General features: G+C 39.0%; 1 protein-coding gene and 1 long non-coding RNA gene across 2 annotated transcripts; both read left to right on the top strand.

Moving 5' to 3' along the window:
• Window positions 1-30656: 30656 nt before the first annotated feature.
• On the top strand, window positions 30657-55238 carry LOC149449367 (uncharacterized). The gene is made up of 3 exons (XR_016315413.1): window positions 30657-30856; window positions 49938-49996; window positions 55166-55238. It is a non-coding gene; the product is annotated as an uncharacterized LOC149449367 (long non-coding RNA).
• A 185-nt stretch (window positions 55239-55423) lies between these two features.
• Window positions 55424-64703, top strand: KCNA10 (potassium voltage-gated channel subfamily A member 10). The gene is made up of 3 exons (XM_089693317.1): window positions 55424-55551; window positions 60004-60075; window positions 62979-64703. The coding sequence occupies exon 3, from the start codon at window positions 63045-63047 to the stop codon at window positions 64551-64553; it is 1509 nt and encodes a 502-aa protein (XP_089549443.1). The 5' UTR covers window positions 55424-55551; window positions 60004-60075; window positions 62979-63044; the 3' UTR covers window positions 64554-64703.
• Window positions 64704-72089: the final 7386 nt, after the last annotated feature.

Genomic DNA, 72089 nt, shown 5'->3' with positions numbered 1-72089 from the left:
TTAAGTCTCTATGGACGGTGACAAAGAAAAATTGTTTTGCTTAAAAAAGTCTTTTTTGGAAATATGCTAGCTACCTACCTGGGCATATGCCATCCTCAGCAAGGAACTCCTGTAGGGGTTCAAGTCTGGAAGAGCCAACAGCCTGTCTTATTGGTGAAGGGCCCCCAGGAGAACAGCCCAGGAATCCTTGTTCCTGGTGGAAATTCTGGATTGCCTAACACTTAGGTGAGAGGTCCCACATGTGAAGAAATAGTAAATTGTTGCACCACAAGACCCACAGTAATGAAGAAATGAGAAAAAGGAGAAATTGCACTGTTAGCCTACACGTAGGGTGAATCCACAGTACGGAGGTTGGTGGTATGGGTGAGCTGTCTTGTTTCACACCTTGCCCAAACTCAAAAAAGCCTATGAAAAAGGTACCAGGGGAATCTCATGGGGCCCCCTACTGACCCCGGGCCCTCGGGCAGTGCCCAAGTTTTCAAATTGTCAGTCCGCCCCTGTTCCACACAGTCCCATAGCTTGCTTCAGGCCTGTGAGAACCAAACTGGTATTCTACTAAGGACTGCTGTAATATGGTAGAGTTCTAGATGTGGTAACCCGGCCCCCCTCAGTCTTTCTTTTGAACAGGATGTCATGGCATAAGTGAACATGTTTCTGGGGCAAGAGGTAATGAAGCAGTGCCCTTCTGGCCAACTTAAAGAACAATTGTGGGGCCACAATTCGTATTGTTTGGAAAACATAAAAATAGCAGGCAAGATGTCCATTTTAAAAAACGACATCCTCCCGAACCTTGAATGTCATAGAGTTGGCCATTGACACAATTTACAGTGAGTAGCATCCAGTAGGGGCAGATAATTGAGTTCATATAGTTTATCTAATTGCACAGGGATTTGGACTCCTAAATATTTGAGTGCATTCTGGCCCCAATAGATATTGGGATTATTGTATCTACTTCTACTTACAGATTGTATTGCTTCTAATTTTCTATATATTACAATAAAAACTTAAACTATGAAGCAATCCAGACCATATTTTTGTTATTCCCATTCTATTTAAAAAGGGATTGTCAATTGTGGCTTATAAATTAATAAAATACTGTTCAGTTTAGAAAGAATAACACCATTGTAATTAAATTGAGATACCTTAATTGCTGTACCATTGAACTAAAAGCGTAATTCACCCTGGTGTTATTAGTTTAACTCCTTTAGATACAAAGCCAATAGCAAACTCCGCCCTGCAGTGAAATGTCATCTACCCACTTAAAATAATACATTTTGAATTCATTGCAGGGGGTTACTTGTGGGTTACTCCACAATGTAGCTTCTTTTATTTATTTATTTTTTTTCTTCAAATGGTTTGACATCTGCTTAATTACCTTAATTATATTTCTCCAGCACAAGGCTAAAAGGTTTTAACTTGGGTTAACTTACAAATGTATGGCTAGATTTACTATTTATCTAACAGGGTGTGAAATTCCAGCCAGTGACAGGCAATATCTAGTAGTCAGTAGGGCATCAAACAGCTCCCATGGAAACAGACTGTATTGTGTTTTAGGATCTTTTGAAGATGAGTCTGACTTCAGTGTGCAGTATGTAAGAGCTCAAATGGAATGTGTCATATTTAACACTCCTTTTGTGTGCATTCTGTGACAGCAATCAAGGGCATAATGCTCACTTATTTTACTTTTTGTTAAAAGGATAGTTAACATTTAATGTCAATACAATATGTAGACCTCAAATGGCTTTGGCAGGTGCTATGTTTCTCCTCACTTTGATAATTGTAAGTCAGACTGGTGAGACAATAAGCCTCTGGAACAAGGAGTCTGCCTAAACTCTAAAAGAATTATTATGCAACATTACCCATCCCAATGCTCACACCTGACTGATTACTAAATAGGGTTGCAACATGTTCAAGGTAAAATGATCCATCAATGGATGGATGATCTAAGGTTAGTCAAATATTTGTAAGCACATTGGAAAATATTTTTTTCTGACCTTGCACCTAGAGTGAACCCATTACATCATGTATACAGGCTAATTATCACTAGGGATGCTTGAAAGTACTTTACTTGCTGATGCAAATGCCCTGTGTATAGCCAACTACCATTTGTATGTGTAGGGGAAAAAAATCAGTGTGTCTCTGAAATCTATGCACATAATATTATATTTTATCAAATTATAAATGCTAAGTGCAGAAAATACCTGCTTAACTGTCAGAAATCCTATGTGCTTCTAATTTCCAGTAGTGATCTGACAAAACTGCCTCTGCTGCACTAAAATCCCAAACAGTGTTGTTAGCTCTGCTTTGTTGTCCATTACAGTGGTTACAGGATAAGTTCACCATTTGGACAAAAATAATAAACGCACATTTTTTGCAGGTAAAAATATGTCCATTTACTATTTGTGTCCAAAAGAGCCTATAAAGCATTGCACCAGTGATCAGTAGATCGCTGGTGCCATGCAGGTCTCCTGCAGACCTGTCAGAATATTTGCTTGCTGTACGGGATGTATGAGCAAGCAGATAATACTGACAGGAAGCTTCAATGAACTACCACGGTGCTCCACAGCATCATGGTAGCTCATTGAAAACTACAAGCCCACAGCCACTAAGGGTGTAGGGTTTTGTCGTCACTTATTTACAGAACACTGTGAATGAGTGACATGGCCGTGTGGCCCTGCACAGCCACACTGTTTTCAAATCTGATGTACAGTACGGGGAAACTTCTCTCCACAATATCTGTCAGGGGGGAGGCACGGCTGCAGCTATCGGAACATGTTACATGTTCCACCCTAAAACGGGTGGAGCATGTAGCATGTTCCGCAGGTGAACTTTAAAATGGTTGTAAACCTCAGACATGAAATATGTGAGAATGCATATCCCTCTATAGTGAGCACTCTTCTCCATTCAGAGCACTAAGTATAATTTCTTTCTTCTGCCCTGTTCCTTTGTTATCAGCATGAATCACTTCTGTCAGTTTTCCTGACACCAAGAGAAAAATGGTGACAGGAGAGAGACCTCCAGCAGATTGACACCCTAAGCTCTGTTCTTGTGAGCTTTGTTGAAAGGGTGTGTCTCTTCACTCCAATCAGCTCTCAGAGCTCTTCTCACTGAACTCTGCAGTGTGTGTTTTACGCTCTCCGCCCCCTTTTTTATGACCTCACAGGGAAGATTTATGAATTCAGCACTTTGATCTGATGTAGAGAAAAGGGGTCTCCAGATAGACCAGTACAACTTACTTAGAAGGATTTGTTTCATATCTGGTCATCACTTGAGTCCATTCACTTTACTGGGTATATGTAAGGGTTTACAATCATATTAAAGTAGGGAAGAAAACAATCACTTGTATGAAATTTAGACTAATATGATTAAGACAAAAAATGAAGAGAGGAATCATAATAAAGTATGAAAAAAATAGACACAAGTAAAATAGGATTATATGGTATGTAATAGTTTAAAGCAGGGGTCTCCAAACTTTCTAAACAAAGGGCCAGTTTACTGGCTTTCAGACTTTAGGAGAGCCAGACTGTGGCCATTGGGAGTAGAAATTGTCCTGCGTCATTGGGAGTAAACAATGCATCTTTGGAATTAGGGAAGGAATAGCTCTCTATTCATGGTGTATGTTGGAGAAATAGTGCCCCATCGTTGGTGTCAGTGGGAAAAATAGTGCCCCATCGTTGGCGTCAGTGGGAAGAATAGTGCCCCATGGTTTGTTCCAATGAGAGTAATAGTGACTGTTGATGTCAGTAGCAGGAATTATGCCCCCTTTTTGGTGTCGGGGGGGGGAATAGTGTCTTGTATCAGTGGGAGAAAAAGTGCCTCAACGGCCGGATCAGGGCAAGCAAAGGGATGCATCCGGCCCCTGGGCCGTAGTTTGGAGACAACTGGTTTAAAGTATACAGCAGACTACTTGTATACCTCCATAAGTTAAATAACATTTCATAAACAAAAATCAAGGCATGTAAAACCTATCTTTGAACAATCAGAAAAGCTCAATAGTTAATAGGCACACAATATTAAAGTGGTGCTAACCAATATTAAATGAGCTTGGGCTACTGGGTGAAATGCTTAGCATGGAGGCTACTGGGTAAAATGCTTAGCATGGAGGCTACTGGGTGAAATACTTAGCATGGATAGCTACACAAGACTTCTCTATCTGTTAACAAATATAGAAGTAATACACTAAGTAACCTTGGAATTTTAAAATCTCACATGGAGTCACTATTTACAACAGATCTTTTTTTAATTGTTTGGCTGGAAGTATACAAATGAGAACATACATTTATCACCATGGGTGTAAGTGCTGTTATTCTCCCTTAGGAACATTTCAATCATTTTGCAGTGTTGTTATAAAGCAAATGTCAGCACTACCACCACCCTTCACACATGATGATAGAAGTTTCCATTGCCAAAATGTAATTAGCAGACTTAATTGGAAAGACAGACTGCGCTACTTATGGTCTGAGTAATGTTACTTTCAAGTATATTTTACCTCTATGGGCAAAGTTAGATAGCTGCACATGAATCTGTCACTTTTTATTTCAATATGGACTTAATTTTGTTGATTTGCTAGATATGTTGCAACTGTTCACTTAACTTAATGAATAAGGTAAAATTTTATAAACTTTGAATATTCAATCATATGCAAGGGAAATTAAAATTAAAAAGAACTTTACTTGCAAATGATTGGTTGATTGAAATAAACATAATTTTACCTTATTCACTAAGCTAAGTGACCATTGGCTTAGAACATTACCTAATCTTTTAGTAGACAAAGACTAGAGATCATGACACCATCTGCCTGCCTCTGCACCTTTGTTACCTTAGCCAATGTATTTTTTTTTTTAAAAAAGCCTTCTCCTGAATGGCAGTGATTCTGTACTTGCTTGTTGTATGTAGCTAATGCTACTGCAGTCTGTTACAGCAGACCCAATGGTCAGACTATTCTAGGATAGAAATGATTTATTCAGCCCAGTTCAGCCCAAACAAACAATTGAAAGTCAATTGTAAATACCCAAACAATGTAGTCCCTTAATTTTATTACTGACATCACATCCCTATTTCATATTATTGATATACTACCAACAACACACCATGGGACTTTACCACCACAATACTGGACATTTTCACCCTCTTCCTGCCCAAGCCAATTTTCAGCTTTCAGCATTTTCACGTTTTGAATGACAAATACTTCATGCAGCACTGTACCCATATGACATTTTTAGCATTTTTTTCACAAAAATAGAGCTTTTGTTCTGTTAGTATGTAATCACCTTTGTTTTTTTTTATTTTTTGCTCAATAAATGAAAAAAGACTGAACATTGTTTAAAAAACTGCATTTTCTTAGTTTTTGTTAAACATTTTGCAAATAAGTAATTTTTCTTCATACATTTTGACCAACATTCATACTGCTACATTTCTTTGGTAATAATAAACAAAATCAATGGATATTATTTGGTCCGTGGGAAAGTTATAGAGTCTAAGTCACTGGTCACACCACCGGAATTTAAAATCACATGATTTGTGTGCAATTTCAGGTGCAATTCTGCAGACTTCATTGCTACTTGTGAAAATTTTCAACGATTTCTTACAATTTACAGTGCAATTTCCATTATATTTTATGTATGTGAAATCGCAACAAAACTGCAGAAAAAGTCATGCAATACTTTAGAAATCACGCTGCAGCAAATTGCAGATGTTAAGACGTTGACATTCATTAGATGCGATTTCGGGTGCAATGTAAATTCACAAATCGCACCTGAAATCACACTGGTATGACTGGGCATTAAAATCGATGGTGAGTATCACTCAAAATTGATCACACCTGATGTACTGACTGCCTATCTCATCTCTATCTCTCCTAAGGCCCTAACATGCTAGGACAGTACAAATACTCCCAAATGACCCCTTTTTGGAAAGTGGACAGTACAAGGTATTTAGTAAGAGGCATGCTGAGTTTTTTGAAGATGTGTTTTTTTCCCACAATTCTATTTAAAATGAAGAAACAATATAAAACATTTTTTCCACAAAATTGTAATTTTAACAACTTTTTTCTCACACTCGGCATAGGCATACTTGCAATTACAACCCAAAACACATTCTGTTAATTCTCCCAATTAAGGAGATACCACATGACTGACATTTGTTTCACAGCCTAGCCACAAAGAGGGGCCCAAAATCCAGCTCAGGGTTTTCAAGGAGAATAAATTATGCATTTAATTTCCTGACTACCTTTCACATTTTTTAAGGTCCCGGAGCTCCAGCACAATGAAAACACCCAGGAAATGACCACATTTTGGAAAGAAAACACCCCAATGTATTTACCATAAGATAAAATGAGTAATTTGAACATGTCATTTTTTTGCCACAAGTTCTTGGAAAATGTGGAAGGAAAATGAAAACTTATTTTTACACAAAGTTGTCAATCTATGCAATATTTCTAATGCATAGCATGAACATACTAAGAAATACACCCCCAAAATACATTTTGCTACTCCTCCTGAGTCTGGCAATACCATGTGAAATAGTTTCACAGCTTAGCCACATAGAGATGCCCAAAATCCAAGGACCACGTTTAGGCATTATAGGGGCATAAATTGCACATCCAATTTCCTGACTACCTATCACATTTTTGGAGACCCACTGGGGACACCGAAAGATGTTGACAGTCCACTAGGAACACCAGCAGATGTTGAAGGTTTAATAGGGACACTGACAGATATTGATGTTGCAATGGGACACTATTGCAGATGTTGATGTGACACTGATGAAATGTGACAGATGTTGATGGGACACTGTTACAGTGTGACAGATGTTTTGTGCAGTGGTACACTGTTATATATCTTGATGGGACACTGGTACACTCAGAGATGTTTTTGTGCACTGGTACACTGTGACAGATATTGAAGGTCCACTAGGGACACCGGCAAATGTTGACAATCCACTAGGGACACTGACAGATGTTGATATTGCAAAGGGACACTGACAGATGTTAAGGGTGCAATGGGGCAGTATTGCAGTTGTTGATGGGACATTAATACACTGTTACATATGTTGATGGGGCACTGCTACACTGTGACAGATGTTTTTGTGCAGTGGTACACTGACAGATGTTGATGGGACACTGATACAGATGTTAATGTGCACTTGGACAAAGGACAGATGGTGCTTTGTTTGGGATGGCTGCACTCTATGTGATCTGTGTGTAGCTGCCCAGTAGAATCATCAGCTACACACAGATTGCTCCAGCAATCCCCCTCTCCCCCTCCTCATTGAGCTCAGGAGGAGAGCTGAAACATGTGCCTCTGTTTACATTGTGTAATGACTGTGATTGGACACCACCATTACATGATTGGGAGAGCCAATAAGAGAGCCCATATCATGATCTGTGATGTGATGTATCTGAGTGACACAGCCATCATGGGATTGCGCCTCTGTGTGGCCTCAAGGCAGCGAGTGGGCACAGGTTCTGACAGGACGTACAGGTATATCCTTACAGAATGGCACTGGTCCCACCCGGTTGTTTATGTAAAGTGGCCAGGTGGAAAGTGGTTAAAGGTATCGCAAATAACATAAACACATATAAAATATTCTATCCTTAACCCCCCTGGCGGTATTCCCGAGTGTAGCTCAGGGTAAAGTTTCAGCACCACAAGCGGTAACCCCGAACTACACTCGGGCTTACCATGCGGCGCTGCTTCAGGATCCCTCGATCACTTACCTTGTCCTGCGCTCCCGCGATGTCCCTCCTGCAATGTCCCTGGCAATGTAATCCGGCGGATGCCGGCATCTGTCATCTGGTTTCTGTCTCCTGCGAGCGTCGGGACATACGGGGACGGAACTGGCGGGAAATTTGTAAATGATAAAAAGTGACATTCACTAAATAAACTAAAATCACATAGTAAAACATTACTGTATCAAACCATTTCACATACATTTTGTCCCTAGTGCTTTGTCCTGTGCTCTGCCTGCATTTTTACTGCAAACTGAGAAACGTCCATGGTGTCCAAAAAGTGTCCCTTTAGGTCAAAAGCGGTTTTAGACCAGCTAGAGAACAGCGATAGTAAATTAGAACCATTTGCAGAATTGAGTGATAATGATTTGTGGGGAAATTTGTCATCAGACACTGAAAACGATTTTGCGACTTTGCTCAGTGATGTGCGAACTTGGCGCTATATTTCAAATGTCAGTGTTTTTGGTTTGATATTATTGAAATAAATGTATTATTATTATATTATTATTTTTTATGATTATTTAATAAATTATAATTTATGATTTTGTGTTTCAAATTTTATCATACCCGGGATGTTTACTAGACTCTTGTTCGGACAGATTTCAGTGAGTTATTCCTAAAAATTACATGCCTACAATAAAAAAAATACATATTTCCATGCAAAAAAATGTACCGCTTTGAGCACAGAAATATGGACATAATCAGACCGCTAGGGAGGTTAATGATGTTACAAATAGATACTCTGCTAACCTTCTCCCTAGTGATCATAAACTTACGTCCATCCTCAGGGGTCTAAACAGAATGTGAAGAGATCAGTTTTATGTATACTGATACTACAAACTGCTCTCCAATTTATAGCAGCATCAGATGCACCCAGCTAAAGGAAATGTGACATTAGCTGGGGAATTTGATGCCAGGCTGATAGCATTTAGTGGCAAAAAAGATTAACATTTGAAAACGACTCTGAATTGAAGGTGAGTATTGCACTAAAGCAGTTTTCTTTAACACTCACTTGTATATCACTTTTTTCATAGAGTTTTGCTTTAATATATGACTATTTTTTTAACTGATCATTACCATAGCCTGCTTGATTTTTTTTTATAATAGGAAAATTTTATCCAATCCCAGGGCAGCAGAAAAAAGTGAGCCTCAATTGGCCCAAATATGGCAGCATCCCAACATATCTGTCTGTGAAAATACAGATGACAATAGTGTGCACATAACATGCCTAAATATGTCATAACATCACATCAAGAATGCTACATATTTCTACATGTGCCTGGAAATAATAGCATTACAGGTGAAACTCAAAACATTAGAATATCGTGCAAAAGTTCATTTATTTCAGTAATGCAACTTAAAAGGTGAAACTAATATATGAGATAGACTCATTACATGCAAAGCAAGATAGTTCAAGCCGTGATTTGTCATAATTGTGATGATTATGGCTTACAGCTCATGAAAACCCCAAATCCACAATCTCAGAAAATTAGAATATTGTGAAAAGGTGCAATATTCTAGGCTCAAAGTGTCCCACTCTAATCAGCTAATTAAGCCATAACACCTGCAAAGGGTTCCTGAGCCTTTATATGGTCTCTCAGTCTGGTTCAGTAGGAATCACAATCATGGGAAAGACTGCTGACCTGACAGTTGTGCAGAGGACCATCATTGACACCCTCTATAAGGAGGGAAAGCCTCAAAAAGGTAATTGCAAAATAAGTTGGATTTTCCCAAAGTGCTGTATCAAAACACATTAAAAGAATGTTATGTGGAAGGGAAAGGTGTGCAAGATGCTTGAAGTCCAGTGTGAAGTTTCCACAGTCTGTATAAATTTGGGGAGCCATGTCATCTGCTGGTGTTGGTCCACTGTGCTTCATTAAGTCCAGGGTCAACGCAGCCATCTACCAGGAGATATTTGAGCACTTCATGCTTCTTTCCATAGACGAGCTTTATGGGGATGCTGACTTCATTTTCCATCAGGAATTGACACCTGCCCACACTGCCAAAAGCACCAAAACCTGGTTCAATGACCGTGGGATTACTGTGCTTGATTGGCCAGCAAACTCGCCTGACCTGAACCCCGTAGAGAATCTATGAGGCATTGCCAAGAGAAAGATGAGAGACATGAGACCGAACAATGCAGAAGAGCTATTGAAGCATCCTGGTCTTCCATAACCTCTCAGCAGTGCCACAGGCTGATAGCTTCCATGCCACGCCGCATTGAGGCAGTAATTGCTGCAAAAGAGGCCCAAACCAAGTACTGAGTACATATGCATGCTTATACTTTTCAGAGGTCCGATATTATTCTATGTACAATCCTTGTTTTATTGATTGGATGTAATATTCTAATTTTCTGAGATTGTGGATTTGGGGTTTTCATGAGCTGTAAGCCATAATCATCACAATTATGACAAATCACGGCTTGAACTATCTTGCTTCGCATGTAATGAGTCTATCTCATATATTAGTTTCACCTTTTAAGTTGCATTACTGAAATAAATGAACTTTTGTATGATATTCTAATTTTTTGAGTTTCACGTGTATAAAAGGAAGACTTTCCATCCAAAATTAAATTGACCCTCACTTTCTTGCATACAATGTATAACTGAATTTTAATTAGAATGAGGTATTGGAAATATTCGATAAGTAAATGACAGCATTTTGTAATTTGCCTAGCTGCAACTCAACAATATCTGAACAAATTAAGTAATTCAGGATAGCAAATCTAACTCCATAAATTTGTAAAAATTGGATTTATTGAAAAGTGTTTTTTTTTACATTGATATTTAATGTAAAAGAATGCTATGATGAAATTCCCATATTTTCTGCACATTATTTAATATGTATAGTATACAGTTAAATTAAACAGTTAGAGAAAACATATACTGAAGCAAGAATTCTATATGCATTAGCAAAGCTGATTAAAATGCAAAAAGTGTGTTGTGTGCTAATCACTAGTCTCTAATGACTGAATAACATATTGCAGCAACTTGGCATTTTTTGTTTTGAGAATGGATCTAATTTCCCTTGATCTGTATGGAATTACCATTTTGCATTACTGTATTAAATTCCATTTTTGATTTTTTTTGTTGTTGTGACACAATTCTTGCATCCTTTCTGACAAGATTTCCATGTGTTTGTTACTCATCATTTATGTGAAAACTTTATTAAGCCTACTCCTTGGTAGGATTTTTTCTATTTTTTGTTACATACTTTTTTAAACATCATGTAGAAATAACTTGTCATTCTAGTGGCAAAGACATCTATAGGAAGTAAAGGATTAAATATAAAATGTGAAAATATAAAAATACTGCAAGCTCAGATGGATCTCAGTAAAAAGATGTAGCTGCCTTAGCAGCCTTAGTTAGTTTCCCTTTGGCCTAATTCTTGACTATGAAGTCTGAATACATTTTTATGTGATTCTTAACACATGTTACAGCATGTGGTCTGTCGATAGACATCAGTGCTTTGTTAAACACAGTGTGTGTTGTTAGGGTGAGTTTTCTGGTGTTACTTTTCACCTTGGACCTGTCCCAATTCCTTGAAAAGGTATCTTGTCACCTAAAGCTGATAGATCCAGGTGACATAAATCTGGTAAGCGTAGCTGAAATCAGCCATGTCTAGATTTATTGCTCTCTTTCAGTGTGATTGAAAATCATGTACCTTGCCGATCACATTTATCTCTGTGTTAGCAGGATACAAGACACCACAACAAGCAAGCGCTGATGCAAGGAGGATTTCATGATATACTAGAATTGCAGTGATAGTGCAGTTCTATTACTCAGGTGTAATACGAAAGTGCCAGTCTTATAACTAAACTACAATATGTAATAGATGTTGGGTGACTTTTAAAAAGTGGATGACAAAAAGTTAATATTTTCTATCCTACAGGGAATATATACTGTAGAAATGTTAATTCTGCTTAAAGTGGAACTTCACCCTAAAGGGGTAGTTCCACTTTATGCCCCCCCCCCTTCTGTTTCTGGCACTTTTTGGAGGGTGGGAGAGCGGGCGTCTGCTTTTGACAGGTACCTGCTCCCACTTCCAGTCTGATTTCAGCGCGATCCAGAAGAAGTTTTCCCCCTGCAAACTTCTGGGACAGGTCACAGGTCCCAGAAGCTTGTGGGACCATTCACTGCACGGAGTCATGGCCGGCTGCCCACAATAAACATGCTGGTGCTTGGACCCAAAGACCGACAAAGAAGTGGTGTGGGTGAGCACGGCGCTGGACCCATGGACAGGTGAGTGTCCCTTTATTAAAAGTCAGCAGCTGCGGTATTTGTTGCTGCTGACTTTAAATTTTCTAGAAAATGGATGAAGAACCAATTAAGCAGTATCCTGAAAGTTATACATTTTGTTTTGAATTCCACCTGATAAATAGCGGTGCACTTCCTAGTATGTGAGTGTGCCTAGGCACTCCTGTGCCTACAGCCTAAAAGCTGTATTATCTGTTGTGTGAGACAACTTTACTACCAAATAAATCGGCACTATAATGATACAACCAGGGGCGGACTGACCACTTGGAAACTCGGGCACTGCCCGAGGGCCCGGGGTCAGTAGGGGGCCCCATGAGATGCCCCTGGTACCTTTTTCATAGGCTTTTTTGAGTTGGGCAAGGACACAGGGGCCCCATGATCCCCTATTTCCCAGGGGCCCCATGAGTTGTCAGTCCGCCCCCTGGATACAACCAAATATGAATAACATACAAAATAATTTTATTTCTACAGAGAGAATATTAGATGATCGACCGATCTACAAATGTTATGACAGCACATGCTGGATTTGATTGATGCTTTTCAAACTCTTCCTCGGTCTACCTACATCCTATCTCCAGAAGATGTAAAAAAGTTATATTCCAATATGTTCAATGATGGCATTTGTTCATACCAGTATTCATCCATTTGTCACTTACGAATCTGTAAGGAAAATTCAAAATCATCTGCAGTTAATACTATGGAGGTCTGCTTGTAGAACCTAAAAAAAATTCAGTCTTCCTCTAACAAAATTGTAATTCTATTAAGCCAGGATTCTAATCCATCTGTGCCCCACTGGGGAGATCTCCCTTCACTTTCATCTTTGAAGACAGTAAGCAGTAAGTCTTTATCTTCTTCACTGTAATGGTTCATGAATTGACATGCTGTGTACTAGTTGTATTTTATCCATTTGAGTTTCAGAAGGTTCTATCCCCTTCATAACCAGATAGACATGGGCAGCTCCTTTCCGAATTGGAATCCAGACTAGTTTTCTGTTATTCAGAGATTTTGGATATATCCAAATTCCAAATTACATTAGTAACTAATTTAAATGAATCTGTAAGAACGAAACTAAATTCGGCCGAAATTCTAATTGATTTGAACCACATTCGAAAACAAATTCAAAAACAAATTTGAAGACCAATTCAAATTTGAAAAAAAGAATAGAATAAACTAGAACAGAAGTTAAAAAAATAGAAAAGAATAGAACATAATAGAAAATAAAAGTATAGAGGAAAAAAAGAACAGAATAGAAAATAAAAGAATAGAACTGAATACAGTAGAAAATAATAGAGTAAAACAGAACAAAATAGAATAAAAATTAAAAAATAGAAAGGAATAGAATCCATTGGAAAAGAATAGAAAAGATTAGAATAGATAATAAAAGAACAGAAAAGAATAGCATCAATTAAAATAGAATAGAAAAGATTAGAATAGAAAATCAAAGAATAGAATAGAAAAAATAGAGCAAAATAGAACAAAAAATAAATGAATGGTATAGAATCAATTGGAATAGCATAGAAAAAAAATTGAATAGAAAAGATTAGAACAGAGAATCAAAGAATAGAATAGTATAGAAAAACAATAGAATAGAATAAAATTGAAAGAATATAACTGCCTTCCGAAATTCGAATTTTGAATAGAATTAATCTGATTTCTGAACATTAAACATTAGAATAGAATATAAAATAAGAGAAAAGAATAGAATAGATTAGAAAAGACTAAAATACTTTAGAAAATATTGTGAGCTGCGCTATGGTGATGTGAGTAGTGATCAACAAAGACACTGTGAAACTTTTGCTGAAATATAAATTTCCAATATGGTCACTCAACTCTTCATATAGCCTATATACCACCAAAAACACATATGGATTGTGGATTATGGATTGTAACTTTAGAATTATTATTGAATCCGTCAGAATTATTTTCAAATCCGTTTGAAATTTCGAATTCAGACAAATTTGAATAAACTAAACAAATTCTGCAAAGGAAATTAAACAAATTTAACTAATCAAACAAAATGAAGTTAGTCAAATAACGAATCGAACCGAAAAAAAAAAACTTTTTTTTTTCATTTTGCACGTGTCTATAACCAGGACATTTTTTTTTGCTATTTGGCACCGCTCTACTTAAACCACTTGCCCTCCAGAGGATTTACCCCCCTTCCTGATCAGGTCATTTTTTGCGATATGGCTCTGCGTTACTTTAACTGACAACTGCATGGTCATGCTGACTATTTGCTATTAAACATGTCAAGTAAAAAAATTTAAAAAATCCAATTTTGTCATCAGTTTAGGCCAAAATGTATTCTGCTGCACGTCTTTTCTAAAAAAAAATCCCAATACGTGTAAATTAATTGGTTTACGTGAAAGTTATAGCGTTCACAAATGGCAGTATATATACTGGAATTTGTTTTCCTTTATACTAGTAATGGTGCAATCAACAACTTATAGCTGGACTGCGGTGGGCATTCTGAGGGGGAACTGACTAGCTATCAATCTCCTAGATTGTAAGCTCGAAAGAGCAGGACCCTTGAACCCCTCGTGTATCGCATTGTATTGTTATTGTACTGTCGCATGTTCTGTCCCCCTTTGTAATGTACAGTGCTGAGCGAACTGCTGGTGCTTTATAAATACTGTATTATAATAATAATAATAATAATAATAACAATAATAATGACATCCCCAGTGACACTAATACAGTGATCAGTGCTAATAAAAAGCACTGACACTGTACTAATGACACTGGGCAGGAAGGGGTTAAAATCTGGGGTGATCAAAGGGTTAACTGTGTGCTGCATGTGTTTTACTGTGTGTTTGTCTAAACAAATGGTTCTAGGTGGTATTTGATTACCACTGCTGTTTTTATTATTTATTATATAAATGGGAAAAGACCGAAAATTAAAAAACAACAATATTTTCTACTATTTGTTATAAAACATATCCAATAAAAAAAAAATCTATAACCCCATAAGTGTATATTAATTGGTTTGTGTGAAATTTATTGTGTCCACCAACTATGTATATTTGAAAATTGATCAATCCTGATGAACTAAAGACCTCAGTCTCATTTCGTATGGCCCTTAAAGTGCCAGGACAGTACAAATACCCAGTAGACAGTCTCAGGTATTTAGTAAGAAGCATGGCAAGTTTTTTGAAGTTATAGTTTTTTGGGAAAATGAAGAAATTAAATAATTGTTTTCACTTTTTTTACATACTGTCACTAATGCAGTACAGTGTTATCATATGACTGGTGTGGATGTGATCAGGGATCATTTTTTTTAACCTCTTCTTTTTTGTACTTTTTTTTTACATACTTTCATCAGGGTAGATCAGTGTCACCATGTCCTACACTGTGGGGACTGATCAGAGATCTTTTTGACACTTTAATTTTCTGATGATCACTGTTACAGCAATGTTTTGGGTATTGTGATTGGCCCAGGTATCATTTGATAGCTGTGGTACAATCACAGCATCCCTATAGGAATCACAGCAGTTATGAATGAAATTCATTCAAAACAGCTTTGTTGACATTGTGATAACATGTGATCCTATGGCCAATCACAGCAACTGGATGCTGGGAGCCACAGTTTGCTGTGCCCTGTAGTCACAGTGGTCACAGGGGTGGCATGTTGCATGCCCCAGGGGGCGCGCCAGTATGCATGTGCTAAGGGACATATAGGTACATCACTTAGCCTGCAGCTGACGCCCACTCGAAGTTTATTTACTGTGGGTGGTAGGTAACTGGTTATGTAATTAACCTAATGGCAAAATACTCAGCAGGGAATAACAGATTGCCAACTGGGACATCAGTAAGAAATGTATTTTTCTCCAGCTGGAGTGAATTGGACCTTGCCTTGTTGTTGTTGTTTTTTTTTGTGCCTTCCTTTAGATCAACTGTGAGTAACAGTGGGTATAGGATACTGCATATGAAGGTTTTCTTTTTTTCTTCTGTTTATTTTTTTCTGTTGTTTAAAGTGGATGGACTTGTGTCTGTTTTTCAACCTGGCAAACTGTAACTACTGTATGTAACCAGTTGCCTTTCTTTGTTGCTGTTATCTTTTTTTTTTCCCTTTATTATTTAGATATGTTTATCGTAATAGAATAACAGCAGGAGAGGCACTTGGTATGCGCAAAGAAAAATCTAAGGCAAGGTAACATACAACCACACAACGAAATTGTAGTGGATCCAGTTATATTATAATCAACAGGAAAGTAAATATAGATCAAATTCCTGATGTCCGCAATTAAAACAACATCAAGGGAAGAGTGGAATATTGTGAAAATGACCATCTGAATACAGTCAAAACATATTGAGAGACTAGATTATTGAAGAGGTTCAAAGATTCCTTAGCTACTTAGCAGGTAGGTGGAAACAAGAACAAGAACCAGGGGAAAGGGGCAAAAAGGAGAGAGAAAGAGAGAAGAGAGAAGGATGGGAGGGATTCATTGGGAATGGTATGTTGATGACCTTCGCTTACACAGGTGGTGATGACAATGGGCCATACTTTTAGGGGAGTAACAAAGACTCATCAAAGTTCGTAAGTAAGAAATGTGTTACCCAGGGCCACCACAATGTTTCACATTTCACCATTTTGTCTGATAGGGTGGCTTCAATTTTGATCATCTTTATTCTTTGATACTGTATGGAGTAAATAGCAAAGAATTAAGAGCTGTAATCCTTGGCCATGAGAGAGTTGCAACATTGTTTTTTATGATCACATCTCTGGACAGGTGCCAAGCAAAGTAGTATAACCTTGCTCCTACCTCACAACATAGCATCCCCCTGATTTTTTTTTTTCATTTCAACAAACACATATGTATTGATAGAGAATTCATATTTTACATAGTAAACATTTTATCAGAAATACCATGTTCCATTGACATTTAAAAGATGCAAAATTAAAAAAAAGACCTCCCAAAAGTCTTTGGGATATTGCAACAGCCGTTAAGAAATAAAAATGTATGTTGCAATTTTGCTTACTTTATATATTTGTATATATGTATTTCAGATGACCTGTTGCAAATAACCATCTGCAGAGTGAATTACTGTGTTTCTTAAACAAGGGTATACAATGTCAATAGAAGATAAAAATAGCAATGTGATCTCAGACTGCTAGTGACATAGTGGAAGCAGATGCAAAAGGATTAAAAGCACATATACATACCAGATATCATAAGATTGTCCAAATCCCCAATTACTGCAGCACTGGAATCCCAGAACATTCATTCCACATGCAGAAGGGTCAGTGAAGACTGCAAGAACTACATTCATTTACCAGTATAATATATATACATTTTTAAAGGGTAAAATATATTATATACCATCTACAGCATGTTTTTGAGTCTTCTTTTTCCCTTTGACTTTCTTCTTAGTCTCATTTACTTTAATCCACTTGCCCTCCAGGAGATTTACCCCCCTTCCTGACCAAGTCATTTTTTGCAATATGGCGCTGCGTTATTTTAATTGACAATTGTGCGGTCATGCAATGCTGCACCCAAATGAAGTGTATGTCCTTTTTTTCCCACAAATGGAGCTTTCTTTTGGTGGTATTTGATCACCTCTGCATTTTTTATTTTTTGTGCTATAAACAAAAAAAGACTGATCATTTTGAAAAAAACCCTATGTTTTTGATTTTTTGCTATTAAACATATCCAAAAAAAATAAAAAAATAAAATTTCTTCATACATTTAGGCCAAAATGTATTCTGCTACATGTCTTTGCTAAAATAAAATCCCAATAAGTGTATGTTATTTGGTTTAAATGAACATTATAATGTCTACAGATGGCTCTATATATACTGGATTTTTTTTTCTTTTATTCTAGTAATTGCATTCTGACACTGAGTGGGAATTGACTGTCACTGACCTCTCCAGTGACACTAATACAGTGCTCAGTGCTAATAAAAAGCACTGATACTGTGCTATTGACACTGGGCAGGAAGGGGTTCTCATCTCAGCTTCCCTTCTCTGTACTTTCTCCAGTTCCCCAATGTTGTTTTTGTGAATTGTGCCAAAATTGAACTGGTAAAATGATCTCTCTCTCTCTCTGGAGTCTATGCCTTTTTTAACCACTTGACAACCGGGCTATAGCCAAATGACAGCTACAGCGCGGTTGTCTAGTTCATATGACACAACTGATCACGTGATGTGGTAAAAGGCCAACCACAGCAGCCTTTTACCACATGATCAGCTGTGTCCAATGACACAGCAGATCACCGAGAAAATGTAGTTTCCGGTTGTCGGCTGCACTTTCCTCGCGCTGTCACAGCGTGAGGAAAGTACTGCCGATAACCGGCAATTGTCAGAGGACGTATCAGCACCGATCATCTGGACACTGATGTTCAGTGCCCAGCAGTGCCACCCAGCAGTGCCACCCACCTTTGCCCAGCAGTGCTACCCACAAGTGTCAAGCAGTGCCACCCGACTGTGCCCATCAGTGCCACCCGACTGTGCCCATCAGTGCCTAACAGTGTTACCCACCTGTGCTCAGCAGTGCCACCCACCAGTGCCCAGCAATGACATGCTGGCCTACATGCTCGGACCTGACCTTTTTACTAGTAATATATCTGAAGAATTTTTGACAGGACTAACCTGTGTACCACATGACCACTGTGGGAGCCAGAATTATTGTTGATTGGCAGGGGATCAAATACTTATTTTCCTAACTGAAGTGCACCTCAATTTATAACATTTGTATCATGCGTTTTTTCTGGATTTTTGGTTGATATTGTGTCTCTCTCATTTAAAATACACCTATGATAAAAATGATAGACCCTTCATTTATTTGTAAGTGGGAAAACTTACAAAATATGCAGGGAATCAAATAACTATGTTCCCCACTGTATACAGTGGACCATGGAGAACAAGCATAGCCACCCTTTAACAGTAAGTCAGATAACAGCAACTAAAAAAAGGAATTTGGAGATTTGGAGGAGGTTGAGAACAATAGGAGGTACTTTTTGAGCTATGAATACTTACTTGAATGGCGTTTTTCTTTTAACCAGAGTGTAGTCTCACTTTAACCTTGGACCTTTCTTTAAAGACAGAAACCAATAAAGCTTTTAATGTGCCACATCCCAATACATACAATAGAAAAAAGGAACCGCAAGAAGACCTGTGCAGTATGTTAGTGAACATTATGGGCACCACATGAGACCACATGTGTTAAAAAATATATATACTTTTTCTGTACAGACAATAAAATGGACACATCAAGGAAAAATGTCCTATTAAAATACATGGGGAAATCCCCTAAATATACAGCTTTCACAGGGTATACACATTACATGAATAAATAGTACGTTCACATCTTATCCAACTTCAGCGGTCAACGCGTTTCACCTATAGCTTCCTCAGGACCATATATTTGAAGAGGCAGAACACTAATAACATGAAATACTAAACAAGTTAATATACAATCTCAATAATAATAATGATGTTGACACAAAATCATTTTTTGAAAGTTTGAAAGAGTTGGAAAAGTTGCATGTCTTTCTTTGCATGTCTTCCTCTCATGTTTCCCCTCTCTTCAAGCAAATTTGTAAATTAGTGTACACTGCCTATGGCACCTGCACAGTGCAGCATACACCCCAGCTCTTTCTCTAGACCTGCTTTGCCTTCTAGTGCTCCACTTCCTAGCTTCCACTCTGCTGAAAATGGAACTGGGAGTCTGAGGGGACCTGCTGCATTTGACACTAATGTAAGGGAAGAGTGGGGAGGGACACGGTGCTGTTGGTGTGTGGCAGGGAGTTTGGGTATAGGGGGGAAATCAATTGAGGAGTTCAGGGTCCAGAACTGGACTGAAGGTTATTATCACTCCGATCTTCTCTGCATAAGTCTCCCTCATCAGTTTGTGTACACCGTACCCACCAACTTCCGTAATTACCTCACTGGAACCATCTAGAGTTATGCAGAATGGAACAATTTGTTTTGTTTTGCAGTTGTTCGTAAATTAATATTTTTTTCCGTCATATTAATTATGTTAGAATGATCCAATTTCAGAATTTGTTTTGTATATTCGTATTCATTTTGTATGCTTGTTATTTTCAAATCGATTCTAAATTATCCAGATTCAACTTTGAATGTGAAAATTTATTTGAATTCACAATGGAAACATACTGCAATAATTACAGTAAATACAGACCCTTTCACATCTGTCACATGTGCTTACTGTAAACTTGCTCTCATCTGTGAACAGCACAGGGTGCCAGTGGCAGACCTGCCAATTCTGGTGTTCAAGTGCAAATGGCAATCGAGCTCTATGGTGCCAGGTAGTGAGCACAGGGTCCACTAGAGGACGTTGGGCCCTCAGGCCACCCTCATGAAGTCTGTTTTTGATTGTTTGGTCAGAGACATTCACACCAGTGGCCTGCTGGAAGTCATTTTGTAGGGTTCTGGCAGTGCTCATCCTGTTCTTCCTTGCTCAAAGGAGCAGATACTGGTCCTGCTGATGGATTAAGGACCTTCTAGGGCCCTGTCCAGCTCTCCTAGAGTAACTGCCTGTCTCCTGGAATCTCCTCCATGCTCTTGAGACTGTGTTGGGAGACACAGCAAACCTTCTGGCAATAGCACCTATTGATGTTCCTGGAGGAGTTGGACTGCCTGTGCAACCTCTGTAGGGTCCACGTATCGCTACCAGTAGTCAAATGCAAAAGCAGTGAAAAACAGTCAGAAAAGATAAGTGGGAAAAAAGTCAGTCTCCACCTGTAAAACTATTCCTGTTTTGGGGGTCATCTCATTGTTGCCCATCTAGTGCACCTGTTGTTAATTTCATTAACACCAAAGCAGCTGAAACTGATTAACAACCCCCTCTGCTACTTAACTGACCAGATCAATATCCAAGGAGTTTAATTGACTATGCTATACTCTGATAGAAAAGTGTTAATTTTTTTGAGCAGTTTTTAAAGCAGCCTAAGTAGAAATCATCATCTTATTTCACTTTTTTTTACCTTACTGTATTTTTTGCAATATGTTTCCATTTTGAATTCAAATAATTCATTTTAAAATAAGAAAATATGTGAGCGCAGTGCCTAATAAATACACAAGAAGCAGCTAGCATAAAAAGGCAAACCTCAACACCTCATAAGAAATATATGTAAATGGTTATGCAGCGCTAAGCAATAATAAATAAAAATGCTCAAAGTGGGCAATAATGGTAGTGCGTGAATGGTGCAATGGTGATTACATCAAAGTAGTGACGTTTGAGTCCATTATAGACAAACCAACTGAAGTAATATTGACGGTGAGTTCAAACACTGAGTGGTAGAGTTCATTAAAAATAGTGCTCCTGTGCTCCGTGTCTCATGATGAGAAAATCCGGTACAATAATGTACTTACCAGAAGTACATATAATAAGGGCACCGTGACACGGTCCAGTACATCAAAGACCGCCGTGTGCACGCGGCCCTGGTTAGTCTTGACCAGGAAAAGGCCTTTGACCGTGTCTCCCATGGGTTTATGTGCAGAGCCCTGCGCAGGTTTGGTCTTGGGGAAATGTTCTGTTCGGTTGTGGATATGATGTATAACGGCATTTGTAGTTCCGTGCAGGTGAACGGCTGGAAGACTGACCCCTTCCCGGTCCTCTCCGGGGTCAGACAAGGCTGTCCTCTCTCACCTCTGCTTTTTGTTTGCTGTATAGAGCTCTTCGTCGAATGCATCAGACGGAATCCAGAGATCGGGGGAATCACCGCACCGGGACCAGACAGACGGGAAGTGAAGTGCTCGCTCTACATGGACGACGTGACGGTGTTCTGTGCCAACCAGCGCTCCATCGACCTGCTCGTCCAGACCTGCGAGGACTTCGGCCAAGCTTTGGGGGCAAAGGTCAACTGCGGGAAGTCGGAAGTCATGCTCTTCGGAAAGTGGTTCCTGCCTTCTTCTGCATCCATGCCCTTTGGCATCAAGACAGACTTCATGAAAATTTTGGGAGTTTGGTTTGGTGCCGAGGGCGCAGCCCTGAAGTCTTGGGAGGAGAGACTGGCCAAGATGCATCAAAAGTTTGGACTTTGGAGCCTCAGAGACCTCTCCATCGAAGGGAAGACACTGCTACTCCGCAGCGAGATCCTCCCTGTGTTGCAGTACCTCGCCCAGGCCTGGCCCCCACAGGTCAACACCTGTAAGGCCATCACCAGGGAGGTGTTTCACTTCATCTGGGGCTCCAAGATGGACAGAGTGAAGCGGGCAGTCATGTTCAAGGAACCCCTCAAGGGCGGTAAGGGCGTGCCCGACATCGCCACCGAGGTGAGGGTGTTCGTTGCTTGCAACTGCATCCGCAGAACTTTGCCCAGACGGATTATGGACTCTGGCGGGAACGCAATGTCTCGCTTCTTCCTGTTGCCTCTCTGGAGGTCCCTGGGGTGGGACACTTGGGATAGTTCCATCCCCTACAACTGGGACACTCCTTGGTACTACTTGGATACCTTCAAGTTCATCAGGGAGCAAGGGCTGCAGGGAGTCAAGCCTGACTTGTGGAAGCCAAAGACTATCTACAAGCTCATCCGAGCCAGCGACATTTTGGAGTCGGTTCCAGGCCTGCCTTCAGACACCTGCAAGGTGGTCTGGAGGAATGTTTCTTCCAACATTCTTACCAACAGGCACAAAGACCTGGCATGGATGGCAATCCAAGGGGGGTTGCCTCTCAGGACATTTATGCATGCCAGGAACCTGAGCAGATACAGACACTGCCCCTTCTGCATCATCCACGAGGAAACGTCTCACCACGTTTTCTGGGAGTGCTCATTTGCTCAGGCCCTGTTGGGGGCCCTGCAACCTGAACTCAAGGACTTTGTACCACAGACAGCCATCACTCACTTTGGGGTGTTGAATGGACTGTTCTGTGGAACCTTTTCTCTGGAGGACATTGACGGCGCCTGGCGGGTGCTGTGTTGTTTTAAGGATGCTTTATGGTGCGCCAGAAAGCGCCTCATCCACCAGCGGGAGAGGATGTCCATTGAGGACTGCCGCAGACTGATCCTCAGTCTGCTCAGAGACTATTCCTTGATGGACTTTAAGGAGGAAGATGACGTCTGAAGATCTCCCCCTTCCCCCTACTCCCCCTTGCGTGTCTTTGTCTTTTCAATAAAGCTTCGGGCCTGTGTTTCCCCCTTTCTTCCCTTCCCCCTCCACACACCCGATGCCTATTGTAAATTGCGATTTTCGGTTTTTCGTTTTTTCGCTTTTGTTTATTGCATGACTTAGTACTGTGTATCAGGATGCTATGGTTTTTTGGGGTAAGCGGCGTCATGCATGACGTGGCGGTCTGGGGATTCATCCTCTGCACATCACGTCAGGCATCATACCGCTGAGTGAATGTATTTATTTCTGAATGTATTTATTGTATGCTTGGAACTGTATTGCTATGTGGTGCGCTGCGTCGCAGTACAGGGTGAGATGTACCCCGATTACACGTATCATGTTGTTTTTGATGCTTCTGTAATAAAAGTATCTTTTCAATCAAAAAAGGGCATTATATGTATATGATATATGCGTTGTCATCCAGGTCTGGTCTATGGTTACTGGGTCATCAGGCTCACAATGGGGCTCTCAGAGATGAAGCGATTCACACTTAGGGATCCCCTTCCGCTCACTGAATCCTCACGGAAACTCAGCACACTGGTAACAGCTTCCCAAATGGCTCCACCTTATAGGCTCGAAATGACCAAGCCAGGGGGCAGAAATGGTAGTGTATGAAGTGAACTTAGCCTCATAGTGCCTTCTATTGGCATAGGCACTATGAGGCTAAGTTCACTTCATACAGTACAATTTCTGTACCACAGTACACGGAGCACAGGAGCACTATTTTTGATGAACTCTACCACACAGTGTTTGAACTCACCGTCAATATTACTTCAGTTGGTTTGTCTATAATGGACTCAAATGTCACTACTTTGACGTAATCGCCATTGCACCATTCACGCACTACCATTATTGCCCACTTTGAGCATTTTTATTTATTATTGCTTAGCACTGCATAACAATTTACATATAAATAATTTGTTTTAATATCATTTATTTTGGATTTGTTGAAATTTATTACTATTTGATTCAGAAATTCGGATACATCTGAATCATCGAATAACAATTTCTTTGTTTTGTACCGAAACTAATCACACATGTATACCTCCCCCCTCCCCCCCAATCATGGGGCCTGTATTTAAACAGAACTTTCTTCCCTTTCTTGTCCTGTGTGATAAGCCGCTGGCAGAGAAGATGGCGGCACAGTGGCAGAGCAGTGAATTACAGCTTGGATCCATCAATTCGGAGTCACAAACAAGCAGCTGAATACAGTATAGTTCTGCTTTAAAGTAGCTTTGTAAAAAGCCTCAGTGAAGCATTCTCAGAGAGCACACTTTAACCCATGAAAAAATGTACCTGCAGCATTTCCCTCAGAGCCATGTACCACAGCACACCACAATGCATGCTATGTATGTTATTGTGTGCCGTACTGCATTGGCGCTACTACACATGTGCATTGAGATGCCACTCTACATGAATAGTACACAATGCAACACTCATAGTACTAAACATTTCTATGTGTTGTGGTAATATGCATTAAAACTTGTTACCACAGCTGCTAAGGAAGCACTCAAATGATGACAGATTTTTGCTCTAGTATCGAATTAAAACCCAAAATATTATGCATTGTAGCAAAATTCTCCCTGCAAATGAAAATATCTTAAAATAATGTACTGAGAATTTTAGGAGCATTTAGAAGATTGTTTTAGGAGTACCCTAGGTCAAGGTGAACTAAGTTTTAATTTGTTGTTGAGGGGGGAGGATGGTGGTGTACATTGTGAGAACATAATTAGTTTCATGACCAGATGATTTCTTCGTTCACCTATAAATACTGTGTTTGCATATGCACATATCATTTCCTGTGGAGGATAGTTTTTTGTCCTAAGGTCACTTTTATAACTCTGTACCACCTATAATGCAGTTTCAATTTTAGACGTATGATTTTATTTAACTGGTTTCTATCTGCAATCTGTACATTGAAGTGGTATTAAACACAAAAACAAAAATATAATGTATTGCAGCCTACCAATCCTTAGATGTGGTGGCTACATTCATTTTCTTTTTTTAGGCTTTTTATTCCTTTATTTCATTTGGTGATCTAACCAGTAACACACCTGTCTTAAAACGGTTGTAAAGTCTCCTGAAAAAAAAAAGTGACCTCTGCAGGTTTAGGTGATAATGTACTAGTATGCACCACATACTAGCACATTATGACAGACTTACCTGAAAAACGGAGCCTTCCAGTGCAGGCTTCCATCTTCATCCAGTCTTCTTCACCTACTTGAATGGGATGGTCACAGGGATGCCATGAATGTGGTCTGAGCTGTGCATGCACGTACTCAGATCACATTACCAATGACAGGCAGGGGAAACATTTATAACAGAAGAGACCTTTAGACAGGAGCAGACTGACTAGTCAGGCACTCAGGCACTGCCCGTGGGCCAGGGCCGGATCTAGCCTGTCTGATTTGGGGGTGCAGTGAAAAACGTCAGGGGGGCAGAGGATGCGAGGTCAACAGGGCAGTGTGTAAGTGTCAGAATAACAGTGTACAGGTGATCAGCAGGGCAGAGGATAGGGTCAGCAGTTTGTAGGACAGTGTACACTGTGTTATCTAGGGGCTAGTACAGGGGCTAGCATTGATGAGTACAGGGGTAAACAGGACAGAGGACAGGGGTTAGCATGGTGGAAGACAGTAGTTAGCAGAGTTGAGGACAGGGTCACTGCTAGCAGGGCATTTAAAGTGGAGTTCCAGCTATTTTTGTGTTTATTAAAAGTCAGCAGCTAAAAAAACTGTAGCTGCAGACTTTTAATAAACACACACTTACCTGTCCCAGAGTCCAGCGATGTACTCACATGCACCATCCCTTCTCTCCTTCTCTCCGCCACAGCGCCGACATCTCAACTGTGAGCACCAGGCTGTGACAACTTGCGGCTTCATATCCTGGTGCCCACTGCGCGAGTCGCACTGCACCACCTGATTGGTCTGGCAGTCTTCTGGGACCTGTGAAAGTTCCCAGGAGATTGCGGAAGGAAAGAGGTGGCCAGACTTCCGGCTCACTTTGCAGCAGTGAACTGAGTCTGAAATGGGAGCCCGTAACTGTCAAAAAGCAGGTATCCGCTCCCCCCCAAAAGGTGCCAAATATGGCAGTGAGGGGGAGGAGGCAAATATGTGGAGCTTCCACTTTAGAGTGGAACTCCGCTTTAAGAGATCTCCTCCTCCCCACACAGCACATAGCTGAGATTCATATCCCTCCACACATTGTGTAGCTGGCTACTGCAGCTGCCAATCCAATCAGGGAATTTCACAGGTCAGAACTGCAACATAGCAGCCAGCTGCTATGTTGCAGATCATTGTGCACTGCAGATCGATGCTGTGTCTGTTAGGGAATCGGATCTCAGCCATGTTATGTTAGATATGTTGAGTGCCTTGTGTGCAGTGTGGACAGTGCCGGAACAAGGTCATATATCACTGAAGGTGACAAACTGCACTCCCACCTTCCACCCTCCCCCCAAACAAAACCCCGAAATAATTAACACACTCACGCCTTAACCAAACATTTCCTTTGCAAACCCAAGTTCTACCCAACCAAAAATGTAAAAATTCCCCATCCTCACGGTCCAAATCCTCCTCCCAGCACACATTTTTGTCCCCCAATCCCACCTTCCAGCTCAAATCCCCTCTAATTCCCCACAAATATTCCATGCCCCCAAAAAATCACACTATTTCTCCAAATTCCCCCCTTCTAGTAAATATTCTCTCCCAATCTCCCCTAGTACAAATCTCCCTAAAGCTCCACTCCTAGTGTAATTCCTCACCCCAAATATCCCTTCCTAGTACAAATACTCCCCCCTAAACCCCCTCCCAGCACAAATTTTCCCCCAAATTGCCCCTCCTAGTACAATCTCTCCCCTCCTAGTAAAATCCCCCCGCAAATCCGCACCCTTCCCAGCACAATTCCCCAACCCCACCCAAATCCCCCTCCCAGCACAAATTTCCCCCACCCCCTCCTAGTACAATCCCCCCCCAAATATTCACCCTTCCCAGCACAAATCCCTACCCAAGTCCCCCTCCTAGCACAAATTCCCCCCTACCCCAATTTCCCTCCTCCTAGCACTAATCCTCCCAACCCCCAATTCCTCCCTCCCAACATATCTATCCCAATTACCCTTCCCAGCACAAACAGCCCCCCCCCCCCACCACCTCTCCTCAAAAAGTTCCCCTTCCCCCAATCTTGCTTGTGAGAATTACAGGAGTATTATTTATTATTTATTTCAGGTACTTATATAGCGCCGTCAATTTACGCAGAGCTTTACATATATATTGTACATTCACATCAGTCCCTAACCCTCAAGGGGTGTACAATCTAAAGTCCCTAACTTACCTTCAAACATACACATACTAGGGCCAATTTAGACAGGATCCAATTAACCTACAGGAATGAGTGTGATCTCCTTCTTCCTGTCATTACAGCGATCCTCCATACGGAAGGTTACACAGGATCGCTCTTAGATCTGACAGTGCACGACTTCATTACCTGCCACCACACACAGAGAAGCTCCCCACTCTCTCCTCTCCACCGATGTCACTTCTCCTGCCTGGACTGTTCACTTCACTTCACTGCAGCCGGCTCTGAGTGCGGGGGGAAGCTCAGTGGTCATAGGCACAATGAGCATGGGTGGGGCGCATCTGGCTTGGAGGGGCACAACTGAAATCTGGGGGGGGGGGGCACAGCCCACCCCAGCACTCCCCTAGATCCAGCCATACCATGGGCCCATGGCCAGTAAGGGGCCTCATGACAGGTTCTGACAGATAAAATGAGTCTCTGTTTAGACAACACATGCAGAGTAGCATGGGAAGAGGCTGTACCAGGACCTCTTATGATCTGCTGCTCCTGATGTCCCTCCTTTCCCTCCTGCCAAACCCAGGTGCTTGTATGTGACATCACCCAGGACAGAAAAGACAGCAATGTACCCAGCTGTATGCCCTACTGTGCACCCCGTTATGTGCCCTGCTGTGTGTCCTGTGATGTGCCCCATGCCCTACTGTGTGCCCTCAAATGTGACCTGTGTCCTGCTGTGTATCCTGTGATATGCCCCATGCCCTGCTGTGTGCCCTGTAATGTGCCCTGCTGTGTGCCCCATGATGTGCCCCTTGCCCTGCTGTGTTCCTCATTATGTGTCCTATGCCCTGCTAGGTGCCCTGTGTGTTCCCCATGATGTGCCCTGCTGTGTGTCCCATGATGTGCCTCTCAGTGTGCCCAATGATGTGCCCTGCTGTGTGCCCTATGCTGTGCTGTGTGCCCTGTGCCTTGCTGTGTGCCCTATGCTGTGCTGTGTGCCCTGTGCCTTGCTGTGTGCCCCACGATGAGCCCTATTTTGTTCCCTGTGCCTGCTGTGTGCCCTGTGCCATCCTGTATGCTTCATGATGTGCCCTGTGCCCTACTGTGTGCCCCGTGATGTGCCCTACTATGTGCCCCATGATGTGTCCTGCTATGTGCCTCATGCTGCATCATGCTGTGCCCCATCATGTGCCCTGCTGTGTGCCCTGCTGTAATATGCCCTGCTGTGCCCTATTGTGTTCCTTCCTACCCACATGTAATATGCCCTGCTGTGCCCCATAATGTGCCCTGCTATTCCCTAAGATGTGCCCCATAATGTGCCCATGATTAACTAGCTAAGTTTTAATATTTATTCTATTTTTTAATGCTTTTTCTAAAAATAATTGTTATATCAACAGCTCAGTGGTCACATCAATGTTCCATGAGCTGTAGATGTGAACATTTTCAGGGGATCTCATACATACTTTTTGCCAAGAGTTGCTCGAGTTAAAAAGGTTGAGAAACCCTGCTTGATCGGGTTGCCAGCTTTAAGTTCCCACCTCTCTGAACACTTGGCTCCCTCAGCCTTGCCCTTCCCTTCCCTAGAGGATCCCTCCATGCAGTTTCATGCTGGGAATGGGAATTTGTGTGAGTGTGGCTTGAGGGGGCCCCATGATCTTCTATTGCTTGAGGATCCCCCTGAGTTGTCAGTCCGTTCCTGAATCTAGGGTCTGCCTGTCAGCTGTTTTTAAAAATTTGGACTTTACTACCAAATACCTGTGGACAGCAGTATTGTCAGTCTAGGGAAAGGTTGGTGTTAGATGTACTAGCAGAAAATGGGTTTGACTAACAAATTGAAACTGAAATCACCAGCTGACCATTTTAATTACCCCCGTTAATGTCAAATGATTTGTCTCAACCCCCTAACTACTACTTTGTCCGTACAGCTTGTTCTGTTAATACAATTTGGAAAAAAACTTATCAGGGTATGTACACAGTTTTTTTTTTGTTCAACCTACTGGTTGAGCAAAAAAAAAAAAAAACCTGACAGATCCCTACATTCACACAAGCGATGTGGATGCAAGGATCCCCCCCCATCAGAATACATCACTGCAGCTATGGGCTGTAAGCACTGATAGAATGCTGGTTTTCCATCAGAACTATTCAATAGAAGCTGGTCTAATGACTTGCTTCTGTTGAACAGACAGGGGTACACACGGACTGAAACTCGACCGGTTCCTGCTTTCTGCATGGGTGTGCCCAGCTTTTCTGGCTGAATCTCAAGGTGAAAATAAAGGAAAAAGAAAATGAATGTAGCCACCAGGGGCGGACTGACCATTTGAGCACGAGGGCCCGGGGTCAGTAGGGGGCCCCATGAGATGCCCCTGCTGTCTTTTTATAGGCTTTTGGGTGTGGGCGAGGACACGGGGGTCCCATGATCCCCTATTGCCCAGGGGCCCCATGAGTTGTCAGTCCACCCCTGGTAGCCACCCCATCTAAGATATGGTAGGCTGCAATTTAATATATTTTTGTTTTTGAGTTTAATACCTCTTTAATGTTCCTTAGCACGTTCTATGGCTCAATTAGCAGATACACTTGGCTGCAAGCTCAGTGACAACATTGTATCTGACAGCTGCCCTACCAGACACAGTGATCAAGAACCAATCAGGGTTCCCAATCATCTGATCACTATGACAGCCAATGATTGTGATTACTTGGCTTTGTTAACAAACCAATCATTATCAAACTGCTGATCTTTAATTGTGCCCTACAACAGAATAAGGCAATTTAACAAAACCAGTTAGCAGGCTGCAGCTGTAAAGTGATTGAAAAAAAACATTAAAAATAAATACATTTTATTTACACGGTTTTGTCAGCTTATAATAAAAATCATATGTGATTTATTAAGACAGAGTACCTAATAAAAGCATTACATGTCCCTAAACAACAGTGTTAAAAATATAAGTAGGCAAATTAGTTATAGGGTATAGGCAAGTTATCTCACACTTACTAATGCTTCTAAATTTGGCCCAAGTATCTAGCTACTAATGACTTCTGGTTGGAAAAGGGTTAACAAATATCAGCTCCCAGTGCCCACTACTCAGTATTGGAGTGGTTATGTTTTTCACTGGCAGACTATGATAGGTAACCTTTCTGAACTCTGACATTATGTAGAGTCTCCCTGTAGACCCTTTGTGTACCAGTAAGCAGTTGATATAGGATTGGGGTTCATTCTGTCCGAACACATTTATGAATTTCTAGTTTAGGAGCTAGCAATTGCAACCTTGTATACCCCTTTCCCTTTAAAATAGATCCAAGACTTTTACCTGACTATGTGCAGGCACTCGGAGAACAGATACAACAAAGCAAGATAGAGTTTCATTCAAGGGTAGGATTTCTGAATCTGAGTCTTACTGGAGTCAAACACATTTTGTTCTTCAGTCTACTACTTAACTAGATTCATGTCAGTGCATTGAAAAGCCTTAACCTGAATATTCTTTGGGTCTGATTTCTGGAGAACTAAAGAAAGAAACACTTAGGTAAGTGGTAAAAATGTATAATCACAGTTTTCATAAGGATGTATACATGCCTAAAGTGGTAAACTTCCTTGGTGGAATATATTTGCATGCAAAAATAACACGTAAATGCTTAAACATACTGACAACACTAAAAAATATAGGGAGCAAATATATTACATCAGAATGTATTAAACTAAAATTAAAAACGCATTATAATTATATGCCTATAGTTTCAAAATATTATTGTATAATTTAGACAGTAAGACAATATTGAATAAGTGATAATAAGTGCTTTCAGATGGCAAACAAATGGCAGCACTGTTTACCTAAATCTTCCAGCAAGCTGGGGATTTTAGCAGAACATATTATAGCAATGTATATGTGTCCAAAAAAAAAAAACATTGTACAAACATTTTACCATACTATTGTTTGAGATGAAAGTGCAAGATCATGTACATTAACAGATCTTACTAAGAGCTTAAACAGAATGGCAACTATTTGAAAAAAAAGATATATCTACTCATGTATTAATAGTTTATATGTAATGTAATGCTAGAACCTAAAACACAATATTATTTGCAGCTCTTTTTTATGTGTTGTATAAGTCAGAAAATAAGACAGCAAGAACAAAATGTAAAGTTTAGAAAAGTTGCATGTTTTGAATACAATTTTTTAATTCATAAATACAGATATGCACAGTACTGTTTAATTATATTTGTTATGCTTTTGTATATAACAAAATACATTTTTATTTAGATGAGGTTTGTTTAAAAGTAAAAACAAACAAACAAACACCAAAAAAGGATAAATGGTTACATGAAGATAAGTGAACATTACACTGGTTTTGGTCCATAGAAGTCATATGGTAAAGTTTGCTTCCATCAGCAAATCATGTTTGTGTTTAGTGTCAAGCTGGTGACACGAGGAGGGATGTAATTGTGATTCATTAGCTGTGAAGTGGTATTTTTCTATCAATTTTTCAGTAGTACTAAAGGTGGACGATCTCATTATTCAGAAACAAATTCCAAACCAGTTACTTTTTTTCTTTATTATCTTACCTCTTGTTAGCTACAGTACTAGTATTAAAACTGAAATACTCCATGGCAAAATAGTTATTCCATATTGTGAAAGTATAATTGCACCATGGTATATTTGAAAAATGAATACTTTCTTTTGATTCACAAAACCGGTGAATGGATAAGCCAATGGTTGTTACAGCCTGCTGACTAGCTTGTTTTATATTTATTTTCCATTTTGTTGTATTTTGTCTTTGTATTGATGTACAGATTCAATATATATGGCTTGGGTAATGTCTGTAAGCCTAAACAGATTCTGTGCCTTTAAGTAATCTCATTGATGGTGTTGTTTTAGACCAGAGGTGTCAAACTGGCGGCCCTCCAGCTGTTGCAAAACTACAAGTCCCATCATGCCTCTGCCTTTGGGAGTCATGCTTTTAAATGTTAATCTTGCAATGCCTCATGGGACTTGTAGTTTGGCAACAGTTGGAGGACCACCAGTTTGACACCTGTGTTTTAGATGATCAAACCAATTTGCACAGGTAGAGCACTGATCTAGATAAAGCTAGTTTGTGAATAGCTAATATCCATGAACGTCAGCTGATTTAATTTTTTTTTGTAAAGTAGAACTTAACTCTCTCAATCAACATTGACTGTTTTTAATCCTGATGCTGTTAGCTTTAGTAAACAGATAGTATATCTATTTATATCATATTTACTTGTTTTAAACTTTTTATTTTACATTTATTCAGTTCCTTCCTGGTTTTTGGCCTAGGAAAATTTTGTCATTCATCCCAGGAGTCTACAAGAGGGGAGGAAGGGTTTTCTCGGCTAAGCACAACGTCCTGTCTGCGTGTCTGAGCTAAGGGCAGATGGATTCAAGGTAGTAAATGCTACATGAATCATCTGCCGTTACTCAAAATCGCCATGGCCTGTGGTGTTTTTCAAAGTGATTTCTCAGCAAAATAATACATGAAGACATGGATGCAAGGGTTAGGTTGCTTTGAATATTACCACTTCAATACAAAGCACTTTTACCCCCTAACTGCCCAGGCCAGGTCACACTTTAAATTACAATTACTCAGTCATGCAACACTGTACCCAAACTAAATTTTTATAATTTTTTTAGACAGATAAAGCTTTCTTTTGGTGGTATTTAATTACCACTTTTTAATTTTTTAGTTTAAAAGTGAAAAAAGTACTGAAATTTTGGGGAAAAAACACATTTTTTTCAGTATCTATTATAAAATTTAGCAAATAAGTATTTTTTTCTTCATAAATTTAGGCCAAAATTTATACTGCTACATTTCTTTGGTAAAAATAAAACAAATCAGTGTTAATGGTTTAGTCTGTGTGAAAGTTATAGAGTCTACAAGCTATGCTACATATCATTGAAAATTGCTCAATCCTGAAATCCTGATATAGTGATTGCCTCATTTCTTGAGGCCCTAAAATGTCAATAAAAATACCCCCCCAAATGACCCCTTTTTGGAAAGTAGACAGTCCAAGGTATTTAGTAAGAGGCATGTTGAGTTTTTTGAAGTTGTAAGTTGTTTTTTCCCCATAATTTTTTGTAAAATAAAAACAATTATTTTTTTTTTCGCTTTTTTAAAAAATTGTCATATTAACAATTTATTTCTCTCACACAGCATAGACATACTTGCAATTACACCCCAAAATACATTCTGCTATTCCTCTTGTGTATGGCAATACCATATATGTGGGACCTTTTCACAGCCTAGCCACTTAGAGCGGCGCAACATCCAAGGAGCACCTTCATGTGTTCTAGGGACATGTGTTCCCACCTCAAATATGGTGTTGTTATCCTTTGTTTTATACCTGTGAGCATAGGGTCAATTTTTAAAAATAACTGGACCTCAAGATTGGTGATTATGGGGTGATGATAATCAGGGCAGGGTAGAGGAATACAAATCAGCATGTCTCTGTAGTAAAACAGCACACAGCACACATAGTAAAACACACACAGCACACGGTTAACCCTTTGATTGCGCTGATCTCTGTATTAGTGTCAATGGCGATGTCAGTGGCAATTAGTCAGTTCCCCCCAGTGTCAGAATGCCCGCTTCAGTCTAGCAGTCTTGCTATAAGTCGCTGATCGCCGCCATTACTAGTATAAAAAATAAATAAGAATTCAAGTATATATACCACCATTTGTAGATGCTATAGCTTTCACGTAAACAAATTAATTTACTCGTATTGGGATTTTTTTTTTTTAGCAAATATATGTAGCAGAATACATTTTGGCCTAAATTTATGACAAAATTTGATTTTAAAATTTTTTTCATTGGATATGCTTTATAGCAAAAGTCAAAAATATTGTTTTTTGTTTCAATAATCACCAAAAGAAATCTCTATTTCAGGGAAAAAAAGGACATACATTTTATTAATGTACAGCATTGCATAACTGCATAATTGTCAGTTAAAGTAACCCAGCGCCGTATTGCAAAAAATGGACTGGTCAGGATGGGGGCTAATTCTTCTGCAGGGCAAGTGGGAATGACTCCATGCTGTTGTTTTTTTTTTTACTAATAATCATAATTATAACAATTCTGTACATCTCATAGAAATGCTACATGTGGTGCATACATTTAGGACCATGAAAAAAATAATAGTAGTGCTGTGCATTTTAAGACAGAAAAAATAGTGAAGGTGGTGGTAGTGATGATGATGTTGATAATGGTGATGATGATAATGGTGAAAATAGTGATAATGGTGCTGCTGCTAATGATGGTAGTTTTGATAATGGAGATGATGATGATCATGAAGTTGACTATAGCAAAAAGGAAGCCAAAAAGGATTTTCATTGAACCTTAACTCAGAAGACAAAAATGTGTTATATAATAGGGAACATCCCTAGAGTTTCCTTTTATTTAGAAGATTTTCCTTTTGTTTAGAGCTCCTCTTGAAAGTGTACTTCCTGTACCTAGGCATGTGTGTCTCTTCAGCCTCATATCTGCACTCTATATCTACATCATTGAAAGTATTGTGACTCTCACTGATTGTCTTCTAAGATTTGGAGTGAGGTTTGGTGGTGTCTAGTTATGATTCGAGTTTCAAGGGTTTGAATTTGGGGTAAGTTACTGAAAATTTGGTTACCGAACCCAAACACCAAATCAATGAGAGCCAAATGTCAAAAAGTAATTTCCTAGGCAAATAGATGAGAATTGTCACATACAATGGCATGGGGGGCTGGGCACTGACCTAGGTAACATGTACCAATGCAAAAAAAATAATACAAATCTTAAAAATTCCATTTGGCAGGGAGCAGCAATTTTAATAATATTAAAAATACATAATGCTTGTAACATGCCTGAGGATGCCCTAAACCTTCCTGTGAACCGGTGCATTTGTATGATGTACACAACCTTCTGCAGCAAAACTGATGTTTACAAAGAAAAATATGGGCAGCACTTCCGCCTGGCAGTACTAGGGTCGTTGGTTCGAATCCCAGCCACGTCACCACCTGCCTGGAGTTTGCATGTTCTCCCTGTGTCTGCTTGGGTTTCCTCCGGGTACTTCGGTTTCCTCCCACACTCCAAAGACATGCTGGTAGGTTAATTGGATCCTGTCTAAATTGGCCCTAGTAGGTGTATGTATGAATGTAAGTTAGGGACTTTAGATTGTACACCCCTTGAGGGTTAGGGACTGATGTGAATGTACACTATATATGTAAAAGCGCTGCGTAAGTTGATGGCGCTATATAAATACCTAAAATAAATAAATGTTGTTCAAAGTGTGCTGGTAAATGACAGCTCTGGCTGCTTTGTTCTGTTTGTAAACATTAGGCCAGGGATTCCCTTCATTTATGCCAGGTCCTTATCCTAGATTAGTAGATGTCAATGGGGGTCCCCACACACACACACAAAAATGGCCTGAGGTTTCCCCTACAATACATTACCAAGCCCTTTTTCTCAATGAGGTTCTTGTAAAGATATCAAGGCAGGTCACATGCATAAATAAATAACTAAATAAAACACATAATTTCATTCCAGACCAAAAGGTCTGATTTTATGGGGAAATCACACACACAAATATGGTATTCCCCTAGAATCCAGACAGCTTGGCTGGCCAGGAAAGAGAAAGGTGAGTGTGTGACCCCCTGTCCTGAACCATACTGGTCCACATGCCCTCAACATGGGAAGGGTCCATATTTTGATGAAGACAAGGGCCTCTTCCAACAACCTTGGCTCAGTGGTTGTAGGGCTATGTGGGAGGAAGTTTTTCATAATCTGTAAGCCACCTTTAACCACTTCATGTCCGGACACTTTCACCCCCATCTTGTCCAGGCCAATTTTCAGCTTTCAGTGCTATCACACTTTGAATGACAATTGTGCGGTCATGCAACACTGTACCGGTATGAATTTTTTAGCATTTTTTTGAGACAGATAAAACTTTTTTTGGTGGTATTTATTCACCGCTGGGATTTTTTTTTTGCTATATAAATGAAAAAGTCCAAACATTTTGAAAAAAAAGTGTTTTTCTTATAAAATTTTGCAAATAAATAATCTTTCTTCATAAATCTTGGCCAAAATGTATTCAGGTATCTTTTTAGTAAAAACATAATAACCCCAATTACTTTATAATCAAAAATTATAATTTTTCTTTTTACAGTTTTATTTTTTTATATTATTATTTATGTTTCTTGCAGCCATTGAGAAATACTGTGAGAGCTGTGATTGGTCACAGCTTGCCACAGCCAGTGACATCTTGCTTACTACTATTCATGTGATCACTGATTGGCTAATCAGTGATCACATGATTGGGACCTCACACAGAGGTCCCGTACAACGATCGGTGTTTCGCTGTGTCCGGAGTGCGCACAGGCAGCGAATGTGGAGGCCATTTATAAATGGCCACCTGCTCCTGCACTACTCCTGTCCAGCAGTTTATGTACATGGGCTGGACAGGAAGTGGTTAAAAATAAGGGGACCTCCACATACTGCCCACCCTTACTTGAAAGAGTAAAGGGCTAAGTAGTACCCCTCCTCAGTTATAAAAAAGTTCAAAGTGTAAATAATGACACACTTTTTGATGTCTTTTATTATAAACCCTCCCCAAAAAGTCTCACAACCCCCTGTTAATCACATCATCCAGTGATGCAGATCCACGTCAATCATAATGAACGATGTCCGTTGACCCACCGAAAGAAAAAATCCACTCACTGGCATGATCCACTCTGGATGGATGAGAGCTCCTGGTCCCAGGGGCATGAACCTATATGGTTAAGTACATCATATTTGGTCAATAATGTATAGTTTACTTGCTATTACAGTACATTGTTTATGTGAATGAGTAGGGTTAACCTGTCCCCTATACTCATTCACATAGGAGAAGGCTGGTATCTGGGGACACCCTTATTTTTACAGGGGACTTCCATATTCTGATAAGCTCTCTGCAGGCCACAACAACCACTGAGCCAAGGTTGTGGGTAAGAGGTCCTTCTCTGCATTGACAAGGGGACAATGTGCTTTGCTATTGAAGGACCCCCCCCATCCCTAGTAGGATGCCCTCTCATGTTGAGGGCATGTGGCTTGGTATAGTTGAGGTGGAGGGTTCATGCTCATCCCTCCCATTTCCTGGTCTGCCAGGCTGCATGCTTGGATAAGGGTTTAGTATTTTTTTGTTTTACATGGGATAGGAAAACAAGAAAAAAAAAGCATGGGGCCTCATCCAAAACCCATACCAGATTCTTATCTAAGTATGCAGCCTGGCATTACCCCACACTCTTTGTAAACATTTACCTATCAGCCTTAAATCCTCAGCTGAAATCTGAATAGGCCAGGCAGGGATAAGACACTGGCTGTTAGCATGCAGTTAGAGAGTTTATCCATTCTGCTAGAGCAATCGCCAAACCTTGCAACAGCTGAAATTCTAGCTAACCTGGATTCAGACTGCACCAGTAGCTCATCTTTAGTAATGCCATGACAATGCTGCTCACTGTTTTCCTTGATGGAGAGAAAGATGTGCCTAAGAGCATGCAATGCAAGGATCTCCTGTTGCTTATGCTTTATTTATTCTGCCGATCTGTGTTTTGAAAAACTATCCTTCTGCTGCTTGATTAGTCCTCTTTTAGTCATCAAATCACCAATCAATGGGGGGCAGCTCTGATATGAGGAAGCAAAGCCCTACCTCTACCAAAACGAGCTCCTCCATATAGAGACACAATGCATAAAAAAGTAATGTAAATCAATTATAAGTAAAGAGCAGCTGCAGGGAGACTACATACTGGTAGTTAGCCCTTTGCTAGCTACCTGCCTTTTATTGACACAGCTTCCATAGTTCAGATTATTTTCAACTTTGAGATCAGTTTACTACATGTATAAATATTTGTGATTAGTGATGCAACAGTCTACACACAGGCAGTTTTTGACCCACCAATGGCATAAGAAATGCACTTCCATTGTATTAAGGAAATTACTACAAATTAACATCTGTTGAAAGTGGAAAGAGATCGACTACCAGTGATATGACTGTGACAAGTACCGTATGTTGTATTACATCTGAATGGAACTTACACAGCTTTGAAATGTCTACTGTACTGTTGCACATACATCTAGGAAAAAAAAGTTTAAATTGTCAATTGTGCATTGGAAGTTATTTCCTAAAATTTGATGAGAAATAGAATTTTTCTTCTCTTGCTTGTTCCTTGTTGAGTCTTAAAAAAAACCTTTTTCCAGTGCATGTGTATTGGACATGTAGTTATAATTGTACTAACACTATTCTAAGGCTTATGCACATAGTTACTAGATTGTACACTCTTGGCTCCATTCTGATTCAAGAACAATTCCAAGCCAACTGAGTAAATATTGCTTGAAACAACATACCTACCGTTTATATACTTAATATAGAGAGTAAGTACTGAAGATATGAATAACATTTGTAAATAATATGCTGACTGGCAAATTCAGACCAGCTCTGTTGTTCTATATACGTCCATGGCAGTGCCTCTGGAAGTAAGTTTGGTAAATCTTTTATATTTGAAGCATCAGGCATTAGATTGCTTAGGCATTGTTAATAATTTTCATGGATTATATCAGATTCCAACTATCTGGTATCCCAAGATGCAATACTCTAATGTTTTCAGAACTCATATATTAAATATCACTGGACAAAGTATGGTCCTACTAAATAAAATGAAGTGATCAACTGGAAGGATAAACATTGTTAAATGCACTTATCCGTCATTGCAATGGGAAGTATTTTTTATTAACAAGGACTGATGTTATACTGCATTAATTAAATGATATTTTGTATCATTTAGTGAAGAGGCACAAATCATACTCTTTTTGTTGATGTCCATGTCTTGAGCACCTACAGTATAACAATTTTAAACCACTATTGGTTGAAGCAAACTCTTAATTCTGAGAAAACCCCTCATTAAATATGTGATAATTTACATAAACGTCACAAATAGTGTCTAATTTACCTGATAAGCCATTGGCTTTCAGAGGAACAACCACCCAAAGGAATGTTTCGAATAACCCTTTTAATGTTTTGTCCCTTAGCATTTCCTTCAAGGAACAAAGTCAAAATGAACATAGTGGTTTCTGATTACCCAGATCCACTTGATGTTTTTTTCTATGGAATATCAGTACAGTATCTAGGAATAAAAATACATACATGGGGTTATGTCTCCCACCAAATTACTTCATTCTGTACTCATCTAGAGCCATATGATTAAAATGGTAGAAAGCACCTGTGTATTAAGCATCTGTAGCTGTTTGTGAGATAAAAAGGTAGTCTAAAATTTAAAGATTCCATACAAGGCATCAGTCAAAGAAAATTTAGTAACCTGATATGTACAGTAGGGTTTAAGACATACAGACACAGCTCTGACATGCTGATATGGCACATTGGCTTACAGAATTAGTCATTATTTAATGACTCCTGTTATACATATCTATTGACCACAGCAACTGTGGTGCACTATTTCCCTGAGGAAGTCACTTGATTTGCGACACAATGCGTAGGACAGAAGCATGGTGACATAATTTCCGTCATGGACGGCAGCCGTCATCTTGGTACATCTCAGCTTATACACCTCTCTGCTTTGCAGTTTTAAATGTTTGATGGGTCTGGCGACCCTGTGTTTTATGTGAGTAGTTACTTTGTGTTTTACCTAATAAACCCATTTTGGCATATTACACTATGGGAAGCTCTCTTTAATTTTCCATGTCAATTGGAGAGGAGAGTGTCTGGCCAGATCCATGCAGGGACCACTGAACTTTCATTGGCATGTTGTATGATTGCTCATTGTCTCCACCATTGAATATTGATTGGATAAACATTGAGGGGATTCATAGGGATAACATCATTTGAGTGCATTCCAAAGTTTTATGACCCCTTGGGGTCACAGCTTGGAGGTGAGCATGCATGCTAGCTGGTGGAGGATTGTGTTTTTTTGCAGTGGTCACTGGATTTTTCACCATTCTATTCCTGAAGACACACTGATTTATTGGGACTGTGCACTCCTGTGTTGGACTTTTATTTGCACATTTTTTAATTTACATATATATATATATATATATATATATATATTTATGTATTCACTTATATCTAAAATATTTTTTGGTCACCTATTTTTATTGGGATTTTTATCACATTATGTTGGTGTTTTTCTCATTTGATTGATTGATTCATGCCATTTCTATTCATCTCTACTATATATATTCATTTTTATTCACCTTACATGTATAATTCTATATTTACATTTATTCACCATCATATTTGATCATGGATGGGATTTTTTGGGCTTATGATTTTCACTGTTTAGGTGATTGTCGAGTAGCACAGCATCAGGTTTTTGTATTCTTTTATATACTATTGGGAGTATAGTTAGGTGTTTGCAGCCACTTAGGGGTTTAAGGGTATTAGCAGCGAAGGAGGATTCTCTCACTGTTTGCACTTTTTGTTTTAATACGTTGATAGTCTTTTTATAATACAACACTTTTAGAATTAATTGACAGGCTAGTTTCTAGTAATAATAGTAATAATAATTTGAATAATTTAAGTAATATGAATAATATATTGCCTATTTATCTTTAACATGTCAGTTTAAATAGCTGTAATATTTCATGCCTCATTAAAACCTATACTATATAAATAATACAGTGCAAGTACATAAATATATTCAGTCACTGCAAATGCTAGCAAAAAGTACAAATATGATATACTGAAGAAATTACCTTCCTTATACTGTATAACAATTTACTTTCTATTTAACTGCGGAGAATGACTTTCCAAACAGACTGCAAGATAGAGAAAAAAATCTTTCATTAAACATTTAAGTAGTGAAAGAGTAGAAGTGAGGAATCATTAAGAGAATCATTAGACTTGATCTGTGCCAACATCTTTTTCGTATACCCTTTTGTTCATTGCACCTGTCTGATCTCCCTAGAAAGTTGATGATGTCTACCAGATGGTGTCTATTCTATATTTGTCAGGGCTACTGTAACATTTAGACAAGACACTTAGTATCCAACTCTGATTTTCCATAAAACAAATTAGTGATACATTTCTGCAAAAGTATGTTAAGAAATTACAGTAAGGTTCCAATGTGTAGATATGTGTGTCCTGCAATACCTAATTCATGCATACATAAGCCTTCAATCTGGGCTTTTTCACTGGTTTTTATCACTTACTGTACCTTCTGGTCCTGGTGTCCAATACACTATGCTTGTAATTGAAGTCAATCTCCTGGGATATCCTAGGATGCAGACTCAATACTCTAACGTATTCAGAGCTCATATATTAAATATGCTGAGGGTGTAGGTTAGTTAACACCTATTGTATCTGGTAATGGATGGCCAATTTCAACGACATGTCTCAGATGCACTGTTTAGTTCATTTTTACATGTATAAATAAAGATTTCATTTAAAAATGTCATGCATACGTGTCTTTTCAAACATCTCGGAATTAAGCTTGGAAACCAACTCTGACCAAGTTCTATTTACGAATGTTTGTGGACACCAGTGGCTTAAATCACCTACTGACCCGTATCGTAGTGAGATTTTTTCAATGTTTGCAGTTCTGTTTTCTTCCACTAGCCATACCTTAGGTGTAACACTTTGGTAACTGAAAGCGGTTTTAAAGACTATTTTTTTTTTAATGTAAAATAAGAAACATGTTATACTCATCTACTCTCTGCAGTAGTATTGCACAAAGAAGCCTTGAACCTCCTTTTCTGGGGTCATCTGCCAGTGATCTTTGCTCCTCCTCTTCTGTGCCTGCCCTCATAGCAAACATTTACAATGGGGGCTAAAACCCAAGCTGTGCTGTGGGCATCCATTGACACACACAATGAGGCTCGGCCCGGCCCTGCTCTTTGCCCCACTCTTTGCTCACAGGATTTGCTGACAGCAGCATTAGCCAATGGTTCCCACTGCTCACAGCCAAGCTTGTGAGAGCCAGGAGAGGGGAGAGGAGACCAGCAGGTGGGCACAGCACTGAATTGATACAAGGCTCAGGTAAGTATTTGTGAGGGGGAAGGGCACAGCAAGTGGCAAAATGTTTTTTTATCTAAATGCAAGGACTGTATTATCTTAAAAAACACTTTACCTTTAAAACCACTTGAACTCTTTGATGACCTCTTTACCATACTTTACTGAGAATTGATGCTACTGGGTTGACATTTTAGGAATATGTAAATAGATTTAGAGATAGACTTTTTCTGAGGGCTTTAAACGTCTATTACATGAAGCATGTAAGGACTGGTCAGGTGGACTTTGTGCAATAGCGGAGGGTGGAATTGCATTACATTGCAATGCTGTTTTGTTAAGGCATTGTAAATGTATGAACTCAATTTTATACTTGTGTGTTGTTATGTCTTTACTGTATGTGTGTAAGGCATTGTTTTCATGTGAGTATGTGAGAGTGGCACCAAATTTAGTTGTGTGTGTTTTATCAATGACAATAAAGACCTTCTGTTTTACTGGTTCCTGACTTGATCGGGGAGGTGTATATTCACCTTGTCACTTTTATAGTTCTGCTGGTTTGCCGCCCCCAACCTCCATGATTCACCCGCTCTTTTCTGGAGCTGGGACCATACTAAACGCCATCAGGATGGTGAATGGGTGGAGATCAGGGATCAGTTAATTAAGCATGATCTGTGCTTGATTAGTTGTAGTGAAGGGCAAGGAAGACATCGGGGGTTTAATAGACCTTTGATGTCTCCAAAAAGAGAACGTGACACCTGCACCTAGAGATTTTGTTAAATGTTTAATAAATTTAAGAAAAAAGAAGTAAAAAAATGTGTTTTAGCAAAATCACTAAAAATAGCAAAAACGTATGTAATATACCACTGTGAAAGTTGGAGTGAAAACAATATTTTAGGTCCTAGGTAACTCTAAACTGATGAGCCGTAAAAGCATTTTGCCTTTTTGTGGATGCATGCAGTTAGCAGTTATGAGGCTTGGCATATTTGATATCTATTTATTAACACCAGCTCATCTTTTATTTTGTACAAAATAGTGTGGACGTAATTGTGTTTGTGTACAATAGTTTTAATGTTTTGTTCCTGAAAATATAGATTTGATAAACAGCTGAGCAAATATCATGCAACATAAACAATTTTAACTGCCATCTTTTATACTATGGGTTCTCAGCATTCAGAAAATATACAATGCTCTTGGGCTTTTGAGTACTTTTATAGCCAAAACTTCAGATTTCATGATGTCTGCAGAAATGCTGGTGGAAGATTTATTGATGCTGCTGGAGGATATATTGTTGCTGTTAGGGGATTTATTGATGCTGCTGTGGGACTTACTGTATTGTTGCAGCTGGGAGGATTTACTGTTGGTGGAGATAAAGGGATTTGCTGGGTGGTGGCTAGGGGTTGGACCAGGGGTGGGAGGAGTGCTTGCATCTAATTTCTGAGAATAAAAACCTTGGATAATGTAAATATACCAAAAATGTAAATAAAGACACACACCATAAAAGTCCTTTAATAGCAATATAAAAAATTTAAACTATGTTCCCCCGATAAAAAAAGTAAACTATGTCCCCCAATAAAAATTGATTGTCAAGTATGTTTTCCAGAAATGTAGACCCAACCGTCATTAATGATGACCTGCCAACCATCAATGTGTTGTCGCTGCCTTATGATGTTGCCCGACTGAACTACTGCCACTAAATTACAGATTCCCAACTGCTGTATGTAAGTAAACCAACCAGGGATACTGGGTAATGTAATTGACTGTATTTGGTCATGACCATATATGGTCAATGATATCAGTCAGTATTCCTGGGGCTGTTGTTTACATTACAGTAGTGCTGAGGATCTGTCATTTAGTGGTGGTAGTGCAGTGGAGAAACATTGTCAGAAGTCAGGGAAACAGCTCCAGGCAGCAGGTCATTATGGTCACTGGATGATGTGATTGACACAGGATTTACTTAGGGGGCACTAGTTACATTTTTTGGCAGTAAAGGGTATTCCTAATATTGTGGATTGTGACAATTGCATTTTCAGCCTCACCCTTCACAGAGATTTCCAGCTCACAGGACAACAATCTAAGTACTACTCTACTGTTAGTGTCAGTCACTGGGATTCAATTAACACTGCAATTAACCCTTCACACACTAAACAATAGCTGCAACCTTACACTTTGCCAGATACACATACTGCTCACAGTTAACGTATAATAACTTTGATCTTTAATTCAGATCTGCTACATTCAAGCTGTCTTGTATGTAGGATACCTGCCAGTGTCAGGATTAGTTTTTAAGCTGAAATGGTCAATCTTGTGATTTGATTGTTGAACTGTAAATTCTGAGAACAACACGTTATTCCCCACTTAGTTTTGGGTCCTCAGAATTTATTATCACATGGGTGTCTTTAGTTACTAAGTAATGTGGGGTACTAATGTTACCTATTCTCATACCATTGGGGGGTGGATATCTAAGCACCCCTTTGTCATGAAGGGGCATCCAGATTCTGATAAATTGCTCCCACAAACTCCCACTTACCATTTGGGAACAGGATGTGGGGAATAGTCCCCTGTCTCTCAACACTGGTACAAGGTGGCTTGTAAGGGGGGCTAAAGTGCCTCCCTCCACTTTGCAAGGTACTTTCCAATGTTGAAAGGCATGTGGCCTGGTGTGTTTCAGGAAAGGAGACTTGTGCTGTCCACCCTTTCCTGACCATCAAGGTTGCATGCCTGGATAATTCTCTAGTCTAAATCTTAGTGGAAACCCAATGCCTTTTTTTCCCAGTTTTATGTGACCATTTAAAACAATGGGAAAAATATGTATTCACCTTAATGTTTCAACCAGGCCATTATCCAAGGCATGCAGCCTGGGGTGGCAGGAAAGGGATCCCCTACCTTCATGAAACACATCAGACCATGTCTTTCAACATGAGGGGTTGGAAAAACTACTCCTCCCTTTCATGGCACCTTGTTCCAATGTCCCTACAGCCTGTTTGCTAATCACAATGGCCCACAACCCAATGATGTTTTCCCACCTCCGCAATAACCCATTACCTGACTATGTTACACACTACCACCACTAATGAGAGATCCTAAAATTAGCAACAACATTTTATGCAACTAAGAAATACTAAATCCACAGCACTGCCTTAGACCTATGTTTCTTACCATCAACCAGGGTGCATGCTCAAAAAGCCTGTCTCCACTCACCACTGCCAAGTACAGATGAATGAAAGCCACAATCCAGTATATGCTCTTACAGGCACTTGTATTTGATTATCAATAATACAGCCATGATGTCCCATTTGAAGCTCATCCTTTGAGTATACAAGCATCAGGCTTAAAGAATCAATGCCAAATATCATAATAGAAAGATCTGTTATTTATAATAATACATTGGGTCCCAATAAAATTCATCCCTTTAGGTTTGCGAGTGTCAAGCTTAAAGATCCAATACACTTCTCTTAAATGAGGAAATATGATCACTGCCTCTGACTGGTTTATCTACTCTTTCTATGAACTTTCAAGGTTCAGATCATAGAAATAGTAAACCAGTCAGAGGTTGTTATCATCTTTCCTTGTTAAACAGAAGAAAAGTGTGACCCAATAGTAGAAGTGGTTTCTCTAAAAGCATTATTATATTCAGATCCAACTGGTGAATGCCACTAATGAAGCATATAGGGAAACAAGTCCTCCAAGATCAATGAGACCTCTACATGTTTCGTGGCAACAACTGCTTCTTCAGGAGGTAGTGGGTAGCATCCGGTATATTCTAAATAGAAACAAATGGATGTCAAACTTTACAAATAATCCAAAAAGTGAATTCAATGAGACCTCTACATGTTTCGTGGCAACAACTGCTTCTTCGGGAGGTAGTGGGTAGCATGCAGTCTTTTCTGAATAGAAACAAATGGTTGTTTCACTTCCAGTACACATAATCCAAAAGTGAATATAATATTGCTTGTTGGGAAACCACTTCTAATGTTGGGTCGCATGGTCTATTATGTTTTTATTTCTTAATGGTTTTATGAGTTTGTAAAAATATTTATATTTTTATATATTGGTGTACTATATGCATGGTATACTGATAAAGTCCAGTATTTATTTATTTTCACATTTCCTAGTGATAGGAAGCGGTATCTCCTTATTATCATATTTTGGGTATACTGTACAAGCATCAAGCTTAAATATGTAATGCCATAAAATCAAGATAGAATAATCCAGTTTTTATAGTCATACATCAGGTAGCATTCAAAATTCATCTCTTTAGGAATGCAAGTGTCAAACTTAAAGATCCAATACATTTATCTTCTGTTTAACAAGGAAAGATGCTCATTTCTTCTGACTGGTTTATCTTCTCTCTCTTTAATCTGAACCTTGGAAGTTCATAGAAAGAGTTGATAAACCAGTCAGTGTTTATATTTTTATATATTGGTGTGCTGTGTGCATGGGGTACCGATAAAGCCTATTGTTTGACTGATATAGTACTTTTTTAGTTTCATCAATATTTAAGACTGTTCACATTCAGTATAACAATTGTCAACACAATTTTTTAATTTGTTTCATCTGGTCTTAGCATTCATTCATTTTATTTAAATATCAGTAGTGATGCGTCGAACATCACCCTATTCGGTTCGCAGTGAAACATTCAAACCTAACGAAAGTTCAACCGTGAACTTTGAACTTAATGCAAGTCTATGGGACTTGAACTTGTAAATTCAAAAGTGCTCACTTTGAAGGCTTATATGTAACTTATTGGTCATGAATCAGTGAAAACATTTTTTCACTGATTCATGACCAAAGTACCATTTTTAAAGGGGCAGTCATTTTTTATTGCTTAAAGTAAGAAAAACAATTCCTTTAAATATCATGCCTGGGGGGGGGGGGGGTACCCTTAAACTACCTGCAAAGTTGCACATCTGTACAATGTATAGATCCTGCCCTTTAGCCCTGGCAGGACTTTTAGGGGAAAGCTACCTCCCAAAATGGGGGAAAAAAGTGTGTGTGGTTCCCCCTAAAAGCTATACCAAGCCCTTTAGGCATGGTAGGACTTTTAAGGGGAACCACACCCCCAAAAAATGGGGGGGAGAAAGCGTGGGATCCCCCCTAAATTTCTACCAGGCTCTTGAAAAAAAAATGGTTCCATCATTGTAATCCATCGTCAGTCATGGCATCCAGCTTTGTCACAATGATGTTAACCTTCCGGAATAAAAAAAAACAATGCCCGCAGACCCATCTGCACCCGTGAGCACTCACCACTATCTGACATTTGCCGGTCAGATGTAAACAATTGGGTAGAGCTAGAGGTGATGTCACCTCTAGCTCCACCCAATTGTGCTGTGGTTGGTCAAAGCATTTCACCTGACCTGTGGCCAATCACAATGCAATGTCAGAGCGCAGTGCATTGTGGGGCATGGTGAGCAAACAGCCCTCCAAATACCCTAAATGTTTGTGTGTTTGCAGAACACACGAACACCCGATGTTTAAGTCGAACTTATGTTCAACTCGAACATCAAGGACATGCTTATGTATATCGTTATAGAGGAGATTCAGATGCATTACACAGGCACTCAGCATCAGAGGACACTTATACAATGCCCTATGAGATGTTCTTTTTTAAATTTTTATAATGTTAAAATGGGAAAGCTCCATATGCGTGTTTACAGTGAGTTTATAGCACGCTCGAAGCTTGTTCCAACAGAAGTGAATGGAGGTGGTTGCAAAATGTCAGTGCCTGCAGAACTCTGCAGGCTCCACTATTTTTGCCTCTCCATGATGCGAGACAATGCTGTTGTGTTTACACCTTCATCCATCTGCACCCAGCATTAACAGTTTTGAGTTGCATTGATAGGCAGTCAAGAAGTGGTACAATTGCGACCATCTATATTGAATGTTATTGACTGAGGCTGGCCATAGATGACTCATTTTTTTCAATTGTTAAGCAGGATGATAAAAAAAACCCCCAAAAAACTGATGATGATTCCCCCTCCCACACAAACGAGAAAAATTTTTCCAAGCCTATTCGACAGGAGTTGACAATAAGATTGACTTCTGTTGAGCAGATTGAGTGGAACAGTGACACATAAATTGAAATTTGTTGTAACCAGCTGAATTACGTTCCATCTATGAGCAACCTAAAGTATTTTTTTCTCAATACAAGCTAATAGAGAGCTGGTAATTCCAAAATCCTTGTGATGATTTTTATTGAATGTACAGGAGTGACATAAAAGCAAGCTGACAAATTTTGGCAAACAGCCTTGTTCTCAGCATAATAATGCTGTTATGCTGTGAACAAGGTTGTTTGCCGAAACGCATCAGTTGCTTTTATGTCACTCCTGTACATTCAATAAAAATCATCACAAGGATTTTGGAGTTGCTGGCTCTCTCTATTAGCTTGTATTGAACCCAGTGGTTGGAGGACGCCATAGAGCCCGGGTGAGGATATCTTAATTTAACCACAGGTGTGATTTCCTCGGAGCACTGCTTTTGTATCCTATTTTTTTCTCAGTAGTTACCCATTTCTGTGTAGTTTGCAACAATGTTAATGAATTTATTTGTTAAAGTAGGCATACATTCTTATCTCTCTACCTATATTCTTTTTTATCTTTTTGTACTGTATGTACAATGTATACTATAAATAGGCTCAGGCTCTATTTAACCATGTCCCTTTAGGCTATGCAAAATATTCAGCTCAATATAACCATAGCCCTTTCAGCATTAAAACATCCAATTAATTATTTGGTCATGCTATCTTTTTTTTATATTAACTGTTTGCCTTTTAAATGTAAAGCCATGCAAATTATTTGTTGAGGAAAATGTTACCTTACTGTTTGTGCTGTATAAATGTAGCCTGTTTTAGTTTTCAGTTTCAGCTTTTGTCATATTTCATGTTGTCAGTATAAAAATGTACTCTTTTATAATTACTGTATTGTGTTATCTTCTTTCCAGCTCAGGGTTTCTCAACCAGGATTCTATGGAACCCTAGGGTTCCTACAGAGGTTGCTAGGCTTCCTTATGCAATGAGCAATTTCTGATTCGCAGACTCATTCCCACTGGCACCACTAATCTTTTTAGCTATCTTTAAGAGGCTAATTCTTCACAGTGACCACAAGTTTAAGGGGCATTCTTCCAACTGACTTCCCAACTAATGTGTCATGAGTATAGTGACCTTAATATATAGTAATTTTCCCTGAGAGTGGAAAATTATTTTACTGGTTTCCAAGTGTTGAAATAGGTTGAGAAAGCTGGTTTAGCCAGAAGGTGAAGCTCTGGGCAGCTTTTTATTAGTTTTGCCATATATTGCAACCACAGTGTTGTAAAAATGCCCGCTGAATAAAGGAGTCCACACAGAGTGATTCATCACTTTTCATATGGCTTAGTCTGAAGTTTCAGTCAGACAGAACCAACCTAAAAGGAAATTCTGCAGAAATATTGCTGGACAGCACAAAGGCATAGTTAACTCATACTGCTCTGGGGATCCTTTGTAATGTATTAAATGTTTATTTGTAAAGTAAAGAATATACAATATATATATTTAACTTTTAATTACAGTGAAATTGTGTTTTTGGTGATATTTTGACAATTTAAAGAACTGTGTATATTATTGTTTGTCTGCCTATTTTCCTTTTTCTTTCTTTTAGACAGTGAAGAACATGGCATCACAGAACAATCACTAAACTTTCAAAACAGGATACATGAGGTATAGTATGTAGTGGAGTAATAATGAAAAGTGAATGGGATGAATGCATGTTGGTTGCTCTAAAATTTAACACTCTGCGATTTCTGACAATGCTATTAATGACATTTACCAAAGACAGCTATTAGATACAACATATCATAGCATAAATTACATTTATAGAAAACAAGTTCAGGCAATTTCTTTAATAATCACTTATTTTCTTGTTGGCAAAAACAATGAGAAAAATTTTGAGACTCGTTGATTCGTGTAAAAATTGAAAACTTTAACAAGCAACAGTAAAAATTAGTAAAAGAGAAAACAAAAATATGATTACCAATACCCTACATTGAATAAAATTTGGGGACGACTTACCCTTTTTTAATGAAAAGGGGGCCTTCAATTTTTAATATTGTGATTTACTGTATTTGCCAAAAAAATGTTGTTTCTTACATCTTGTCACTCGAAAAGACATGACTTGAAATATTAAAATGAATTTTTCTGTATCATAAACAGTATTTTATTTCTCTGAAACTATATCATTTAACACATGTACATTCAAAGTCCAAGTCAAAGCTGTTAGGACAGCTGCAGCTGCTGCTCCTTTGCAGCCAGTAGCCACTCTCCTCTCCCTGCCTTACATACCTACCTCCTGTTTTGATTGTCCAGCAGTTATGCAGCTTCTGGGTTGCTAGGCAGCAATCATCTCAGATTGCCCCAATTTCCCAATGCCCCTACAAAATCTTCACCACATGTGGTACCTGGACCTCCTGACAAGTGTTGGTTGGAACCTATACAGTTAGGAGCCACCCAGTTGTCATTACAGGAGAAAGTCAGGAAAAGGTCACAGAGACTCTGCTTATATTGTGGTTGTTGTGATCACTTCGCCTCTAAGTGCTCCAACAAGCCTGGAAAATGCCAAGGACTAGAAAAGGCCCATGTCATCCTTTCTTTGGACAACCAGTGCCAGGCCCAACCCAAATTTTCAGAGGTCAGGAGAAAACTGGGGTAGCCCATATTTTGACTTCAGGAAATGTAGGAACTGCATCCATTAACTCATCAAGTGGAAGGGCTTTGACCCTGAGGACATTTTTGGGCTCCTTCCTCTTCTGTCCATGCATGCAGACATGCATGAAAAAATTTCATCATCTGCACCCTTACAGTCTTGCCCTCTTAGAGGGGATCAGACAGTAGGAGAGCTGCTGCTGCTGCTACTTTGTGGCCACTCTTCTCATCTGGATCCTGATACTCTTCCCACTCTGACTGGCAACTGGCAGTGCACCTTCCTGGGTGCGTGTTGCTAAGCAGCCGTTGGCTCGGGCTGCCTTTCCTCCTCTGCCCCTCATTAGGTGCTTCTGTGACACTCTATCTGAATGCCACAAGCTCTGGGCTTTTGATAGCATTTTCTTTCTGGCTCCCTACCAGTCATACCTCATTTGTCCCTGCATGTAAACCTCTCCTGGATTCTCTTGTTGCTGACCTCTGCCTTGTACTTGGATTCTTCTTTCGAATTGCTGCCAGCCTTGACCTTGGATTGTTCACTGGTTTACGCTTTCCCACTACCTGCCATGAAATTAGACTGTTTAATGGATTATATTTGCCCACTACCTCCCTGACCTTGAAACTGATCTCTGAATTATACTACCTGCTACTGTTCATCCAGACCACCACCAGCCTCTGGACTGTGTCACAGACACTCTTCTGCACCACCCTCACCTGACCAGCCTAGATTACAGGTACCCCTTCCTTTTATCTTTGCTCAGTTCCAGTGCCATTTGTCAAGGAACTATAGCTTTGTGAATTAAGAACTAGAGGGAACCAAGAACTGGTAGGTCTGTTTGCTTTAAAGGATAACTCCACTTTCACGGGAACAATAGCACATAAAAAATAGTAATTTAGAATGTACAGTTGCTAAAGAATCCATATTGTAATTGAATGTTAATAAATATTACATTTCCTTTTCAATCTGCAATGCTGTTATTTTCTGTAAATTCAATGCAATATAGAAACCTGGAGGAATTTCATATCAGGTTTTAGGATTGTCATATTTTAGGAATCTTCTACAGCATTTACATTTTTAGTGAGATACTCCCAAGGGGTTAATCATGTCTAATGGAATGCAGGCCCAGCATTTTTATTAGAAAACTGCAATCTGTACCTCAGCTGATTAATAATGAAAACGTCACTCCTATTCATATTCACTCTGCAGGTAACAAAAATTTCTTCAGAACAGAAACACAAATCTTTAACAAAGTTTGCTAAAGTTCTTGCAATCTACATAGATCACCCAGAGGGCATTGTTTTTTTCTTTACAAACGTGGAGTTGCTTTTTAAGGTCATAGTAAAGGCAAACCATTGTTGCTTTAACAGATATGTTATACTTATCTGCTCTGTTCAAGGAAGTGATTCCCCACTGGTGCTGTCTGATCCTTCTTCCTACAATTTCCCTCTTATCAAGCCACTTGCAATAGGGGCACCAATGCGTGCACGCTCCTTATACAGGCTGTGTGTGTCCATAAATGCACACAGAGCCTGTGAGCCCAGCCCCTGCTCCCTGCAAACAGAAATTTAACGGACAGCATCAGGAGCCAATGGCTGCCTGTGTCCCCTGAGACAAGGAAATGGAGAAGTGCTTTACCTGGGACATTGCTTGAGAGATGAGAGGAGCCAGGTAAGTGTTTAGGGTGGTGGGGTAGAAAAGCTAGTGGGACATTTTTTACCTTAATGCATAAAATGAACTAAAGTATCAAATGTTTTGACTTTAAAACCACGTTAAGTGCCCAGTTGTACCGGATGTGACTAGCCGTGCAATTTGCCATACGATGCGTGTTTCAGATCACATGGCAAGTCGCACCCAATTGTTCACAATTAAAGCGGTCGTAACGGTGTAATTCCGACTTGGTTGGAGTCGCACCAATTTTGAAAGTAGTGCATGCACTAATTTAGGTGCGACTTGTATAGACATCTGTGTCTTGCAAGCTGCAGATGTATTGGAAGTCGCACGATTTCAAAGTTGTATTGGTGTGACCGGGAACTAAGAGAATAGAGGCTGCTAAAGGCAGAAGAATTATTCGCCCTCTATAGTTCTGACCTAGGTGTTAAGATGAGTGTCATAAAAGCTCAGTCATAACACTTACAAATAAATTAGATAGATAGACAGATAGATAGATAGATAGATAGATAGATAGATAGATAGATAGATAGAGTGTTGGCCTTTCTGTTTCTTATTATGTTTAAAACAAAGAAATACATAAGTAAATTAACTTGAATATACCGATACAACAATTTTGATTTACAGTTGCCAATACCATCAAATTCCTCTTAACCACTTCAAGTCCGGACACTTTTACCCCCTTCCTGTCCAGGCCAATTTTCAGCTTTCAGCGATATCACACTTTGAATGACAATTGCGCGGTCATGCAACACTGTACCCATATGATTTTTTTATCATTTTTCAAGATAGATAAAACTTTATTTTGTTGGTATTTATTCACCACTGGGATTTTTTTTTTTGCTATATAAATGAAAATGTTTTTCTTATAAAATTTTGCAAATAAGTTATCTTTCTTCATCTTGGCCAAAATGTATTCAGCTATCTTTTTAGTAAAAAAAAATAACCCAAATTAGTTTATAACCAAAAATGATAATTTTTCAAAAATGTTTTACATTTGTATGTTTTTTTTATATTATAATTTATGTTTGTTTTTTTACATACTGTCACCCTGGCAGTACAGTGTCACCATAGTGACACTGTACTACTTGTGGGGGGTGATGAAGATTTTTTTTTTTTTTTTACACAGATTGCTTTTACACCCATAAAGGCTGTAAACAATCATTTCTCCTTCTCTCTGGCTGCATTCTTGCAGCCATTGAGAAATACTGTGCGAGCTGTGATTGGTCACAGCTTGTCACATGGTACAAGGCTGTTGTGAATAGGCTTGTATCATGTGACCTCTGTGATCATTCACAGATTTCATACATAGTAAGCAATGATGTCAGAAGTGACATCTTTCTTACTACAATTTATGTGATCACTGATTGGCCAATCAGTGATCACATGATCAGGCCCTCACACAGAGGTTCCGTACAGCGATCGGTGTTCCCAGGGAGCTCGCACAAGCAGGGAAGCAGGGAGGATGTTTATAAATGCCCCTGCACTGCTCCAGTCCAGCCATTTATATACATGGGCCAGACAAGAAGTGGTTAAAGGGGTGTGCCAGTTTTTGCACTGTATGCAATAAAATCAATGACCTTGGGCCTAAATGCCCTATATATTTTTGTGCTTCAATGTATTTTTATTAGAAATTTCAGAATAAAGACAAACATGGTGGAAAATCACAAGCAGACAACAACATCTCTATGTTACATCAGACTTAAGTAAATTAGTAAGTAAGCAAGATCATATTTTATGAAACATCATTTCAAATCAACAGACACTGTATCCAAGTGCAGATTATGATTTTGCGCTACAAGAATTGATCAACAGGTTAGTGAATATTAATATTAGAGGTTAGAAATAATACATGTAGTACAGCCCAGAAAAGGATATAAGGAATAAGACAAATATGATCCACCACTTAAATGATTAGTTTTATACCACTAAACCCAGGGTTGCCATATTGATCCTGCTTGAGGGAAACAATAGCTCAAATGAGCAATGAGTATGTACAAGATCAAGGGTTTCTTTAAAAGAAGGAATGAAGTTAGATCTACAGTGTCTCATCTCATCATTAACCTGATTGCTAAGAGATATGAATTGCTGTATGTCTTGGGTGGGAATACTAGCTATACAGAGATTTAGAAGTGCTAAACTAGGTGTAAGGGTTATGGAATAAGCTATGATCTCTGAAATTAAACAGAAAATCTTTAACCAATGACTAGTAAAGGTCTGACAGGATCACAGGATGTGCAAGGATGTTACTCTTATGCCCAAAGGTCCTCCAAGAAGAAGGGAAATAAAGTTATTACATTTAGACAAAGAGGGATCAAATACCATCTCAGAGTAATTTTTGTGAGCATTCCCACAAGTTGGTACAATATGTAGCATTGTAAATCGAGCTGAGTGCCGTGGACCATTGAGAAAGTGTATACCAACAATCCATCTTCTTTTCTCACCTATATAAAACCTATATATTGTTCAAGAAATACATTTTGCATCTTAAGACATATTTAATATTTTTTATTTATTTGCAGGAAGTATACCTCCATTCTAGAAAAATCAGGGACCAAGCAGAACTAGTGAGCTTGTGTAACATCATACAATAAGGTATGGTATAAAGTTTGACAATAACATATTAAATATCTTGCCTTTATACAAGGTTTATCAAATTTTAAAGGTGTTATTTCATTTCACTTACCCCTGTCATTATGAGGTTGTCCCAAAGTGTTGTCAGTTTTTCATTTTTTTTTACTTTTTTTATATCACAAAGATGTCCTCTGGAGGAGAAAAATCTCTCTGCTGGAATGAAAGAAATGAACAGAGAATGCAGAGCCAGACAATATGCCACAAACAATGGGTCACCCAAGTCTATTAAAGAGCATATATAGTGGTTTTGTACCAGCAGGTGGAGTTTTAAAGAGTATGTAAATCCAACATTTCATATTTCTGATATGTGCCTGCTGTACTATGTGCTTGTATGAAAAATTATCCTGTTCTCTTTGTATTGCTTCCTTTGTGTGAAATCCCTGGTGTTCCTGCCAGTACCTCTGCTTTGCTATTAAAGCTGACCACACTAAGCAGGAGAACACATTGTTGTCAGTTCTCTAGCTATGTTGGGAACTCAGCATGCTCTCCTCCAATGATCCGGTGTTTCCTGTCACACATCCCCTGCATAGCATTCCACTGAGAAGCTGAGAACAGAGGGAATGGGATCATGTATTTCAAAGGGGAAACAAGTGTTTATCATTTTTTTTTATATCTATACTCAAAATGTTTTGCCTTTTATTTCTATTTTAAACTGAATGGGTTGTTTTATAAGGTGAGGGTTTGCTTATACTGTACTTTAAGCTCTGTTTAATTTTTCCAGTTTCCTCACCTCGTGCAAAAGAAGGGCTATGTTAATTTCAATTGTAAACAGGAAAACAAAAAAGTTGGAAGATCTCAAATATGGATCCTTCAAGATGGATCACAGGGCCAGATTTGACAGAATATACAAACGGCTATGTAATAAAACTATTGCCTTCATGACTTTGTGATGGAAAGTATTATATTTGCTCCTTTTTTGTCTCTTGAATATGTCATTGAACGTGTTTTGTTATACAGTTGCAAGAAAAAGTATGTGAACCCCTTGGGATTACGTGGAGTTTTGCATGAATTGGGCATAAAATGTGCTCTGAACGTCATCTAAGTCACAACAATAGAAGAACACAGTCTGCTGAACATAATAATACACAAACATTAGATGTTGCCATGGTTTAATTGCACATAACATGTAAACATTCACAGTGCAGGGAGGAAAAAGTATGTGAACCTTTGGACTTAATAACTGGTTGACCCTCCTTTGGCAGCAATAACCTCAACCAAACGTTTCCTGTAGTTGCAGATCAGACCTGCACAACGATCTGGAGTAATTTTGGACCACTCCTCTTCACAAAACTGTTTCAGTGTAGCAATATTCTTGGGATGTCTGGTGTGAATCGCTCTCTTAAGGTCATGCCACAGCATTTCAATCGGGTTGAGGTCAGGACTCTGACTGGGCCACTCCAGAAGGCGTATTCTGTGCTGTTGCAGCCATTGTTTTGTTGAATTACTTGTATGCTTGGGGTCATTGTCCTGTTGCATCACCCACCCTCTACAGAGCTTCAGTTGGCGGACAGATGGCCGTATGTTTTCCTGAAAAATGTCTTGATAAACTCTGGAATTCATTTTCCCATCAATGACAACAATCTGTCCAGGCCCTGAGGCAGCAAAGCAGCCCCAAACCATGATGCTCCCTCCGCCATGTTTTACAGTGGGGATGAGGTTTTGATGTTGGTGTGCTGTGCCTTTTTTTCTCCACACATAGTGTTGTGTGTTCTTCCCAAACAACTCAATCTTGGTTTCATCTGTCCACAGTATATTTTGCCAGTAGTGCTCTGGAACATCCAGGTGCTCTTTTGCAAACTTCAAACGTGCTGCAATATTCTTTTTGGACAACAATGGCTTCCTCTGTGGTGTCCTCCCATGTACTCCTTTCTTGTTTAATGTTTTCCTTATTGTAGATGTGTCAACAAAAATGTTAGCATGTGCCAGAGATTTCTGTAGGTCTTTAGCTGACACTCTGGGATTCTTCTTTATCTCATGCAGCATTCTGCGCTGTGCTCTTGCAGTCATTTTTACAGGACGACCACGCCTAGGGAGAGTAGCAACAGTGCTAAACTTTCTCTATTCGTAGACAGTCTGTCTTACCATGGACACATGAACATCAAGGCTTTTGGAGATACTTTTGTAACCCTTTCCAGCTTCATGCAAGTCAACAATTCTTGATCGTAGGTCTTCTGAGAGCTCTTTTCTTCGAGGCATGGTTCACATCAGACAGTGCTTCTTGAAACCAGTAAACCAAAAACAGGTGTGTGTTTTTTAAGGGCAGGACATCTGTCAGCAACACATCCAATATCATCACACTGATTGGAGTCAAGGTTGGCTCACTCCTGGCTCCAATTAGCTCTGGGAGAAGTCATTAAGCTAGGGCCTCACATACTTTTTCCTCCCTGCACTGTGAATGTTTACATGTTATGTGCAATTAAACCATGGCAACATCTAATGTTTGTGTAGTATTATGTTCAGCAGACTGTGTTCTTCTATTGTTGTGACTTAGATGAAGTTCAGAGCACATTTTATGCCCAATTCATGCAAAACTCCACGTAATCCCAAGGGGTTCACATACTTTTTCTTGCAACTGTATCTGTTCAATGAGAACCTGTTGAGTATGGCAGAAAACTTGTAAGCTGATGATTTCCTGTGTTCTCTTTCTGTGCTGCAGTCTCATCAGTTACATTGCTTTCAGTTATCTCTAAAGACTACAGAATCCCTCTTCTCTATGTTTCGAGAGGGCCAGATATTCTGTAGTCATTTCCTAGGGTGATAAACCTGTTTTTCCATAGATACAGTAGTTAGTGACTCTTGGTATCCTAGGACAGAGAGGTGTTATTAAAAGGTTCACCAGGTTAAAAAACAGGGGAAAAAAAGACTGAAAAAGCAATGCACCCACTACATTTAATGATTTGCATTCTGCAATATATAAAATAATTTTTCTTGTACTTGATACACTTAAAAAAAATATACATCTTGGATGTAAATTACAGTAATTTCTTGTGGTGTGTATGGCTTCAATCTATCCCAACTTGCCAGTCATGGTGTGGGAAATATATAGTAAGCGGATTATAAAGTGGCATTGACAGATTCTCTTCTAAAAGGAGAGGTTCCCCATGACTGGTGGACAGCTAAAATTGTACCTATCCACAAGAAGGGTAGCAAGGTAGAAGCTAGCAATTACAGGCCAGTGACTTTAACATCTGTTAATTAATTAACATCAAATTAATTGAATCACTCTTAAAAGAAGTATCGTTGATCACTTGTAGAACACCCAACTTTCTGGATCCAAAGCAGCATGGTTTTATTGAGGGCAGATCATGTCAGTCTAATCTAATTGAATTGTTTTACTACAGTGTATCACTAATGTTTTGGTGCTGTAGAGCCTTTCTTGATTTCAGCAAGGCATTAAAAAATGTTAAACATATAGATCTAATAAAAAAGTTGTACTAGCTAGGAGTTAACCCTTGGGTAGTTCAGTGGATATGTAGTTGGCTAAAGGATAGATACCAGAGTGTGGTTATAACTGGAGTTCATTTGGAACAGAGACCAGTCACTATTTGTTTACCACAAAGCTGTGTATGAGGACCTGTTTTATTTTATATATAAATGATATAACTAAAGGCTTGGTGGGTAAAGTATGTCTTTTTGCTGAAGACACAAAGGTGTAAAGTAGGATTGATATCCCTGGAGGTGTCTATAACATGGAACAAGATTTGGCATTGCTGGAAGATTGGTCAAAGTAGTGGAAATTCCAGTTCAATGCTTCTACAGTTCAAGCACTACAGAGGAAAAAGGTTTGGGATTCCTTATTTCAGATTATTGCAAAATGAGCAAAAAGTGTGACCAAGCAGTTGGGGAAGCAGATAGAAATTTAGGATGCATCACAAGAGGGGTCACCAGCCTCAAGAAGGAGGTCATCAGATCTCGCTTACAAAAATATATTGATAAGATAGAATGAACTTCATGAACTTAATATGTACAGTCTGGATACAACTGAAACCTTTAAATACACCAAGAGGGTAAAAACAGTTCATAACTTCAAATTAGTAGGAGGAATGTTCAAACCTAATCTTGGAAAGTAGTATTTTACCGAAAGGGTAGTAGACTTCCAGCACAGGTAGTGAGTCATTCAACAGTAAGTGGATTCAAACATGCTTGGGACAAACATAGATCTATACTCAGACAAAATAGTTAAAAAAACATTTAAAAAAAATTAGAAAAACATGTATAATTTAAAAAATAGGGCAGACTCAAGGGAATACTTGCCACCACTTTTTTATGTTTCTCTGTAGTCCAGACTCAGTGCTAAGTAAATCTAAGATCTCAAATGGACAAGTAAGTTGACTTTAAGGGTGTGCACTAAAGTGGTGTATGTCTAAAGTATAAGGTACTCACGGGGCTTCTCCAAAGGTCTTACTGAGGCACTAGAAGTGCTGCATTTAATGGGTATACTTTTTAATGAAGGTGTTCCCAGCACTGCTAGTATCAAAATGTATGCTACTTCAGCAATTTCATGTGTGTATGAGATTTTCTACTTACTCAAACACACATGTCCTTGCATACTGTTTGTATAAACACAGATGTACAAGCAAGAGATCCTGATTTTGCTGGCAAGCATAACATAAATTGCCTCTGTAAATAAGTCTCATTTTCTTGCAGACAATGTGAAAAAAGTCTAAATGACTTGCTATAGTTTTTTTATTTATATGCTGTAATTTTCTTTCTTTTTTTTTTCCAGAATGGATGATGACGATAAAGATGGAGTATATTTTTCTGTTCTTCAGAAATCTCCAAGCTGACATGCAAAAAGGTAATTAAGATTACAATGTTAGATCAAACCATTTGTAAGATCAGCTTATCTCTTAGGTCTTAATCAAAATGTAGAGTACTGATATACAGTATAGTATGCAATAACATGCAATGCCAAGTTGCAGCAATCAAGGCCAGCAGACTATTTGCATGCATGTATTTACTCAAGAGATAAAGCTATGATTTTACCACTTTACAAAACTCTGGTTTGGCCACATCTTGAGTATGCTGTACAGTTATACTCACCAATCCTCAAGAAGGATGTGCTTGAACTGGAGAGAGTGCATAGAAGGGCATCATAGGTAATAAGTGGGCTGGAGGACCTCAGTTATGAGGAACAAGTACAAACATTAAATTTATTCTCCCGGGAGAAGCAATGCTTAAGAAGGGATGTGATAGCACTATACAAATCTTTAAATGGTGAGTCTAGCATTGGGAGGAAACATTTTGGTCATAGGTCCCTAAAAAATACACATGTTGCCACACAATGAAGTTGGACAAGAAATGGTTAAATCTTAAACTGCTTAAGGGGTTCTTTACTGTTAGAGCAGTAAGAATGTGTAACTCCCTTCCACAGTTGGTGGTGTCAGAGGAGAGTGTAGATAAGTTCAAAAAACTTTTAGATGTGTTTTTTAGTGAACATAATGCACAGAAATATGGAAAACAGTAGTCACACACACATTCAGGTTGAATTGGATGGACTGATGTCTTTATTTTGCCTTACCAACTATGATCACTGGAATTTGGGTTTAAGCTCATGGCACTGTTTTATCTTCCTGTTACAGCAAACTGTAGATATTGACCAATATGCTTTTTGTGAACATCCTTCCATAGTTTTCAATTTCCTAATATTTTTAATTTGGAAATTCAAATTGAATATTAATTGATAATAGAGGAGGGTTTACAGGTTCCTAAACCCATGACTCAAATTAATGCGGCCCATTGAGATAGTTGTATAATTTTACCTGGTTGCTGCAAGTGCCATCACCCTTTCTAATATGAATTTCTGTTCATGTTCACTATGAGTATCACTTTTGTGTATTGTGTGTCACTTTTAATAATTTCAACTTATGTGTGGCATGTAAAATGTCTAATAGAGTAAAATAGGCCCTACAAGATTCATTTTGTTGAACAATTTACCAACAAATAAAGCACAGAGATTAGTAAAATTGAGAGTTTTTGCTTCAGTTAAACTTGGGTGATGCTTCTGCCATTTTCAACAAATTCACTGAAATCAGAGTGCAATAGGATTAAAATGTCTCTTAAGAGTTAAGAACATTCATATTAACTATCATAGACTTGTTCTTGTGCCAAAAATTACCTCTTATTAGCCTCGTTTATATATTCTGATTTTTCTTTCACCAGACAGTGACTTTTCTTTCAACAGACAGCGAAAAAATAAAACATTTAAAGTGATGTTAGACAAATAATCAAATACATAAAAAAGAGAAAAAAAGAGACAGAAAAAACACACACAATAAGATGAACTACCTAAAATACACCCCAAGGAACCATTAGCGTACAAGTAGCTAGATGGTTTGAGACAATGATCACTATTTGTGCATAAATCTGGCTGTTCGTGGTAGAAATTCCCAGAACAATGTGTCCCTGCTCTTATTTACTAGCTTTAATAAATTAGCTTTTGTGGGGTTTAAGCTCTCCAGTTGGTTGTGGTGAAATTCTGTAATGATTAATTGCATGTACATGGCACCTAAATGTGTCTTTATAATTATTTATGTTTTTATTTCCTGATGGAGCAATGCTACCTAATGTATATGTGAACCTTTACCTTGTAGAAAAACCCATTCAGTTTAAAATAGAAATGAAAGGCGAAACATTTGTGTATTTGTTCTTTTTTTTATAATTGATCACATAATCTCTGTTATTAGCCGTATAAGTGGCTGGGGTTGAAGAAACAGCATTACACTGATCTTCCCAATGAATGGCTGTGCAGGAGGGCATGTCAGCAGCCTTGGCTATTGGAGGGCAAGCAGGCTTTTCCCCTAGCAAAGCCAGAACATTGATGGAAATGATATGCTTCTATGTCTATCATGGTTAGTTTGAAATAGGAAAGTAGGGGGACTGGCAGGATCACAAGGTATTTGACACAAAGGAAGCAATGCATAGAAAACAGAATACTTCATAACACAAGAACTTGGTACAACAGACACATATCAGGAATATAAAATGCGGGGATAACATATTCTTTCATAAAATTTATAAGCATACAGGGGGGATTTATTTAGAATTTGGTGCAGCTGTGCATGGTAGCCAATCAGCTTCTGACCTCAGCTTGTTCAATTTAGCTTTGGAAATAAAACCTGGAAGCTGATTGGTTTCTATGCAGAAGTGCACCTGATTTTGCACTCTCCAGCTTTAGTAAATAAACTGCACAGTGTGATTAGCCAAGTGTCAGTACTATATAAAAATCCATATTTCATTCACAATATCCATTGACGAAAAGCACTGAACATGCCGCCATTTTGCACATGAACAGTACATGTGAGTATGTGTGTGTTTAATATTTTCATGCATCAGTTATGTGTAATATTATATCATATGTTCTTTGAAATATATTCATTCTGTTTTCCATTTACTCACTTCCCCCACTGTCAAAAGCTAAATTTATCTTTGCCAAATATGATAAGGTGCCTGCTTCATAATAGGCAGAGAAAGGAACGCTGTATAGGAAACAGACAGCTGGTATGTGTTGTGTTTCAGTACTAACAGTATGGAAGCTGAAAATGAATCAAAGCTTTCTTCATAATTGCATTGCTTAGATTCCACTTTGAAATATATATTAAAGGCATGTTTAAGATGTATTTTTGAAATGTAATGTTAAAGTCAAATCATTTTATATTTCACTTTAGATTATGAAATGCTTAAACTAATTTTCTTTTGCAGAAAGTTGAAATTGGCTAGTTTATTGAAGGATGATACTCTTTTGAAATTTGGTTTCAAGATAACAAGATGGAATCCCTTCACAAGGCTCCAATAAGTTGTGAAGAGTCTCGAACTGATGGTACCACGGATTTATGTAAAAAAACATCAGAAGAAGAAAGTTCAGGTTTGTCCAACCAAAACTCCAACTGGAAGCAGCTTGTGAATGAATGTTTAAATGATGGAGATATATCCAGATATTCTAAGGAATGTCATGATAATCTGGTGTCTGAACAAATGAGAATTGAAGAAGGAAACCAACGTGTTTTCATTAATATAGCTGGACTAAGATATGAAACACAGCTGAAGACACTTAATGAGTTTCCAGAGACACTCCTTGGGGATCCTCAAAAAAGAATTCATTATTTTGATTCTATGAGGAATGAATATTTTTTTGACAGAAATCGCCCAAGCTTTGATGGAATACTGTACTATTACCAATCTGGTGGAAAAATAAGACGTCCAGCAAATGTTCCAATAGATGTGTTTGCAGATGAAATTGTGTTCTATGAGCTTGGAAATGAAGCTTTAGATCAATTTCGAGATGATGAAGGTTTTCTAAAGGATCCAGAGATACCTTTACCAACTAATGATTATCACAAACAGTTCTGGTTGCTCTTTGAATACCCTGAAAGTTCTTGTGCTGCAAGAGGAATGGCACTGGTTTCAGTTTTGGTAATTGTCATCTCCATACTTATCTTCTGTTTAGAAACTTTGCCAGAATTCAGAGAAGAAAAAGATTTTAACATTTTCAAGAATTCAGGGAATTATTCAGAAAATGCAACATACTTGAGCACCTTTACAGATCCATTCTTTTTAATAGAGACCACTTGCATAATATGGTTTTCATTTGAACTGGTGGTTAGGTTTGCTGTCTGTCCAAGTTCCTCAGAGTTTTTCCAGAATATAATGAACATAATTGACATTGTGTCTATCATTCCCTACTTTGTAACACTTATCACTGAACTGGTGAAGCAGACAGAGCCCAGTGTACAGCAAAACATGTCATTAGCTATTTTGAGGATTGTGCGGCTTGTTAGGGTATTTCGAATTTTTAAGTTGTCAAGGCATTCAAAAGGACTTCAAATTTTAGGACAAACCTTGAAGGCAAGCATGAGAGAGCTTGGCTTGTTAATATTCTTTCTCTTTATTGGCGTCATTTTGTTTTCTAGTGCTGTATATTTTGCAGAAGTTGATGAGCCTAACTCTCAGTTTATCAGCATCCCAGATGGTTTCTGGTGGGCTGTAGTGACTATGACAACTGTCGGTTATGGAGATATGTGCCCTATTACATTGGGAGGGAAAATGGTAGGCACACTTTGTGCTATCGCTGGAGTTTTGACTATTGCTCTCCCAGTTCCAGTCATTGTATCAAACTTTAATTATTTCTATCACAGGGAAACAGAGAATGAAGAAAGGCAATCTCTACCTACGGAAACTGAGAAAATTAGCTCAGATAATTTAACAAGATCTGGAAGCACGACTTCTTTAAAGAAAAATAATGGCTCATGTATCCTTGATAAAAATGGAAAGACGTAAACTGCCTATAACTATGAATTAAACCACAAAAGATGACTGAACCATTCAAAAATACCTGCCTAAAATTTACATAAACTGTTTACTTCTTTGTACATAATATCATGTCTTTTTTGTAATGGAACTCATTAAAGGAAATTTTCAAAAGTGAAAGGGAATTAAGTAACTTACTTATAATAAAATGTAATTATTATTTTTCTATAGCAGAGTATGTTTTCTGTGATAGTGGAATTGTATTACTACATTTAGAAAACAATGCTGTGTTATTTATTTGTCTCACTAATGTTTTCTGCAAGGCATAGGGAAACAAAGTAATTATTTTGGTTAAGAATTAAACTGCATAGAAGCATATTTACATCCAATATCTCAAACGCTTAAAATGTAACTGCACTTAATATAGTTATATTAACTTTCGTAATCTCCCTTCCCAGTCTCATATTCACCTGTCCTCGATCTGCTGAGATCTATGAAGATTGCAAGCCTGATGGAGAAGCTTCTCATAGGAGACTCTGGTGGATCAAAGAGATGTAACCTTTTACTTTAACTTTTGCATACAGCAAGGAAGGTGTTTAGGTTCTGTTAAGACTGAATTGCAGTGTTTGCCCCCATAGGAGAGATTTTTCTTTCTTTCTGTTTGGTGACCAAACAGGAAGCGAGAAGAAATGTCCCCAATGAGTACACATAGCAGTAATAACTATCTTTATCACTAATAGGGTAAATTTAAAAATAATAACATTTTAAATAATATACTGTAATTATAAAATCAAAAATATTATGTGCAATTCCTCTGGGTCATAAACAGTATGTGTTTTGTTATAAAAATTCCTGATGAGGTAAGAGTACCTATATTTGAACAGAATACTCTATACTCATAAGAAGAGTGATGCAAAAACATTAAAAAGTGTGAAGAAGGGAACATTTGTAATTTTGCACAAAAAAAAATGTGGTTTAACCACTTGCCCTCCAGAGGATTTCCCCCCTTCCTGACCAGGCCATTTTTTGCGATACAGCATTGCATTACATTAACTGACAATTGCGTGGTCATGCAACACTGTACCCAAATTACATTTATGTCCTTTTTTCCCACAAATAGAGCTTTCTTTTGGTGGTATTTGATCCCCTCTGCGTTTTTTTTTTGTGCCGTAAATAAAAAAAAACACAATAATTTTGAAAAAACTATATTTTTGCTATAAATCATATCCTGTAAAAAAATTTTAAAAATCAAATTTCGTCATACATTTAGGCCAAAATGTATTCTGCTACATGTCTTTGCTAAAAAAATTAATTGGTTTATGTGAAAGTTATAACGTCTACACATGGCGGTATAAATACTGGAATTTTATTTTTGTATACTAGTAATGGCGGCGATCAGTGACCTGCGGGACTGCAGCGGGCATTCAGACCCGGGGGGGAACTGACTAACTGCCACTGACATCCCCAGTGACACTAATACAGTGATCAGTGCTAATAAAAATCACCCCTACCCAGAAGTGAAAAATCACATATATATATATATATATATACATGATTTTGCACAGCCCTGATGCCATGTAGCAGTTGTTCTGCTATAGCAGTGATGGCGAACCCGTGGCACGCGTGCCACAGCCGGCACACCGAGCCTTATCTGTGGGCACGCCAGGAGAATACCGTATTTTTCGCTCCATAAGACGCACTTTTTTTCCCCCAAAAAAGGGGGGAAAATGTCAGTGCGTCTTATGGAGCGAATATAGAGCGGCCGGTCCGGTATTTCCACCGCCGCCGTGTCAGAATACCGGGCCGGCCGCTCAGCTCTGCAGTGGGACCGTACCTGTCCCTCTATCCAGCGGCGCGCTGTCTTCCCGGCTTCTGTAGTGTGCGTGACAGCCGGGTCCCAAGTGCGCATGCGCAAGAAGCAGTGCTCTTTGTGAATGGTAAGGCGGTACCTGGGACACATGACAGATCCCAGAAGCCGCCGGACCAATCACAAAGCGCAGCGCTTCTCGCGCATGCGCACTGGGCATCCGGCTGTCCGACGAGCACCCACACTACAGAAGCCGGGAAGACAGCGCGCGGCTGGATAAAGGAACAGGTAAGATAAAAAAAAAACTCTGCGGAAGTAAGAGCGGGTACCTGTCAAATTCAGCTACCCGCTCCCCCTCCCTCCCCAAAGGTCAGCAGTCATCTGTACTGTCCGCAGTCTCTGGTCATCCCTGTACTGTCTGCAGTCTCTGGTCATTCCTGTGCTGTCCGCAGTCTCTGGTCATCCCTGTGCTTTCCGCAGTCTCTGGTCATCTCCTGTACTGTCCGCAGTCTCTGGTCATCCCTGTACTGTCCGCAGTCTCTGGTCATCCCTGTACTGTGTCCGCAGTCTCTGGTCATCCCTGTACTGTGTCCGCAGTCTCTGGTCATCCCTGTACTGTGTCTGCAGTCTCTGGTCATCCTTGTACTGTGTCTGCAGTCTCTGGTCATCCCTGTACTGTCCGCAGTCTCTGGTCCTCCCTGTACTGTGTCTGCAGTCTCTGGTCATCCCTGTACTGTGTCTGCAGTCTCTGGTCATCTCCTGTACTGTGTCCGCAGTCTCTGGTCATCCCTGTACTGTGTCCGCAGTCTCTGGTCATCCCTGTACTGTGTCTGTAGTCTCTGGTCATCCCTGTACTGTCCGCAGTCTCTGGTCATCCCTGTACTGTGTCCGCAGTCTCTGGTCATCCCTGTACTGTGTCTGCAGTCTCTGGTCATCTCCTGTACTTTGTCCGCAGTCTCTGGTCATCCCTGTACTGTGTCCGCAGTCTCTGGTCATCCCTGTACTGTCCGCAGTCTCTGGTCATCCCTGTACTGTTAATTAGTTTGCACTACTGTACGAGTTGTTTTTTCTAAACCAAAAGCTGGATATTCAGGTTTCATTGCAGTGTTGGCACTTTGAAAGAAATAAGTTGGTTTTGGGTTGCAGTTTGGGCACTCGGGCTCAAAAAGGTTCGCCATCACTGTGCTATAGGATGATCGGGAAGCAGTTAATATCTGTCCTACATACGGCACTAAACATAGCATTTTTATACTTTAGATCAAAAGGTATTTCTGTAGCAACAAATACCTAAAGAAATGTATAAAATTAAATTATAATGAATGTTTTGGCATTAAAGAGTACTTTACAGGAAACGTGTGATTTGCCCATGCAGGGCAAAACCATGTTTGCTTTAAACCCCCTTTTTCAGCAGAACTTAATTAACTTCTCCATCTCTTCTCTGCCACTTAAATTAGCAACCATGAGTAAATAAAATACCTGCTGTTTTTTCCTAATATGGAAGAGCATGTGTAACACTCTATGTGCAAGTTCTGGTGCTGGGTGAGCAGTCCAGCACTGTTACATTAAAGTTGATTCACTAAAGACAAATAGGCTGTTCACTTTGCAAGGGTAGTTGCACTTGCAAGAGAACTTGCCTTAACCCCTTCACGCCTAAGGGTAAAACAAATCTAAAGGCCTAAGCACAATTCTGCACCGTTGACATGTGATAGCAAAACCGTACATATCATCACAACTACTTTGCACATCCAGGTGGATTATACCTTGTTATTTTCAGGACAAATTGGGCTTTCATTTGGTGGTAAATGGTAATGGATATCTCCTGATTTTTTTTTTATTATCAAAGGAAAACTGGCCAAAAATAGTAAAAAAAATACTTTTTTTTTATTTAGCTATGTGTTTCTTGTTATGACCATAACCTACCACCAAAGAGCAACCCAAAATAAATTCTCCAGCTCTTGACGATCTCAGCGATACCATATATGTGTATGTTATTTGTTGTTTGTACCCGTAGTACAGCCCAGAAACCATAGTGCGCATTTTGTTTTTGTCTTTTTTTTTTTTTTTTTTACCTAAAACACACTAACACTAACTGACACTGACATTAACACTAACTGACACTGATACCATTTTTTTTTTAAATCCTGACCTTGACCTTTGACCCTGACCTTTGACCTTGACCCTGACCTAAACACTAACCCTGGCACTGAACTAGATCAAACCGTGATCTAGGTATTTTTTTTTATTTTTTATTTTATTTTTTTAATATTTATTTATTTATCTTTTTTTTTTTTTTTACAAACTTTTTTTTTTCTTCTTTCTGACAGGAGTTCGAGAGATACAATGTATCTCTCTTCTCCATTCATAGAGAGAGAGAGAGAAAAAACAAGGGGGCCGGGCTGCACAGTGACTGATCACTGTGATAGCCAATCAGAGGCTATCACAGCGATCATGTGACCCGGGATCGGGAGTCCCGGGTCCCGATCGTTAGAACGGGACCCGGTGCTCTCAGTGACACCGCGGTCTCGGTGCTGGGAGCGCGCTGAGGGGCGCGCTCCCAACACAAAGACAGGTACGCAAATATGCGGCCCCACGGAAAAAAGCCCAGGTCCGTGAGGCCGCATATTTGTGTTACGTCGGCGTCAAGGGGTTAAAGCTCAGTGAATGAGGCGAAGCTCTGCTGACTTCCATCAGCCAATCATATGCAAGCAAAAATACTATTTTTCATTTTCTTTGCATGTGACTGGATATCCTTTGCAAAGTGAAACTTCACTAAGCTCTAAAAAAACAGCTCTAAATTGCAAAAAACAATTTTCTTTGTAAAGTGAAAAGCTTACTTGACGTTCATAAATCAACCCCACTGTGGAGGGGAGAGTCCTCAGCCCTGTGTAAACTTTGATTGGAACAACTGAGAAAAAAAGAAGCTCTATTTGGATTTTGAGTCACTTGGTCAGACCTTACACAGGGTTTTCTTTTTTTCACTCATGAGGCAAAATAGTGGGATGGAAGAATGAAGAAAAGGTTAATATGACCTCATGGGATAGGCAACATTAAAATGAACCTAGAAAAAAGAAGGACAACCACACGTCAATGATGTCAAAAGTTTTCTAGTTTTTTCCACAAAGAACCACATCCAACAGTTCCCATCCAGTAACCGCCTCCTCAAATGCGTTTCATCCAATAGGGCATAGTCATAAAGACCAACCTTTATGACTAAGCCTATTAGGTGAAACGTATAACAGGAGGGGGTCTTTGGGTGGGGATCATTTGATTTGGCTGTCCTTTACATGAAAAAGGCATGAGTTCATTATAGGAGGTATAAAACTAATTGCACCTGTAATTAAAAATATAAAATGTGAAATCTTTGTGATTGATTTTCAAAAGACATTATTTCCACTCTTGTTATAGGGAACTCCTAACACCTAATCATGTGTAGAGAATTATCTACAAATATAAATGTCTGCACATATTTTAAGCAAATACTGTTTAATTTCACCAGTTTTAAAATTGTTGCATTAATAGATAAAGTACTTTTTTTGGATTAAGGTTGCCAACTCATCCTTTTCTATTTTACCATGAAAAAAATGGATAGTTTATTTTCAAGACATCGTCAGCATAGATCTCAAAAATCACTTGAAGCTCATATTCCTTTTTCTGCCATTGTTGGGATCTGACCAGGGGCGGACTGATAATTTGGGGACTCGGGCACTGCAGAGGGCCCGGGGTCAGTAGGGGGCCCCATGAGATGCCCCTGGTACCTTTTCACAGGCTTTTTTGGGTGTGGTTTGAGTGTGGGCGAGGACACAGGGGCCCCATGATCCCCTATTGCCTGGGAGCCCCATAAGTTGTCAGTCCACCCCTGGATCTGACTACTCATGTTGTTTTCTTTAGAAAAAAATTAATTGGAAGTTTAACAAGTAGAGTGAATCATCCCTTTAAAGATAACAGACATGAGTAGAAATGCATAGATCTTGTCATAAGAGTCTACATAACATATACAAAGAACATGCATTATTCAAATTTCAAGCATAAACCAAAAACTTGCATGTCAAGCAGGAGAGGATGGACCCTTTAATGCCAAATTCTAGGCAAAATAAAAAAAAATGTGGCCCTGGAAATGTTTTTTAAAAAGCTGCAAATTCTCTGGTGCTGACCCCTACAGTAATTGCTTTCTGTGATGGAATGTCTTCTGTCCGTTGAGTTGAGTAATGCTCAACATCATTCAGTTCTGAAGACTGAGCAAATCCTTTGAGTGCATGTAATCATGGAGCCACTTTCTGAGGGGCATTGCCATGGCACTCTTTACTCAATTCCCATGCTCCAAATATCTCACATACTAAATGTTTTATATCTGGCCTGTGAATTGTCAAACCTGACTATAATAAATTGACTATATTGTAGATTTCTTTAAAGAGCAATTTCAGAAAACAATTGAAACTAGTCAGCAGGCTACCAATTCTAATCAGCAAATATTTAATCTTTGCTTAAATTGGAAAACACACCAATTTTTTTTTAGTGAATGATTTGTAATTCACTGCATTCACAATCCAAAGAACACCTCAAAGGTTTGCAGGGAGTGTATTTCCTGAAGCGTTCACTATGTAAATACCTTTCTCTATGCATCCTGTAACTTCCATGGCACCTTTGAATCTGATTGGTTTTCATGTGTGAAATATAGTAAGGAACATGAAATGGAAGTGTTTGTCAATGTCTCTCTTACATCATAAAAAAATGTTCTCAGATAACCGAATTACTGTCAAAAAGGACTGCCATAAAGTGTTGTCTACACCATGCCTTGGAATTCTATAATCATTAAATGTTTAAATGTACAACACAATAATATTTCAAAATAATATTTTACACATTTATGGACTTTAAATGGTGTAATTGTATAATATGACACTATTTATATATTTGTGTATTTTGGATTAGGCAGTGCTTATACTCCTATTGTTTACTATTTCAAGAAAACATATTTTTGAGCCTGTCAGTATCATATTGCTGCAGAAAATAAATGAATACTTCATGTTTTCCTTAGAACCTACTTGACAATCTGTCCAAATATTACATCTCATGCAAGCAGGACAATAATATCTGTTATTTTATAAGAATCTGTGAATTTAAAGGGAATACTGATATCTTGTAACACCAAAATGTAACCAAAGTTTTGCAGTAAGTTGCGTCATTCTATTACTTGATGTATTTTTTATTCAGTTTTTTCTGTTTTTTCTTTTCTATTTCTGCAAGGGCTTTTACTTACATTTCATATCACACTCATGATGCTATAAATCTTTACATGTTTTAAAATACAGCCCAAATTCTTTTCACTTTGTATTGATTATATACATATCAGAACACTACATTTAAAGTGTATGTAAAGCCTAAACATTTTTTGTTATTTTAAACAGAATAAGGAATGTTTTAGGACCCCTGGTCTTTTTATGTCTAGCTCCTATTGAGGAAATATCCCATCAGGATTTAAGAAGAAATATAAATTGAGAGGAATTCACAACTGGAACAGTTATCAATAGAACCAGTGTCCCCATTGGAAGATTTCACCTTTATTCTGTTTTGATGACTCCAAATTTGTGGATTTCCCAGGACTAATAGCAAAAGGGAACATCTCCAACAGAAACACAAACAGCAATAAAAACCTCATAAGTAATTTGAAAAGATCCATGCATTTACTAGCAGGGTTCTATTGCCATAATGAATCCCAATTTTTTGGTAGGCAATGTGTCTGGTAAACTTTTATCTTGCAC

This window comes from Staurois parvus, unplaced genomic scaffold, assembly GCF_062004578.1.
Source record: "Staurois parvus isolate SC_StPar_1 unplaced genomic scaffold, SC_StPar_1.0 ptg000624l, whole genome shotgun sequence".
Lineage (NCBI taxonomy): Eukaryota > Metazoa > Chordata > Amphibia > Anura > Ranidae > Staurois > Staurois parvus.
This window is presented reverse-complemented; position numbering and strand designations above follow the sequence as displayed.

What these genes read in the sequence shown, in the direction of transcription:
- KCNA10 (XM_089693317.1), top strand. Translation starts at nt 63,045, where the DNA reads ATGGAATCCCTTCACAAGGCTCCAATAAGTTGTGAAGAGTCTCGAACT.